We start from the raw sequence: 72,089 nt of genomic DNA, 5'->3' as shown, positions 1-72,089 counted from the left end.
GGTTATGGAATGCATATCAGACAATTGGACAGCTCCTCTCATTAATGGCAGGCCTAGCAAAGCTTTCAAAAGCTCGAGAGGATTGAGGCAAGGGTGACCGCTCTCCCCCTTCCTCTATATTCTCATGGCGGAAACTCTAAGTCTACAGCTGGAAAATATGCGAAAGTCAAAAGAAATAACAGGGATCGAAATAGTCAGAGGAACCAAGGGGATTAACCACTCCCTCTTTGCTGATGACACTTTACTAATTGGTGGTGCCTCAAGCCTCATGGCTCAGAGATTCAAGAGAGCTTTGGACCTTTTCCTCCAAGCCTCCGGAGGCAAGCTCAACAACAACAAATGCATGATCTATACATGGAATGTCCCCAAATATATAATTCAGAGAATCTCCCTAATTATGGAAATCCCTGCTCAAAGGAATTGGACTCACTTTATGTACCTAGGGCTACCTTTAGCAAAGGAATCAATTAAATCTGAGATTTGGGTGAAGTTAATTGAAAAGCTGAGAGGAAATCTTCAGAGCTGGGGAGTGTACTGGCTAAACTTAGCAGGCAGGACAATCCTAATCAAAGCCATCCTCGCAGCTCTTCTTATATATCAATTTGCAATTACTCTTGCCCCGGCTAGCATACACAAGCACATGGAGCTGATAATTAGAAGCTTTCTGTGGCAAGGGGGAAAGCAAAATTCAAAAAAGTTCAGCCTGGTAAAGTGGGATAAGGTCATTCTCCCCATAGAGAAGGGCGGGCTTGGAATCAGAATCCCAAGACTGGCAAACATGGCTATGGGCTACAAGCTAATATGGAGAATTCTCAACGAGAGAGGAGCCTAGTGGACAGAGGTTATCAAGAAGAAATATTTGAATGGAGTCAACAGTAACATTCTCTCATAAACCATCATAGACAGACAGTGCACACCCATTTGGAAGCTAATTAAAAAATCACTTCCCCAATTCAAGCCCTGTATCTCCAGGGCTCCGGGCAATGGCAGGGATATCAGCATCTGGAAGGATAGAATAATGGGATCAAATGCAAGGGAAACACTTTCTAAATTCAGGCCTCTTCAGAGGTGGATGACAGAGGCAAACTACAAAACCCTTTTCGATATATCTCTTTGGGATCATAATTTCTGGATAGGATGGAGGCCTCTCACTCTCCCCACAGGCCTCACAAATCTCTGGGCTGAGCTCAAGACTTCCCTCATTGGCTCAGCTCCCACCCATAAAATGACAGAGGACAAATTTGTTTGGGATCCCAATGGAGGAAGATACATGGTTAAGGAAGGTTATAAAGCACTTCAGAACGCCTCAGCAATAAATAACTGGTCCTTACACAAAGCTGCTTAGAGAACCGAATGTTTGCCAAAGGTTAAACTGTTTAATTGGACCCTTCTCCAGGGTAAAATTCTCACAGCAGAGAATCTCAGAAAGAAAGGCATCCAAGGCCCCTCAATCTGTTGCATGTGCAGGTCTGCGGAGGAAACCAGCAACCACATCTTTATAGAGTGCCCTTTTGCTAGAACCTATTGGAAACTCCTCACCAGTCCTATAACCACAGGTGAACTCCCTAATCAGATTACCCTTCTACAGAAAAATTGGGGAAAAAGCCTTCCTCAAAACAAAAAAGGCAGGACTCTAGCTTCAAGGTTTTGGAATAGCATTCCCCCAAATCTCTGCTGGCAGATTTGGCTGGCCCGTAACAAGTGCATATTTAACAATGAGAAACCAAGCATATCTGGCACCCTGGCAAAAGCAACTGCACTCATTACCGAGACTATTGAAACAAATGGTATAACTCAGAAGGATTTGGATGAGACAGAGCCAAGAATAAAAGAATGGATGAGCAAATTTAAGTATGAAATAAAATTAAGAGAAAGTTTAAGCACAGGGAAAGGCAACCTGGATTTGAAGCTACGAGGGACTAAGGAAGAAGTCAGTCTGTGGATCCAAAACCAAAGGAGACCTGTCCTCCATTTTGATGGGGCTTCAAAGAATAATCCGGGACAAGCTGGAGCGGGTGGGATCATCAAAGATCCACAAGGGAAAATCATAGCAACTTACGAGTGGGGTTTAGGCACAATGACAAACAATAAAGCTGAGGCTTACAGCCTCCTCCTGGGAACTTCAATTTCTAGGAATTTCGGCCTCCAGAATCTTCTTATTATTGGTGATTCAGCAATTATTATTGCGGCCATGACCTCAGGGAAAGAATTCAAACAGATGGCCTTGAATAACATCAGAAACAGGATAATGGAAAATATCAAAGCTCTTGGCAGAGTTACATTCAAGCATGTGCTAAGAGGTAATAATACAGAGGCGGATGCGCAAGCAAATCAAGCCTCAAGAAGACAGGCAGGACAGGTAAAAGAGAATGAGGCAGTCTATGGAAAAGATATCCCCTAAAAACCCCTTCCCCATCGCCAAGTCCAAAGGAAACAGTCACCTCAGGCACAATATCCATCACATCGAATTTCTCCCTAAATCCTCTTGCATCTCCCCGAATCTACCCGACATCACAAACTGGCAACAAAGGAATCATATCAGCCCTCAGGATCAGGAATACATCATTTCGATCCTCCTCATTCTGAAGTATCTCCTTTGCAGCGCAGTCACTCTATGGGAAGGTGACCGAGCCCATACCTCCTGCACGCTCCAAGCTAGAACCGAAATCATCCCAAAGTACTGCCCTCTTCCCAAGATCGGGCTCCCTCAGCATCGGATCACTCAAATGAAAAGCCTGCCTCCTTTTATATATTGCATCTCAGTCCACAGAAACTCCACAGCCCGCGGTTCAGTAAGGAAGCTCGTCTGCGTTCTTTACAAGCATTGGCAGTGCTCTGATCCTCTCAGTTGTCATCGGGAGCCAGACTTTAGTCCTCTGCGCATGGTAACTCATGAAGTTCTTTCTGTAGTTTTATTTATAACTGACGGTTTGTTTTCTGATCTCCGCAGAGCTTCCATCAATCCTCTGTCGCTCTTCCTCCTCAATCCCCTGTGGCCTTCGATCCCCTCTCTTTCGAGCCAGCGGCTCTGGGTAATAGACTTCCCTCTCTTCTCACTCCTGTCCCCAGCTCCTCACGAGCCCACTCATTCCTCAGATCCCTGTATTCGGTCCACTCAGATGGCAGACCAACCGAATCAACCAGCTGATCAGGCTCAACCCAACAACCCTTTTGAAAATATTTTCAACAACAAGGATTGCACCATGTGCAAGGCCCACATGTTCATGATCAATCGCTTGACCAAGCAACTCAGTGATCTGAAGGATGATTACCAGGCAGACAGGAATTCAAAGCGCAAGAAATTGGAAAAAAGAAAGACCGAGATCGAATCGCTGAAGGAAAGATGTAGCCACTTAGAAGAGGCCATTGAGGACATTCGCTCCCTCACTCAGAGTTACCAGGCCGAAGCTTCAACTAAAGCAAGCATCAGGAAAGATCCGCTTCCTGACGACTCAGTCACTCAACATTTCCCATAAAGAACATGCATTGCAAATTTTGCTGGATTGGAGGTTCCTTCGTTAGGCAATATAGCCGTTTGTATTTCGCTTTCTGTTCAATCAAGAGAAGCAGCGAGGAATCCGGGTCTGCGAACCCGCTCTTGATCCTCAGCTCTCAGATCTTTTTTCCCTATGTACTAGAATTCTGTATTGCAGGCTTTTATAATACATAAGTATCCGACTTCGTTAAAAAAAAAAATAGTTTGACCATAACATCTTGTATCTATAGTCCTACCAATCATTTTGTATGAACTCGTGTTGACTGATGTGGGATCCCTTAAGGCCCACCTTTCAACAAGTCTTGGCCCATTGAACTCAGCACCTTATATGGGATAAATACTAGAGTCATTATTAGTACCATGAGGCTTGCATGCCCTAATGGTAATTCTTCTCGCCAATGAACAATGGGAATACATTAATGTCCCTTGTTTGTTGGATCTTGCAAGTGACTCGACATCAGCTCATTTATTCGTATTTCACAAGATGCAATTGGGTACCTTGGCACTCATTGGCATTAATGGTGAGTTTGCCTTGCATTGGTTATGACATTCATCAATGGTCGGTAATCCAATGATTTCTTTCCATGTTTGACATCGTTAAATTTATTCACATGGAAAGAATTGTGCCACGATATGGGACAACATGAAGACTATATGATTCAGTAGCAGATTCAGCAGTAATAAAAGATCCACATTTATGACTTCATCCATCATGTATGCAACCAAGACACATATCACATTATAGTATGCTTCATTCCATGATTCAACAGTAGGAGCTACACTTTTCTACGTATACATAGTTTTTCCACTTAGGTAAGCATAGGTATGTTCTTTTATAGCTTTTTATCATACATTTCCTTTAATACTAAAATTATAATTTTTGGAAAATGTTTCACCTTGTTCATTCACATTCACAATCACCAAGTTCATATTCACATTCATACTCCATTATCACCTTCCATATGTCATATATGTCCTTTCTACAGATATCATCCTAACCAACATACTTTCTCCAAACAATTACTATTACATTATGATTCAAACGTTACATGTTCTGCGAATAATGATCGAAGAATGAATGGTTGATCAAATGTTTTCAAAGTATTTTGCTGCAACATAAAAACAATGAATGTATTGTTACACAAGAACCAATACTAATCAAATTTTGGTTGCCACAAAAGAACCAACCAAAATAATATGTTGCAATCAAATGTTTTCGGAAAGAAGACTTTGCAAAAAGGAACAAAGTTGTGAAAAACAAAATTATGGGAAGTTAAAAAAATAGATATCAGCCAAAGTTCATGTAAAATCAAGACAATTCAAAAGATCAAATCATGATAAATGTAATAGATTGCATGAGGACATGCAATAACTTAAGTTGGGGAGTATGTTGGGTCGTCAATTTAACATACGTTTTCACTCCATTTTCACCTTTATCCACATTTTATCACCATATTTCATCATATTATCATTACATAACCCTATATTTCCATTACCATATGGGTTTATATTTTTATTTTCCAAAGTTATTAATTTCATGTGTTTAGAGTGAATTTATGATTAAAAGTTACAGAAATAACATGTATTTGCTTATACCTAAAAGTGGCTTGAGTTTGATGACATGTGTAGATCATTTGGAAGCTTCTAAGGCACCCTTATGTGGCCTCCCAAGATCAAATTCGAATTTCAAATCAAGAGGTGGACCATATTCCAAGGGGAAAGATCATGGAGATTTTCATGTGTCATGGGATTTGTATCTAGTATTTAGGGATAAGTTGAGACAAGTATAGATCTAGTAGATATTTAAGGGATATACATTTATTGAGTAGATATACATAATTCATGTATAAATAAGAGGAGCATCCTTAAAAGGAAATGAGAGAATAGTTATCAGTTATTCATTAGCATCAGATTTATGATTGTTCATTCAATATGAATAATATGATTTTCTCCAAAGCATGAGTTATGAGCGTTGTTTAATTCTTAAGATGTGATAGTTGTTCATGTGTGCTCATTGAGGAATGGAAGGATCCCCATACTAGGATAAGTACACTTTGTTATAGAGTAATGTTGTGAATATACTAATTTTAATTCTGATGTTCATATTATTTCTTTGTTGTAAATACTGGTAGATAATTTCAATATGAATTCATGTTATGGCCATGTTTTGTTGTGTGAAGGTTGATCTCCTTTCAGTAGCTAGTTTTTTATGTGAGAAGGACAAACGGGATCTCCTCAGTTAGGAACATGTTCTCCATGAGCTAGACTAAGCTGAAACAAGATTTAATTTCCTATATTCCTTCCTAGATTACATTTATTTGAAGGTTGATTTCCTTTCAGTAGCTAGTTTTTATGTGAGAAGGACAACCAAGATCTCTTTAGTTAGGAGACTCTTCTCCATGAGCGAAGAATTGAATTGAAAACAATATTTACTTTCTTTCATTTATATGCTTTCTTAGGGGTGTTTGGCAATGTTATTATAGGAAGATTGTAGAAGGGCAATCAGGACTCTTGAACAAGAGACTCTTCTCTATCTTCTAAAGTAAAATAATTCCATTGATCAAACATTTTTATGCTTTTATAAAATAGATCTGATAGTTTAGATTTGTAATATGCATTTTCATTCTAAACAGACTTCCTACACCTATTTCATTTGACGTCCCATATAATTTGGTTTGCTTCTAAGTTTACGAAAACCCCGGGTTGACAAATTAAATGACAGGGATTTAATAGACAATTAAATCGCCCAACAGGTGGTTCTGGTTGGTGATGGTGATGGTGTGTGTGACTATGCATACCTTCGAGAGTTGCAACTTCATTTGGTGGTCTTCCTTACCCACGCGGTTGTGCTCTTCCAAACCATTAACATGGTCGAGGGATCTGTTGTAGTTTCCCTCACGGTTAGTGTGTATAGGTTTTGTTATTGTTTGTAGTTGTGTTATCCCATAGTGCAAAAGTGGGTTTTACATCAGGTTTAGTATTGTGTATTAGGTTTATAAATTAGTTTTAGGACTTATATGCTAGGTTTTAGCACTAGAACTTAGGTTTTAAATCTTTAGCTTAAGTTTTTAGGATTTAGCCTTAGCTTTAGGTTTTTAAACCTTTTTACATCACCTAAAAAAAAACCCATTACAAATAATTTTTCACATCATGACATTTAATCATCAAACCCATATCGACAATTTGGACCACATCCATGATGAATAAAACTGAATACCATAAAGGCGAGTTGATGAAGCCGAAGATGAACTGAACTCTCTCAATACACTGGACTCACAATATCCTCATGGATTACTGGTGTAAGCTAGCATTTAAAGTATGGAAGGGGCCTCAAGCACGAAATGTGAAATCAATTGAAAATTTTAGGTAAACCTCAAGCATGCTATATGACAAAAAAATTGTAATTTTTAATTCCTTTTGAGATCCTCTATGAGTTAATGGAAAAGATCCATTTTTAGAAATTGATGCTTTATCAAGCATAACCTTAATATATTGGACATTTTATACTTGATATGTTTTGACTTAGCTCACTATCCCAATATCTTGTAGTTCTTGGTCAAATCCCCTCATGACAAAGGTGCTTTGGTGTATCACTTTAGGGCTAAAGCCCGTCCAAATGTGACATGTGATGGCATTTTATTCATGTGCATGTTTTTGTATCTATTGGTATCCTAATACTCGAAAGGTCCCACTCACAACTTTTGGCCATATTGTGCTTAAGTGTAGACCTATGGAGTTTATTCCCTTATCATATTAGCATATTTAAGCACAGTTATGAATATGTTCTAATGTCTCAATACCCAATAAGCTCCTAGTCATTTCTTTTTTTCACATACTTCTTATTTTTCCACCTTAGAGCTCATGTCCTCAACATACCATGTTGGAAACCCTCTTAATACTAAGAGGAGGGTGAATTTGTGTTAAGGATGATTTAAAAAATTAATGCCAATTTATAATTTCATTTACTTGGCAACCATTCATGTGAACATTCCATAACATATTATGTAAATAGCAACATAAATCAACACATGAACCATTCATTAACAACATAAGTAGCATACACATATTTTTACGCAGAAACCCATAAAGGGAGTAAATCACAAATCTTGTTTGTTAGGATGTAGATCAAATGTCACCACTCTAATTACATCAAGTTTTTTGTAAGCACCCACTCATAGGAAGCACCATCTCCATAATGTGTTTTGTTAGCCCCAACTAGCAAGAAGCACCAACTCCCTATTAGTTTTACTTCCACCAACGAGAAAGAAGTACCAAATTCCTCTTTGATGGATATTTGGTTAGCTTACAATAAGTACCAACCACTTGATTTTGCAAGCACCCACTTGCTAGAGGAAACAACCCACAAGCTATTCTTTAGACACCAACTTAGATGGAAGCACTGACATTCCTATGTGTAGGCCCCAACCTAACTATTTCATAGGACTTTCATACTATATTTATATGTGTCGTATTTATATGCATTTCTCTCAGCTATAGCTCTTACTCATTCTGATACATAGCCTCAATCAGCTCTTAACGCTATGATCTCCTTAGTAACCTTTTTCTCTACTCAACCGACTTAGCTCTTGTCCTTCTTTTCTCTTAAAACACATACAACAACATTACCCCCATTGTACCTCATATTCCAACTACATTGGCTCTATTCAGAGTCTTTAGTATAATGAATAAGGATTAGAGGTTTCTATCTTTTACTTTTACTTGACATATGAGTGTGAACTCTATTATAGCTCACCTCACTCAAAAAGGAACTTCATTTACCAAATGCTCAATTTGTGGAGCATCCTCATTAATTGTCACATACCTCAATAAGTATTTTTCAGCCACTTTAATTAGATACAAAATTGTATTTAATTCATAAACATCATACTTTCCACTCTATTTCAATTTTGATCTTCAATAAGATAGATATAACTCAATAATGGGATCACCATCCATTTCCATGACATGTCTCATCTTTCATAGTTTATGCATTTGAATTACCATAAAAACTTAATCACATTTAATACTCTTAGAAAGAATTCCTTTCAAATGTACCAAGACTCAATGAGATAGCTCTAACTCAATAATGGGATCACCAATCATTTCCATGACACGTCTGATCTTTCATAGTCTCTGCAGTTGAATTACCATCAACATTGAATCACATTTAATACTCCTAGAAAGGATTCCTCTCGAATGTTCCAAGACTCCATCATTTCCTGTTCATCAATTGATCTATCCTTTTGTAGTTGTTGAACACCAAACACTATGGGAAATTAACCTATAACTTCTCCTCTTGGTAAATATTACTTTTGACTAGGCTCAACCATTGCAACAATGATCGAGTGTTTGTTCAACATATCATTTATATTTGTTAAGGCCTTGGAACACCAACTTCCCTTATTGTTGCAATGTTCCCTCTAGATTAAGTGAATATCATAATGTTCTCGACTGAGTATAGGTACAACAAAATTATGGAACTAAAGTTCTGAAAATGAGGCAATTTAATTTGATGGATATAAAATTGTTCGCATATAATCCTTACTGAAATTGGTGTTTAAGTTTACAAAAATGGTTTTAATTATTTTAATAATGTGTTACATTTTAATTACGATAAATTATAAACAAGAAGTTGCTATAACTATTTAATTATATGCGTAGTAGATAAACATTGGATTTTTATGAGTTTATTGTTTCTTTTAAATTATTGTATTTAAAATCAGTTAAATTTTTTCAAGGATAAAAAAAATATTATTTTTAATAAAAATATTATATTAGTTAATTACAAGTGATAAAAAAAAAAAAAGATTCTTTAATTTATTTTTAAATATAAGATTTTTTCATAAAATATTACAATTTTATATAGTGGGTTAAAGATGCTTTTCATTAACTATATTAAAAAAATTGTTTTTTAATTTTGAAGTGAAATCCATATACAACTTATAAAATCTAATTTTTAGTAAAAAATATTTTGTAAGAAATTAAGTCATATTTCAAATTACACTTATCCAAAATAACTTTATTCACATATAATTTATAACTTAACATACAATTTAAAAACAAAATAAAATAACATACAATCTGTATTATGCACTTTTTAATTTTTTTTATACTTAGACATATATGAAGCCTCCTTGTTTCAAACCAAAAAAAACACCATATCTAGGTTATTTAAATTTAACAATGCAATAAATAAATATTGAGTTATGTATATATACACACACACACAAAATTAGATGGAAAATTCAATAACAAATCCTCCATATAATAACAAATCCACACGCATAAACTCCATCACATGAGATGATAGAGATGAAATGATTCCATTACATAAAATTTAGTTCAAAAAGCCATATAGGAATAGACCAAGATTTCTAGTCTATAAATGATGAGCCTCATAAATGGGTAATTATATGGGCTCATTTTACCTCCTAACTTAGTCAAATCAACCATTCCCTTAGCTTATTGTATGATTTTCTGATTATATTTATGCTAATAGGGTGAGTTGAGTTAGTTATTATGCCATGTGGTATAACATGTATTTAATGCAGATTATTGATGGATTTCGAGGTCAAAGTCAAGGATCTAGTGGTCAAATTGTAGCTATAACTCGAAGTAGACACAGGAGAGGACTTATAGGAGGGAATCCCCCTCATTTATTTCTTCCCACTTCGAATTCCTGTTCATTCAGCTCAGAGTACAAGCAGCCGAATGATGCACTAGAAGGCAGCTGAGAAAGTGGAAGATGATTGATAGTTATCTCGAGTTTTGTGAGCCAAGCCTCCCTGATTTTAAGTGTTAGAAAATTATATATTACAGAGCAATGGAACATATAAAAATATTGCAGAAATATAAACACAGAAAACACATAAAACAAGAGAGACAGATATATGTGGTTCACCCAGTTTGGGCTATGTCCATGGAGAAACAATCAGTCCTTATTTTTATATTATCTAGAAAACTGAAGAGATACAACCTACAACAGATCCGCTATAATTCCCTCTTCGCTCTCAATCTCCTGTCTCTTCCTCACCTAGAATACAGATCTACATAGATGCAATACAATTCCCTCATATATAGGGAGGGGTTGCCTTCTAGGGAAAAAACCATAAATTAAACATAACTTCTACCGTCAGATCTCCGCTTAATGAACGACACAAATTGACTACGAAATTACAAAATTTTACAAGGCAATTTTACATATATTCTTAGCTTCGGGGGCACTACCCCCGATCCCCCTCCCAAAAGGTCACAGCCACCCCCCCCTTGGACCCCCCCTACAGCGAATATTTTACGGGCGGTGTTGCCACCCAATTTCAAATTGGGGTCCAATGCGGCAATACCTTTGAATACAGAAGATAATATGGCTCCACACCCAACAATCTCCCACTTGGAGACTAATTATAGCAACTCCACTGCTGCTTCATTTGCTAGACAATGACTCCACTTTGGACCTGGTTGTTTCTCATCTTCTTCATCATACTTGAAGACAAATTGAAACTGAGCAGATTCTCAGTTTCTCCCTGGTTACAACTTTTGTTAACATATCTGTCGGATTTTGGCTAGTGTGTATCTTTTCCAGCTTCAATTGTCCATCTTCCAACACTGACCGTATGAAATGGTACTTGACCTATATATTCCTAGTCTTGGAATGAAATGCAGAGTTCTTTGCAAGATGTATGGCACTCTAGTTGTCACTGTATAACCTACCCAACTCCTGCTTCTTACCCAATTCATCCAGAAACCTTTGTAACTAAATAATTTTTTTGCTATCTTCTGTAGCAGCAACATACTCTGCTTCTATTGTTGAGAGTGCAACAACACTATGCATTTTTGAGACCCAACTAACGGCTATTCCACCTACAGTAAACACATACCCTGTTGTGCTCCTCCTGTTATCTCTATCACCGCCATATCTGCATCAACATATCCCTGTAGAGCAATGTTTGAACCACCAAAGCATAATGCTTGATTTGTGGTACCTCTCAAATACCTGAGAATCCACTTCACCGTCATCCAATGTTCTTTTCCTGGATTGTTCATGTACATGCTTACAACTCCCACTGCATGTGCAATATCAGGCCTCGTGCTGACCATTGCATACATTAAGCTTCCAACTGCTGATGCATATGGAACTTTAAACATATGAGCCATTTCTTCCTGAGTCTTAGGACACTCCTCCTTACTTAATTTGAAATGGCTAGCCAAAGGTATACTAATTGGTTTTGCATTCTACATATTAAACCTTTTGAACACCTTTTCTATGTACTCACTTTGAGACAATGTTAATTTTTTATTCTTCCCATCTCTAGTTATTCCCATACGAAGGATTTGTTTTGCAGCACCCAAATCCTTCATTGAAAATGAGTTTTCCAATTTTCTTTTGAGCACATTCATTTCCTACATGTTAGAACCTACAACAAGCATTTCATCTACATACAATAACAATATAATATAGCTACCATCATTTTTCCTTTTGAGATAAACACAATGATCAAAGTGACGTCTAGTATAACCTGGTTCAGACATAAACTTGTCAAATATTAGATACCACTACCTTGGAGCCTGTTTTAAACCATATAAGATCTTCTTCAACCTGCACACTAGTTTCTCCTTCCATTTTACCTCATATCCTTGTGGCTGCTACATATATATCTCTTCCTCCAAATCCCCATGGAGAAAGGTTGTCTTTATATCTAACTGCTCAAGATGCAAACTTCAGCTACTACTAGACTTAAAATAGTTCTAATGGAAGTCATTTTAACAATAGGAGAAAATATTTCATCAAATTCTCTACCCTTTTTCTGTGCAAACCCTTTCACCACAAGTCTAGCTTTATACCTTTTTCTACCTCCCTCTTCTTCCTTCAACTTGTGGTTGAAGGGAAAGTACCCCTAGAGTCCTTTGGGCTGAGACTCTACCAGACTGAAAATTGCTTATACAAAGAAACACACACACACAGCCATCTTTTTTACTTTTAAGCAAATTCTAATGTTTAGGGTACATACCTAAGGTCCTACGTCCGAGAAGACCGTTAGGGTGCAAACCCTTCTTGGAGTTCCCTTCTTCTTTCTCTGACCTGCAAGACAAACAAATCAAAGAACACAACAGTACATGTATAGAAGTTTATGTATAAATCATCTTTATGCTATAAAGTTAGTTATAAATAATCTTTAAGTAACTACTTTCATAAGAATTCAACACAAGAATCTCATAAGCATAAAGAAAGATTATTCGGGAACAAAGACGTGTTTCTTTATATATAAAGGCAAATAAAGTACATATATCGGAAAGATATCACCTGAACACCTTCAGCAGGCTCCAAGCAAGCTTCCTCCCGGATTCGTTCCAGCCTCCAGCCTTCAACAAGAGCTCCTTCCAAGTCTTACTCAATGATGATGTCAAGGATGAATGATCACCAATACACATGGAAACAAGGGTTTCCTATGCAAAATGGGGGAAGTGCAGGATGCACCAAGGACTTCAGACCTGGTCTAAGGAAAAATCTCAGCATAATAATCTTGCTCTCCTTTCTCTCTCCCTTGGCCTTCCCTTTGATGTCTTTTTATACCCTCTCCAAAGTAGTTTTTTAGTTAGGAGTTGGTTGGGAACAGTTGGGCCACGGGCACTAACAGGTGATCCAGCAGGTAAACCCGCGATCACCGCCCGAAAAAGAGGAAATTATATTTTTTTAAGTGTTTTAATAGATACACGCGGGTTGGGTATGACAGACCCGCGTGTACACGCGTTTAACACAGGGCAAAGTCGCGTACAGGGAATAAAACACTGTTTTTTAAATTTTTGGACCAGGTCTGGAAGGAGGGGTTGCCCTAGGCCATAAGTGCAGCATCACAAACCATAAGAGTGAGATTTGGAGCTATAACAACTTGTAAACCCATTTATTCTGTAACGTTGTTTTACCTGCAAGCAACCTGACTAAGTCCCAAGTATGGTTATTTTCTAAGGAGTCCATCTCTTCTTTCATGGTTTGCTCCCACTTCTCCCTGGTTTCTACCTGCACTACTTCTTCATAACATTTTGGTTCACCAGAATGAGTCAACAATACATAATATAATGAAGGAGAGTATCATTCAAAGGGTCTACTTATCCTGGTAGATCTTATAACACCACTTTCAGGTGTTTGAGGTGCTTGTTGCTATTGTGGTCTTTTTTCTAGCTGTTGATCATTATGATTTTTAGGTACCATCACTTTTTCTGTGATCTCGTCAAGCACTGTGTATTCTTTGTTTTCTTTTCCTTACTTCTTTTCCTACAACTGATCCTTATACAAAACCTTTTCATTGAATATGACATCTCTGCTCCTAATGATTTTGTGTTTTTCATAATCATAAAACTGTAACCAAAATCATTAACACCATATCCAATAAAGGTACTTTTATTTGATTTGGCCTCAAGCTTTGTTCTATTTTCTTTATTAATGTGGACAAAGGCTTCACAACCAAAAGTCTTTAAAAAAGAGTAGTTTAAATTTTTACCTGTCTATGCCTCCTTTGGAATACCACCATCCAAGGAAATTGAAGGCCCTCTGTTTATTAGATAAACATAAGTATCTATAGCATCTGCCCAAAATTATAAAGGAAATCCTGCATGCAATCTCATGCACCTTGCCCACTCCATGATTGTCTTGTTCATCATTTCTGACAAGCCATTTTCTTGTGGTGTTCCTGGAACTGTCTTCCCTCTACGAATTCCATTCTCTGAACAGTACCTATCAAACTCTTTGCTTCAATATTCACCTCCATTTTCTAATCTGAGACAGTTCAACCTTTTTCCTGTCTCATTGTCAACCAAAGATTTCCATTTCTTGAAAGTATCAAATATATCGGATTTATTTTGAATACAATAAATCCAAGTTTTTCTGGTTGCATCATCAATAAAAGTAACATAATAATGAGATCCACCAAGAGATGATTCCTGAGCAGGTCCCCATACATCTGTATGCATAAGCTCTAATTTTTCACTCTTCTTTTCATTCCCAACTCTAGGGAATCTGACTCTCTTCTATTTTCCATAAACACAATTCTCATTGAATTTTAAATCAACATGCTTCAAACCTGGTAACAAATTTCTTGAGTGAAGAATTTGAATCCCCTTCTCACTCATGTGCCTGAGCTTATGATGCCACAATGTCGTATCTTCTTGTGTAGAGGTTAAAGCATTAACAGAATTAGAAATACCATTGCATAAATACAATGTACCAACCTCTCCTCCTTTCCCTGTTACCGGGGATCCTTTAGTGACCTTCAAGGTTTTATCTGTGAAAGTATTTACGCACCCTTCACCTCCCAATTGCCCTGTTGAAATCAGATTTTTCTTCAGATATGGAACATGCCTTACCTCCTTTAATAGCCACTGATTTCCATTTTGTTGTTTTATGAAAATTGTACCCATTCCAATGATTTTACAGGGTTTATCATCACCCAATCGAACCTGTCCAAAATCTCCTTAAACATAATCATAAAAATGTTTCCTATGAGGTGTGGCATGGAATGAGGCCTGTCAATCTACCACCTATGCATCAATAATATTTTCTAATGAAAGAATCTAGGCATCTTGCAACACATCACTTGTTACATTAGCTTCATGATTAGTTCCTTGATGCGCATCTCCTTCTTTTCCCTTTTGAGACTTGCAGTCTTTCTTCAGGTGTCCTTTCTTCCCACATTTCCAGCACACTATCCCCAATCTGGACTTGGAACTGCCTTTTCTTGACTTACTTCGATATCCAGGGCTCTTTCCTCTTTCCATTTTTCTTCCCCTAGTCTTTGCAGTTAAATCATTACCTGATGTCTCATCGGAGCTTTTCCGTCGCATTTCCTCGCTAAGGATTGCACCGACAACATCATCAAACTTTAAAGTACTAGATCTAGAGACGGAGTTACTAATGTCCATAACTAAACCATTCCAACTTTCTGCTAATGAGCACAGAAATAACATAGCCCTAACTTCATCATCAAAAGTTACCCCTACCGAACTTAACTGACTGGTAACTATACTAAACTCATTTAAATTATCAACAACATATCCACCTTCTAACATCTTCATATTAAATAAACGCTTCATAAGAAATACCTTCTTTGAGGCTGAGGGTTTTTCATATAGTTTGGAAAATGTTGAATTTAAACCCTCTGTTGTCATTTCCTTTGAAATATTAAACACTACCAACGCCGCTAGGTATAGTTGTATTGTTCCAAGTGCTTTTCTGTCGAGAATATCCAATTCTATGTCTATCATACTCGTCAGATTCTTTGTCATTCTGCTCAATGGTTGGTACAGATCACTCTGATATAGGTAATCTTCCATCTGCATTTTCCACAGTTGGTAATTTTCGCCCTTGAATTTTTTGACCCTAAACCTACCATCTTCCGCCATTTCTCCCACTCGAACTAGGAACCCTTCTCTCTTACAGTTTATCATCCAAATAGACCTTTGGCTTCGATACCAGTTGTTATAAAATTATATATCATAGAGCAATGGAACACAAAAAATATTGCAGAAATATAAACATAGAAAACGCACAAAACAAGAGAGACACAGATATACGTGGTTCACCCAATTTGGGCTACGTCCACGGAGAAACAGCCAGTCCTTCTTTTTATATTATCTAGCAAACTGAAGAGATACAACCTACAGCAGATCCACTGTAATTCCCTCTTCGCTCTCAATCTCCTCTCTCTTCCTCACTCAGAATACAGATCTACATAAACACAATACAATTCCCTCATATATAGCGAGGGGTTGTCTTCTAGGGAAAAAAACCCAAAATTAAACATAACATCTACCATCAGATCTCCGCCTAATGGACGGCCCATATTGACTACGAAATTACAACATTTTACAAGGCAATTTTACATCTATTCTTAGCTTCGAGGGTGCTGCCACTGATCCCCCCACCAGGGGGTGGCTCCCAAAAGGTCGCAGCCGCCCCCCCTTGGACCCCCCCTACAGCGAATATTTTACAGGCGGAATTTCCACCCCATTTTGAACTGGGGTCCAATGCAGCGATACCTTTGAATACAGAAGATAATCAGGCTGCACACCCAACAATTAGGTAGCCTAGAAAGTGGAATATGATTGATAGTTATCTCGAGTTTTGGGAGCCAAGCCTCCCTGATTTTAGGGAAGTTGTTGGTAGATTCAGATGTATAAGTAGAGAGGCCTAGGGCCTCACTAGGGTCAACCCTTTTTTTCTTGTGTAAAATCTGCTCAAATTTTGAGCTTACTATTCTGTGACAAATTTATGTAATCTTGCTATTTTTTTGATAATGAGGATGGAATCCTTTTTGAGCTAGCACCGAGTTACCTTAGAGGGCTGAAGCTCTTTGGTTAGGGCCCCATACAGGTAGCCAAGATCCTCTTCACTTGTATTTATATGCTTTACTTCAGTTTGTAGATTAGTTTGTTGTTAGATGTATTTCTCTTATGGTTAAGAATAGGTTGCTTTTGATGATTTAGTATCTTGCTTCCATTTGTGATTTTTGTAGCAGGTTAATCAGTAATCAGAGAAGATTCAAAAGGCTAGCAACAGTGCCTTGGCCTCTCTTCCTCCCTTTGGGACCATGGTTTGAGGCAAAGACTCTCTTGCTGCCCCAAAAACACAGGTTTTCCTCATTCCTAGGACTTCTAGTGCTTGCAGCTCTCTATAGGTTGATAGTCCAATTTTTCTTTGCATTAGATCTTATTTATCAGGTTCACTTTCTGATTTGCAATATTCCTTTCACATGCTTTTCTTTCTTACAGTATTTCCTAGCATTCCTTCTATACATCATAGTTTAGGCCATTTTAATGCAATACGCTATTTTTCCTAGGATGCACTCATTTCATTGGTTGCTTGATTTTCTTGGTTGACTCTCAAATTCTATGCAGCAGATCTCTTCCAACATTAGGATAGCTTACCAGAAATAACACCCTCCATCTGATCCATGCCATATAGGTCTCCCAAACCTCACCTCAATTCTGCCCTAGTTTCCTTCATTTTTCATAGAAATTCTTCCTCTCTCTTTGAGCAAACCCAATCATCTTTCTCTCTCCTGGTGATTCATGGTGGACCTTAGGCACCCTAACACCTCATTCCAACCTTCATTCACCTTTTCCACCCACTCTCACACCCTCAAAATAGCGAAAATTTCTCTCGGCCCCCTCGTGTAGGCCTCCTGTAGTTTCCATGTTTTTCTCGTGTAGTTTTCCTATGTCTTCCTGTAGTTTTTCCTATAGGCTTTCTTTTGAAGGCCAAGTGTGGGAAAATCCTCTAGAAGGCCACCTAAGTGTTATAGCTCCAAATCTCACTCTTGATGATTTTTATGCTGCACTTATGGCCTAGGGCAACCCCTCCTTCCAGACCTGGTCCAAATACTTAAGAAAAAGTGTTTTACTCCCTATACGCGACATTGCCCTGAGATAAACTCATGTGTACATGGGTCTGTGTATACCCAACCCACGTATATGTCTTAAAACACTTAAAAAAATTAAATCTCCTCAATTTTTGATCAAGATCACGGGTTTTACCTGTTGATTACCTATTAGTGCCCGTGGCCCAACTTTTCCCAACAAATTCCCAACTAAAAAACTACTTTGGGAGAAGTATAAAAGGCTTCAATGGGAAGGCCTAAAGGAGGAGAGAATAGAGAGAAAAATCACTCTGTTGAGATTATCCCAGATTAGATTTGAAGATCCTTGTGCTTCCAGCACTTCCCCCCATTACAGGAAACCCTTGTTTCCTTGAGATATGATGTATTTTTGTTGAGATATCCTTGAGTGAGTTATGGAAGGACCTTGTTGAAGGCTTGAGATTGGAAGAATCTGGAGGACGGTTCCGCTTGGAGCCTACAAAAGGAAGACTCAGGTGAAATCATTCCTTTCTGTACTTTAGTTATCTATAATAAAAGAAACACTTGTCTTGTTCCTGATATGAATCTTCTTCATGCTTATGATATCAATGTTATGATTTACATATGAATAGTTGTTTTAATTGCATAACTAGTTATCTTTCAATATGCTATGAAGTTGATTTCTGTATGATTTTTAGTCCATATACTGCTATACTTTCTTGAATTGATTGTTTTGCAGGTTGAAGGAGCACAAGGAACTCCAAGAGGGTTTGGACCCTAGCTAGATCTTCCCAAACGAAGGACACCCAGGTGCACACCTCTTCACGTAATTTGTTTATATTAGCATTATGGCTGCGTGGAATGCTTGTTTTTCTTTATAGATAACCCTCGCTCTGCTAGGGTATTAACCCAAGACCCTAGGGGACATTCTCCCTTAATAGAATTGGCGACTCCACTGAGGAAAAAAGTATTGTTTTTCCTAGTTTGGGTTTGTTCAAGCCAATCAGGGCTCAACTGTTTGTTTGCTTGCTATGACTGAGTAGTTTGTTCCTACAGGAACTTGAATTGTAAGTTTGATCAATTTCTTCAGACTGTTTTTTGTTTTTTTTTTTTTTAAATCAGTTATATACGCTATTTTTCTAGTTTACAGAAGCGTATGTACACATGTTTCCTCAAGCCAACCCATGTATACGCAGGTTTCCTTGATCAGAATAGCATATACACGTAGTTGTGCACTAACACAGTCGCGTATACCCTAAAATTTTCAAGATTTTTCAAATATTTTTGTTTCTGAAGATCTGTCTGTTAGTCTGAATCTGCCCTGAACAGATATGTTTCTTTGTCAGTCTTTATTTTTACCGCAAGTACATGATTTTAAACTCTCTCCAATTGTGGAAAGTGTTGGTCTTGTTTTGTTTTGTTGCAAGCATCGTCGTTTTTGTTTAAGCACACAAGATTTCTTGCTGGGAATCTTGGTTACTCGGGTCTTCCACATAAGAAAGATTGATCTCAATCTTTGTGTCAAATCTTGTTTTGGTGACCTTTTTGTTTGCATGTCAAAACTACATCTTTGTCACCATCTACTTTTCTTGCTTTCTGAAAGTTGTTTATTGGCACTTTCTTGAAAGTTGTTTTTTTGATCTTTTGGTCTTTATTGCCAAGTTCTTATTGTTGTTTTTTATTGTTAAGAGCATCTTGAAACACATTTTATTTTTTTTGAGTTTTCATCGATTTTGTGTTGTCAACTTGCAAAGTGTTTTGTTGCCTATTCTTCAATCATAAAGTTTCAGTTTTGTTGAGAGCACTTTTGAAAAGACATTTTTGCTTTTGATTTTGAGAAAAACTTCTTGAGAACTTGGTTTTGCTTTCTTGAACTTTGTTTTGATTTAGTTTTTTTTTGTGAATGAAAGTGCATTTTTGTTTGTCTTGAAACTTGCTTTTAGTGTAGAGATGAAAATGAGCATTAGCAACTCATATTCCATCTAAACATTTTAAGTGGCAAACTAGTATTGATAAACAAGTTACTTTCATTTCTTGATTTAGAGTAGTCTTAAGTTTTGCATCAGCATGTACTCATTGCATTAGGATAAATTTGTGCATCTTTTTAGGGCATCAATAGTTTTGTTAATTTTTGTGAGTGTGAAGCTTGTGTAAATGAAAAGAAAAGAAAAATTTGTTGCTTTCTTAGAAGTTCCTTTGAACCTAGTAGAAATTTATTTCATCGAAGAACAAAAACAAGTGCATGTTGGCATTATGGCACAGGTTTGGAGCTATGGCACAGGTGTTGTCCTTGATGGCAACTCTCTTTGGTAACATATTTCAGTTCAGGCTTTCAGAATGAAGGAAAAGACATATACGCAGGTTCATCTAGACGAAGACGCGTATACACGCAGGTTAGACGTTTCAAAGGCACGTATGTGTATACACGCACTTTCATGCAAGGAAAAGCGCGTATATGTTGGAGAACTTACCTTTGGTCCGTGGTAGTTAGTCCTTGGTATTTGAACCTATGGTTTTGGACCATGGTACCTCGTCAGAAGTGTTGATCCCAAGTATCGGGTCTGTGGTGTTGGTTTATTATGGTTTTGGACCGTGGTATTGTGGAACGCCTAAAACTCTAAAAGAGGAAGGAGATTATGTGGCAAAATATCATCTGAATTATTATTGAATATCTGATAAAGTGCTAGATCTGGAATACTGGTATTGGGTTATGGTGCAGATCTGGATTTGAATGAAGGAGGAACCTTAGCACAAAGAGAAGGATAAGTTCTATTGATGGGTCATAATCTTTAAGCTTGAATGATAGTATGTTTGTATGATTGTGATCTGCTATATGTGGCGCTTGCTTGATCTATAAGTCTGATAATCTGGGTTAATTAGTGTTTGAATATCTGAAAGAGTGAATTATCCTTTATAGATCTGTACGCAGGTTCAGTGAAGCGAAGGCGCATATACACACTGGTTCAGTGAAGTGAAGGAGCGTATACGCAGGTTGTTCCAACAACAGAAGCGTATGTACGCAGGTTTCAGGTTATTAAAGCAACGTATATCTTTTGAGTTGTGATCTAGCTGCTTCTGTTTATTACTGCAGTGTTCTGGGTTCAGATTTGGTGTGTGGTTACTGTTACTGTGATCTGGGTACAGTCGTCAGAGAAGTGTTTATTTTGATTCAGTTTTGATTGGTGAAAAGGTGATTGGTTGATGCAGAAATTCTTGATGTTTGATTGATGTTATTTGTGGATCCAGTCTGAAAATTTATGAAACATGGTCCCTGAAAGAAAGAGAAGGTTGTAGCCTTCTGTAGGCCAGCACCTACATACTAGTATCTTGGCTAGTGCAAGAGCTAAGGGGGTTGTAGCTCCCTTCCAGGAGAAGCTGGAAAACGAGAGAGGGTTGTAGCTCTCTGCAGGTTGCAGCCTGCGTACTGGTAAAGGACTGCACCAATACAACTGTAAAAAGAAGTTTCTAATTAAAGAGAAGATAGAGAAGAATTGCAGCAGGTGGTTTTCACCCACATTGGGTTTCCACCTTATATCTCGTGTTCTTGTCTGCGATTGTCTTTCTTCTCTACTTTACTGTTTCTGGTTACTGGTTATTTGATTCTCAAACACAGATTAACAATCAACATCAGAAAGATAAAGTAAATTAAAAGTTTGCATTGTATACGCGGGTTTCCGTCTGAATAGTTGCGTATATACGCGGGTTTAATTAACTGAAGTAGCGTATATCATTTGATTTTGAAAAAGGAATATTTGACTTGATAATAGTGATTCACCCCCCTCTCAGTATTATTTCCAACAATTGGTATCAGAGCAGGTTCTTTAGAAGAAGCTTGATCGCTTGAAGGAAGATCTTTCATCATGAGCAACTACGAGAGGGAAGCATCAATCAGGCCACCAATTTTTGATGGGACAAACTTCATATATTGGAAGGTAAGAGTTACTGCCTATCTTCAATCTCTTGGTACAGAAGTCTGGGATATCATAGATACAGGGTATACTTTTCCATCAGCAACTCCTACAGATCCAGCTAAGAAGAAGAAATATGAAACAAATGCAAAGGTGGTCAATACTCTATTAGGATGCCTATCTCAATCAGAATTTGCCAAGGTAATGCAGTTTAAATCCGCAAAAGAGATATGGGACAAGATTGTTCTGAGCTATGAAGGAGATGAACAGGTAAAACGAGCAAAACTTCAAACCCTCAGGATTCAATATGAGCATCTCAGAATGCACAATGATGAAAGTGTGGCTAACTATTTCCTTCATGTAGATGAGATTGTTAATTGTATGAAAAACTTGGGTGAATAAATAAAAGAGGCTATTGTGGTTGAAAAAGTTATAAGATCTTTGTCCCCTAGGTTTGAATCTAAAGTTTCTACAATAGAAGAAAAGGAGAATCTTCGAAACCTTACCATGTCACAGCTACACGGGATTCTAACTGCTTATGAAATGAGGAAAGGAGGACCATCAGACAGGAGAGAAGTAGCTTTCAAGGCTTCAGGCTAAGGAGACTACTATGAGTTAGGACATGCATTAGAAGAGGAAGAAGAATCAAATTTTTTCAAAAACCTTCAACGGGGGACCGGAAGATTCCGAGGTAAGTTACCTTTCAAATGCTTTGCTTGTGGAAGAGTCGGTCACTATGCTGCCAAATGTCCTCATAAGGATAAGGTTGACAAAGGGAAGGAACCTGTTAGATGGAACAAGAAACAGAATGCAACTAAGAAAAGTTACTACGCTCATGAAGACAGTGATGGCCTATCAAATAGTGACGAAGATGAACGAGGTAATGATTATAAACTTTTAATGGCCTTTGAAGATGATGATTACATGGATGCTATAGATGTAGATGGTTTTTATGAAGAAATTTCTAGACTCAAAACATGTTTAGAAGAAAAGAATATGATCATTGATACTTTGCAATTCCAACTTGATGAAAAAGAAAAATTTCTTGAGAAGTTAGAATGTGAAATTATTGGCCTTAGAAAAGAAATTGTGAAAACAAAGGTTCTTAATCTTAAATTTGTTAAAGGATCTGAAACTCTGGATGAGATTATCAATGTACAACGTTCTCCACTAATCAAGACAGGTATGGGGTATAATGGAGAAGCATCTCAAGCATCCACCTCAAAGACTTATCTTGATCCAACAAGGAGGAATGAGCAAAAGCCCAATGGAGATCACCAGGTAAAACAGGGACGAACTACATCAAGAATAAACAAATACCACCAGGTAAATCAGGGGCAATGCATCTTAAGGGTGAACAAAAGCAACAACCAGCCACAAGTAAAAACTTCTCAATTTGCTTCAAGAATGGATGACAATCGAAACTACAATCATTTGGCTGGTAGATTTGATAATCACATAAGTTTCTTCAATGGCCAATGTTTCTCTTGCCATAACTTTGGTCACAAAGCAGCTCAATGTGTTGCCTATAAGACAATCATGACTAGAGAAGCTCAAAAACAAAGAAGTATGACTGGAATCATAAAAAGGACCTATAACAATTTTCCGCCCTTGAAAATGAAATTGAATGTTCTATTTGTAATAACTTCGGTCATGAAGATTCTGAATGCAGGAGAAGGTTTTGGAAGACAACTCAGAAGGAACAAACCTCAAGTGCTAGAACATGGAGAATGAAGGAACCGCAACCAGAAATATGTGGGATAGTTTTTTATGCAGAAGGATAGGAAAATCTATCGTACATCGACAGTGGATGTTCGAAGCATATGACAGGTGATAAAGAAAAACTTGAATCATATAGTGTTTTAGAAAAAGGAAAGAAAGTTTCTTTTGGAAATGATACCCCTGCAGTCATAAAAGGAAGAGGCACTGCTCAGTTGAAAGAAAAGGTCAAAGCTAGAAATGTTTTGTATGTTGATGGCTTGAGTGTCAGTCAGATGTGCGATCAAAGAACCGAGGTAATATTTCGATCAAATGGATGTAGTGTTCGTGATCTTGATACAGGAAAAACAGTGATCAAAGGTAGAAGAACTCCAAATAATCTATACATATTTGAAGAAGGACAACAACAATGCTATTTGAGCAAGGATGATGAACACTGGTTATGGCACCGGAGGTTGGGGCATCTAAGATTTTCACAAATAAGGAAAGCATGAAAATACCAGGCAGTTCGTGGTCTTCCAGATATCAAAATTCCAGACAACACAATATGCAAATCATGTCAGTTTGGTAAGCAAACCAAAACTAACTTCCCTGAGAAGGAAGGATCAGCTAGCAGGCCTCTTGAGCTAGTCCATATAGATGTATGTGGTCCATTTAGGACAAGGTCACCTCGAGGAGAAGAATACTTTATATTATTCATTGACAACTTCTCCAGGATGGTTTGGTTAGGACTTATGAAGCACAAAGACGAAGCATTCGAAAAATTCAAATCCTTCAAAGCCTTGGCTGAAAACGAATCAGATCACAAAATTAAGTGCCTCGGGTCCGACAGAGGTGGGGAGTTTACCTCAAATGAATTTTTCGATTTCTTTGAAGAACATGGAATAAGAAGGGAATTCTCTACAGCTAGGACTCCTCAGCAAAATGGAGTGGTGGAAAGGATGAACAAAATAGTCCAACAAATGGCTCGTGCTATGCTTGATGAGTCTGGAACTCCCGCAACCTTTTGGGGTGAAGCTGCATTTGCTGCGGTTGTTATTCTCAACAAAACAAGTGCCCGAGTGAACAGCACTCAAACTCCTCATGAGCTCTGGTATGGTGAGACTCCTTCGGTAAATCATTTCAAAATTTTTGGAAGCAAATGATATATTAATAATAATGATTAACAGCTTGGCAAACTTGAACCTAGAGCAGATGAAGGCATTCTCCTTGGTTATTCTCCCCACAACAAAGCATATAAGTGTTACAATAAAAGACTTGGAAGAATTGTTGACAGCATTGATGTAGTGGTTGATGAAAAAGGATACATTCCTAGGCAAGTAAATTATGAAAATATCGAAGAGGATTAAGACTACTATCCAAATCAGACAAATGATGAAGAAGAACCTCAAGAGGCACCAGAGGAACAGATCAGGATAGAAGAGAAGACTCCATCCAGGTATGTTCAGAAGAATCATCTAGAATCTCAAATTTTGGGGCAAAAAGAGGCAGGTATACAAACAAGAAGAACAATTGCAGAAGCCTCAAGCTATTTGGCTTTGCTCTCCTCCACTGATCTACAAAATGTAAAAGAGGCATGCAAAGATGAATGCTGGGTCAAGGCAATGGATGAAGAACTTGAGCAGATTGAAAAAAACAACACTTGGGAGTTGGTTCCTAGACCAAAAGATAAGAATGTCATAGGGACAAAATGGATCTTTAAAAATAAGTTGAATGAAAATGGAGAAGTAATCAGAAACAAGGCCAGACTTGTGTGTAAAGGGTATGCTCAACAAGAAGGAATAGACTTTGAAGAAACTTTTGCTCCTGTTGCTAGACTTGAGGCCATCCGAATGTTCCTTGCTCTCTCAAGCTTTCAGAAGTTCAAAGTATTTCAAATGGACATGAAAAATGGAGACTTAGAAGAAGAAGTGTACATTGAGCAACCAGATGGTTTCATTCTTGGGAATGATCCAAATCTTGTATGTAGACTAAAAAAGGCTCTCTATGGTCTTAAACAGGCTCCAAAAGCTTGGTACTACCATTTGGACAAATATCTTCATCAACAAGGTTTTTCAAAAGGATCAGCAGATAGCAATCTCTATATAAAAATTTAAAATGACAAATTGCTAATATTGTTGTGTATGTAGATGATATTATCTTTGGCAGCAATGAAGAAGCTATGAGTCAAAGCTTTGCCTTGGTGATGCAAAAAGAATTCGAAATGTCCTTACTTGGAGAACTGACATACTTTCTTGGATTGCAAATCCAACAAAATGAAGGCAGTATCTTCTTGTCTCAAACCAAGTACCTCAAGCAGATTCTGAAGAAGTATGGCATGGAAGATTCGAAACCAGTATGTACCCCTATGGTTACAGGATGCAGTCTCAGTGCAAATGATGAATCAACAACAGTAAATCAACCAACCTATAGATCTATGATTGGAAGTCTACTTTATTTGACAGGTACCCGACCAAACATCATGCATGCAGTGGGAATAGTTGGAAGATTTCAGGCAAATCCAAAGGAAACTCATCTTCAGGCAGTGAAGAGAATTTTCAAGTATCTTCAAGGAACTCAAAACTATGGCTTATGGTATCCTAGAGATACAGATCTCACTCTTTATGCTTATACAGATGCAGATTGGGCTGGAAGCGTGGATGACAGGAATAGCACAAGTGGTGGTGCATTCTTTATGGGTTCCAGATTAGTATCTTGGTTCAGCAAGAAACAGAGTTCGATTGCTTTATCTACAGCTGAAGCAGAATATGTGGCTGCTGCATCTTGTTGCACTCAACTTCTTTGGATGATGCAAACCTTGTAGGACTTTCAAATCACTTGTACACCACCTATCTCCATCTTATGTGATAATACAAGTGCAATCAGCATTTCAAAGAACCCAATCATGCATTCAAAGACCAAGCACATACCGATCAAGTATCACTTTCTCCGGGAACAAGTGTTGGAACAAAAGGTCAAATTGGAGTATGTTCCTTCTAAGGAACAAGTTGCTGATATTCTCATGAAACCACTACCCAGGGAGACATTTGAATACCTCAGACAGAAGTTGGGAGTAGTTGATGCATCATCTTGCTGTTAAAACTTGTCTGTTTCAGAGAAAAATGGGTGGACGAGAGTTGCCTGAGGAGGATCCGCGTACATATGCCGGTTTGTGCAGAGACAGTCGCGTATATGGAGGTTTGATGGATATCAGTAGGGACAGGCTCTGGTTGAAGATATTATGATATGGGTCTGACAGAGACCATCCGTCACAGGTTCAGGGGGAGCAAATAATCTTCTAATAATGCATTGTTGGCATTATCTTAGAAGCTTTTGGTTCTAGTTCACAGCTGTTGTTGGTTTCAGGTGGAACAGAGGCAGAGGGAGAACAGAAGGAAATCTTGGTGGTGATTGATAGATGTTGCTGATATCATTTATTGGTGACTTTCATAAGTCTTGTTCTAGATATTTCGTCTCTATGTCATATATCTCTTTTGTGGTATCTCTTTTATGGTGTCAAGGTCATGTAACAGCCTATTTTGGTTTCCCCACTATGCCTGGGATGAACATGTAATGAACTTGGTTGTCATATGTAAATTTCTGATGTATCCCACTTGGTTGAGTGATGGATGTATGTATTGAGTCTTTTGGTGATAGGAAGGTCTTTTATGATGTATAAGTCATGGTTCTTCTTGAAGAAAATCTTTTGCAGATCTTGCCTACAGTCAGGGGGAGCATGGTCAGCACAGCAGGGCAGAAATTTCAGCATGTACCTAAGGGGGAGCACAACCCTTTGCCCTTGATGACAAAGGGGGAGAATGACTTTGAGGATTTTGGGTTGCCATCAAGTCCAAAGGGGGGGATTTTTGGCATTATGGCACAGGTTTGGAGCTATGGCACAGGTGTTGTCCTTGATGGCAACTCTCTTTGGTAACAGATATCAGTTCAGGCTTTCAGAATGAAGGAAAAGACATATACGCAGGTTCATCTAGACGAAGACGCGTATACACGCGGGTTAGACGTTTCAAAGGCACCTACGCGTATACACGCACTTTCATGCAAGGAAAAGCGCGTATATGTTGGAGAACTTACCTTTGGTCTGTGGTAGTTAGTCCTTGGTATTTGAACCTATGGTTTTGGACCATGGTACCTCGTCAGAAGTGTTGATCCCAAGTATTGGGTCCGTGGTATTGGTTTATTATGGTTTTGGACCATAGTATTGTGGAAGGCCTAAAACTATAAAAGAGGAAGGAGATCATGTGGCAAAAGATCATCTGAATTATTATTGAATATCTGATAAAGTGCTAGATCTGGAATACTGGTATTTGGGTTATGGTGCAGATCTAGATCTGAATGGAGGAACCTTAGCGCAAAGAGAAGGATAAGTTCTATTGATGGGTCATAATCTTTAAGCTTGAATGATAGTATCTTTGTATGATTGTGATCTGCTATATGTGGCGCTTGCTTGATCTATAAGTGTAGTATTCTAGCTAGGGTACTAGACTAGACTATATTTATTATCGACCAGGATGCGTAAGCTTAGAGGCGTGCGTCTAAAGTATATAGACATAAAGGATTGTTGGCTAAGTGGTTATGATGTAGGTCACATTACTTCTTTACAGAAGATTGGGGTATGTTACCTATCATGCAAACACTCAGGTCACTCTGCTAACATACCTGATTACAATACTATCACTAAATGCATTTACCAAATTAAATGCTGAACCTAAACACTGTGTATCACTGCAAACCAAGTTTTCGATCTCCTTACAGAGACATCACACATAAAACCCTTGTTCAGCAAACACCCGGCATTCACTAATATTTACACAAGGTAAAAATATACAGAGATCATAAATGGATTTTGAAATGAAAATAAAGTTTATGACATTGCTTTTAAAGGACATACACAGGGATCGAATCCCTTACAGGACGCACTTCAAGATCTCAGCGATGATTGTTCAAGCATTACCATAAACGCAAACCATATACATTCAATTGAAATCAAGAGCTATTGAAATTGGAAACCAATCGTAACTACTGTGTAAACCATATGATACCTATTGAAATCGGAAACCAATCGTGACTACTATGCAAAACATATAATACCCTAAGTGCGAATAAAATGAAAAGGACAGTATACCGGTTTAACGCAGGGCCCGTCCGCGTTACAGAGGTATACTGGACTATATTCAACCGGCTATCAAATCAATGCACAAGACACGAGTCGTAACTGTAACTGGATTCTTAGTATTAAGTTCAAAAACTCTGTTTCAGAATGACACAACGATTAACCATCCATCCATTACTCGGACTGTATTTACATATGTCTATTACAACCATGTCATTTCAAAAATGAATGTACATTCGGAATTTGGCTGTTGCCGCTTTTACTACATCGAGCTTTTCAAAATGTTTCTATCCTAATTGATTTCAAAAAGAACAAAAACTAAATCAAATTAGAATGCGTTGTTGTTGCTGTCTTTGTCGCCAGTGTGCCATGCTTTGACCTGAGTTGACCGCGCATGTAGGAGGGTCGATTCTGCTGTAGGTTAGGTGTTTTTCCATGCTTGGACATTCTACTTTTCATCCATGCCTTTCGCTCTAGCCTAGCTGTTGTGCCACATGTCAAACAATGAGCTAATTACAGGATGTTGGAACTTCTTGTAACCATTTCACCAAAAACTTCTAATTCTTTAACATAAAATTCCTAAATCAATTTTAATGCATTTTAATAACTATAGGACTATTAACTAACCAATTTTCAAGGATTCTAAGAGATATATGATGAAAAGGAATGGGAAAATGATATGTTTTAGGAGGAAAAAGGAGTCATGGGATGATACCAACAATAAGTCTGATAATTTGGGTTAATTAGTGTTTGAATATCTGAAAGAGCGAATTATCCTTTATAGATATGTACGCAGGTTCAGTGAAGCGAAGGCGCGTATACACGCTGGTTCAGTGAAGCGAAGGAGCGTATACGCAGGTTGTTCCAACAACAGAAGTGTATGTACGTAGGTTTCAGGTTATTAAAGCAGCGTATATCTTTTGAGTTGTGATCTAGCTGCTTCTGTTTATTACTGCAGTGTTCTGGGTTCAGATTTGGTGTGTGGTTACTGTTACTGTGATCTGGGTACAGTCGTCAGAGAAGTGTTTATTTTGATTCAGTTTTGATTGGTGAAAAGGTGATTGGTTGATGCAGAAATTCTTGATGTTTGATTGATGTTATTTGTGGATCCAGTCTGAAAATTTATGAAACATGGTCCCTGAAAGAAAGAGAAGGTTGTAGCCTTCTGTAGGACAGCACCTACGTACTAGTATCTTGGCTAGTGTAAGAGCTAAGGGGGTTGTAGCTCCCTTCCAGGAGAAGCTGGAAAACGAGAGAGGGTTGTAGCTCTCTGCAGGTTTCAGCCTGCGTACTAGTAAAGGACTGCACCAGTACAATTGTAAAAAGAAGTTTCTAATTAAAGAGAAGATAGAGACGAATTGCAGCAGGTGGTTTTCACCCACATTGGGTTTCCACCTTATATCTTGTGTTCTTGTGTGCGATTGTCTTTCTGCTTTGCTTTACTGTTTCTGGTTACTGGTTATTTGATTCTCAAACACATATTAACAATCAACATCAGAAAGATAAAGTAAATTAAAAGTTTGCATTGTATACGCGGGTTTCCTTCTGAATAGTTGCGTATATACATGGGTTTAATTAACTGAAGTAGCATATATCATTTAATTTTGAAAAATGAATATTTGACTTGATAATATTGATTCACCCCCCCCCTCTCAGTATTATTTCCAATAATGCATTTGCATATAGTTTGGTTTTTATTAATTTCTTTTGCATCAAAACACCACAAGTTTCATTTCCGCTTATCTCTTGACTTAAAGAACAACCCATTTAAAAACAAGTGCTAATTAAAATACACTAAAACATTTTTATAATTGTCAAGTTAGACACACCAACAAGTTTTAGGATATTTTAGGGCCTTGGATTAGGCAAGTGGAGAGAAAACTCTCCAAGGCCATTTAAACTGTCAAACATAAGATTCTGAATAGTGAGTGCAAATCCAATAGCGTTAGGAAGATCAGGAAAGCTCTGGATCTAGGAGTTAAGCACGAGCATTTTTGAAGATAAGGAAGAGAGATACCCCCTCTCCTACTTGTTGGATCTTACCTCAAGACTATTTTTCCTGGCTTCTAACACGAGTTGGTAACTTTAGTTGCTTCTCCTAGGGATCTACATAGGTGGTTGTGGAGGGGAATCATGTGGCACCTGAGGTCGATGTTGTATCAATCTCAACGGTACTACTGGAGGGAACCCTTGCAACGCTTGGGGGCTTGCACCGGCGCAGGCTGTTGTTAGGAGGTCAGTGTAACTTCTTCTGTTACCTTCGCTAGTAGGATTGGGCCGTCATTATCCTAGACTATCTTTGCAAGGCCCCTTACTTCACTTTCTTGTATTTTGGTGTTGGGTCCCTATAATACTAGTGATTACCCCATTACTATTGTAGTTATACCCCTTATTTATATTGTTGTGCCCCTATTACCCCCATATTATTATTTCTATGCCCCATAGAATCCCTCTATTGTTATTTTTGTGGCTTTATATTATTATTGTTAGGTCGGCTGGATTATATTGTGACTCCTTAGACTCCTATATATAGAAAGGAGGTTTTGTCATTTGTATCATCCAAGAATTGTTCATTTATGTAATGTAAAGGAGGTTTCCCCCTTAATGAGGCTGAATTCTAAGGTGTGGGTTTATCTTTTCTATCTTTTCTTGAGCTAGTTTCATAACATTTGGTATCAGAGCTTTGGATTCTAGGGTTTCGCTACTCCAAACAGGTCATCGTGGCATTTTCACTATAACTTTTTTTTTTGTGACGTTTCAGAAGACGCAAAAAAAACCCATTTGAGAAAAAATCGCGCTGAACCTTGGGTCCGAATTTCAGAGCTTTTAGCCCGATATTTGCGGAGCTATGATCTGAGGAATTTGGTCTTTTTGCAGACTCCTGAATTACATTCAAAACAGGTGACCTGGGGAAAATCAACATAACTTTCTCTCTGGGGATCGGATTGAAATTTCGTAAGAAGGTACAGAAAGAGGATGGACTGTAGTTTCTTGTATGTGTGTTTCAGATTCAAAGGTTGAAACAATGACTCGTGGCATGTCGTACAAGTTCGCTCTACTGAACCAGTCTAAAAGCAAGTCACTGTGGGAGATTTCACATAACTCTTCCTTGGAGAATCCAATTTGGCTCAGACTTGTGGCATTAGAAAGAGGACGCAGAAGGCTACTACAGGTAGCACTTTTAGAACTGGATGATCTGAAATACATCAGATTCAATATCAGGCTTCTATAAAGTGAAAAAAAGGTGTGTAGTTTTTTTTTTAATTTTTATGTAAGCTTGGTTTAACGGAATTCAAAGGGCATAGTAAAGCATTATTATCAGTAATTGATGCCCCGAGGAAATAAAATGCAAACACCTAGTAAGGAACCTGAAAGCTCTAGCATGACTCATGAAGAAGAGGAAGAAATGCTACATGATATATCAAAATTACAAGAACAAGTGCAACAAATGTCACGCTCACAAAAGCTAACAGAAGCTAAGATAAGTGGCGTGGAATCTAAGATAAATGGCGTGGAATCTAAGATAAAGGGCATGGAAGCTAAGATAGATGATTCGAAGACAGATTTGAAGAGAGACATGGCAGATTTGAAGATAGATTTGGGGTCACTAATGGTGAAAAGGTAGTAAAGAAAACTCATGATGAGAAAAAAAGATATGTTAATCATGATTCCATAGACGATAATGTTGGATCGAAGAATCACCATATTCCAAAAATCGATATGAGGAAGTTTGATGGCAAGGATCCCGCCACATGGATATTACAGATGGAGCAATTCTTCGATCTCAATAATGTGCAAAACGCACAAAAGGTACGTATGGCAACTGTATATTTGGAACCAAATCAGTTTGTATGGTATCAATGGCTTTGATCTCGTAAACAATTTATCACTTGGGCAATTTTTACGGAAGAATTGATAGCACATTATGAAGATACAAAAATCAACACTTTTTTTAGCCAATTGATAAGTCTCAAACAAAAGGGTTCAGTAATGGAGCACATTGAGGAGTTCCAAAAATTGAACATAAGGGTAAAAGATATTCCAGAGGAGCATAGGATTGACGTGTTCATAGGGTCTTTAAAGGATAACATCCAACATGATGTACACCTTTGGGAACCTGATTCATTAGAGAAGGCATTCAGGTTAGCAAGAAAAATGGAAAGCAAAATTATGGCAACCAGGAAGCATACCACTCACAACTATAAAGACGGAAGTGTTGTTGCCCCTAGTCTTCCACAACCTATAAGGTTGACACCACAACAATTGGAAGAAAAAAGAGCAAAAGGGCTTTGTTACAGTTGTGATAGCAAATACACTAAAGGTCATAAGTGTGCTGAGAAGAAATTATTCTACATAGATTGTGAAGAGGAAGAAGAAAAGGAGCAAGAAAGGTCAAAAGAAGAAGATATACTCCAGGAACAAAGCCTAGATGAAGAACAAATAAATCTGACCATATCTTGTAATGCATTGGTGGGAATTACCACTCCTCAAACCATCAAGATAGAAGGACAAATCAAGAAGAAAAAGGTAATAGTGTTGATTGATTCAGGAAGCACCCACAATTTTATTCATTGTAGGGTAGCAAAAGAATTGAATTGCTTCCTATATCCAGCACCAGAGTGTCAAGTGATGATTGCAAATGGAGGAACAATAAATTGCTCTGGAAAGTGCCATAATATCAAGCTATCCATGGGAGAATATGTATTGACTAGCCCAATGCTTTCCATTCCAATGGGAGGTGCTGATGTTGTACTAGGAGTCCAATGGCTACAATCCTTGGGTACAATAGCTTTTAATTTTCAAGAAATTTTCATCAAATTTTCTATGGAAGGAAAGGAAGTTGAATTAAGGGGTATTGCAGGGAAACCAGGAAAGATAATCAGCTCTAATGGCATGACAAAGCTTCTAAAAAAGGAGCAAAGAGGTGTAATTGCACAATTATGTTCGCTAGATGTTTCCACATTGGAATCATCTATTTCTCCAGATCTCCAAAAAGTCCTGGACAATCATTCCAAGGTATTTGAGACTCCAAAAGGTCTCCCACCTATGCGTGATCATGATCATGCTATTCATCTGATTCCAGGAAGTGTTCCTCCAAACATCAGGCCGTACAGATATCCCTATGTCCAAAAAAGTGAAATTGAACGTATGGTTGCAGAAATGCTAGAGGCTGGTATAATTCAACCGAGTCAAAGTTCTTTCTCAGCTCCAGTAGTATTGGTGCACAAGAAGGATGGATCATGGCGCATGTGTCCGGATTATAGGGAGCTCAACAAGCTCACTATTAAAGATAAGTTCCCCATTCCTGTTATTGATGAATTACTGGATGAATTGCATGGATCAATTTACTTCACCAAGTTGGATCTTCATTCGGGATATCATCAAATCAGAATGAAGATTGAAGACATTCTGAAAACGGCATTTAGAACTCATGAGGGTCATTATGAATTTTTGGTCATGCCTTTTGGCCTTACCAATGCACCTTCAACATTTCAAGGTTTGATGAATTCAATTTTCAAACCATTCCTTAGAAAATTTGTGTTAGTATTTTTTGATGATATACTAATCTACAACAAGTCTTGGAAGGATCATGTTGAACATGTTGACAGGGTGCTACAACTATTGGAGGAGAAACAATTATATGCAAAAAGATCCAAATGTTTCTTTGGAGTCCAGGAGGTGGAATATTTGGGTCATATTGTATCTCATGAAGGAGTTAAGGTAGACCCTAGAAAAATTAAAGCCATTAAGGAATGGAAAATCCCCACATCCATAAAGCATCTGCGAGGATTTCTTGGGTTGACAGGGTATTATCGCAAGTTTGTTAAGAATTATGGGAGAATAGCAGCACCTCTAACAACATTATTGAAGAAAGATTCATTTTCATGGACTCTGGAAGCAACAAAGGCCTTTGAACATCTTAAAGAGGCAATGTGCCAAGCACCGGTCTTAGCTACACCGGACTTCACAAAAACCTTTATTGTGGAATGTGATGCTTCAGGAAATGGAATTGGTGTTGTTCTAATGCAAGATGAAAGACCCATTGCTTTTGAAAGTCGTCCAATCAAGGGAAAGTTTTTAAGCAAAGCTATTTATGAGAAGGAAATGTTGGCAATACTCCATGCACTTAAGAAATGGCGACCCTACCTAATGGGAAGACACTTCAAGGTAAAAACAGATCATGATAGCCTTAAATACTTTTTAGAACAAAGATTATCCTCTGAAGAGCAACAAAAGTGGGTCACAAAGATGTTGGGTTATGACTTTGAAATCATCTACAAAAAAGGGAAGCAAAATGTGGTGGCAGATGCACTCTCAAGAAAGGATGAGGATGTGGAAGCATTGTTGTGTGCCATTTCTATTATCCAACCAGATTGGATAAACGAAGCAAGGGAGGAATGGAAGAATGACGAAGAAGTGTGGGCACTTATTCGAAAGCTACAACAAGATTCCAGTACTTCTGATACATTTAGCTGGCAAAATGATTCGTTATGGTACAAAGATCGCTTATACCTCTGTAAGAATTCCCAGCTAAAACAAAAGATTCTTATGGAATTGCACACTTCTCCCTTAGGAGGGCACTCAGGATTTTTAAAAACTTACCACAGGGTTAAGAAGGAATTTTTTTGGGATGGCCTTAAATCAGATATTCAAAAGTTTGTGGCGGAATGTTTGGTTTGCCAGCAAAATAAAGTTGAAACAATTAAGACACCGGGTCTATTACAACCTTTATCCATTCCAAGCCAACGTTGGGAGGAGGTTTCAATGGATTTTATCACAGGTTTACCCAAGTCTGAGGGAAAGAGTGTCATCATGGTGGTAGTTGACAGACTTACCAAGTATGCACACTTTTGTGCATTATCACATCCATTTAAAGCCAGTACAGTTTCTACTGCATTTATGGAAACAGTTCAAAAGCTACATGGAAACCCAAAGATTATTGTAAGTGACAGAGATCCCATTTTCACTGGAAATTTTTGGACAGAATTATTTTCTTGTCTTGGTACTCAGTTAGCTCATAGCTCATCTTATCATCCTCAATCTGATGGGCAAACTGAGATAGTAAACAAATGTTTGGAAGGATATCTTCGTTGCTTTGTATCTGATAAACATACACAATGGGTCAAATGGTTGCCTCTGGCTGAATGGTGGTATAACACTTCCTTCCATACAGCAACAAAAATGACCCCATTTATGGCACTTTATGGGTATCAACCACCATCCATCACATCATATTTAAGAGAAAATTCTAAGGTTCAGGCAGTGGAACATCACATCGAACATCAACAACAAGTCCTCCAACTCTTAAAGGATAACCTCGTGTTGGCACAAAATAGAATGAAACAACAGGCAGATCAACATCGCAGTGAAAGAAGTTTTGATGTAGGTGATTGGGTATTCCTACGGCTACAACCATATAAGCAAATGTCCCTAAAGCAAGCTAAGAAGGATAATAAATTATCACCAAAGTATTATGGTCCGTACAAGGTGTTGCAAAAGATTGGTACTATGGCATACAAATTGGAGCTTCCTGCAGCTTCTCGATTGCACCCAGTTTTCCATGTTTCATGTTTAAAGAAGGTTATAGGTGACAAGCTCCCAATTCAAACAATATTGCCAGAACTTGACGAGGAAGGAAAAATTATATTGGACCGGAAGCAGTGACAGAAACAAGAACTCGACAGCTACGAAATCGATCAATTTCAGAGTATCTTATCAAGTGGAAGAACTTATCCGCTGAAGATTCCACATGGGAGGATGAGAATTTTATGCAGAAGTATCCAGAACTACTCAAGCGTTGAGGACAACACTTTTTTGAAGGAGAGGGGCATGTTGGGTCCCTATAATACTAGTGATTAGCCCATTACTATTGTAGTTATACCCCTTATTTATATTGTTGTGCCCCTATTACCCCCATATTGTTATTTCTGTGCCCCATAGAATCCCTCTATTGTTATTTTTGTGGCTTTATATTATTATTGTTAGGTCGGCTGGATTATATTGTGACTCCTTAGACTCCTATATATAGAAAGGAGGTTTTGTCATTTGTATCATCCAAGAATTGTTCATTTATGTAATGTAAAGGAGGTTTCCCCCTCGAAGAGACTGAATTCTAAGGTGTGGATTTATCTTTTCTATCTTTTCTTGAGCTGGTTTCATAACATTTGGTGTCCAGTCCTCATCACCTGGAGTGGAAATACTTGAAATTTGTTTGACTGGCTGAAATATTTTAGGGACTTTTTAGTGTGTGCTCTATGCTCTTAGTTGGCCTAGCTTTCATTTTTTCTTGAGTCTTTAATTAGATCTTAATAAAAAATTCAAAGTGTCTGACCGCTTACCTAGATGGTCCCGAAGACGTCATGGTATTTCACCACCAAGTTTAGAGCCTTCTCCTAGAAGGCGCAGAGGTAATATTGTCGGTCGGTTTCATTCCATGGCAGCTAATGCATTGGGGATTGACCCTCCCATCAGGGGTATTAGTGTTTAAGACAGGCCTAGTACTTCTGCAAAATAAGAGAGGAACACTCCAGTTCTTTCTCGAGTTCTCTTTCAATCGGAAGATAACATAGAGGTAGAAGAACTCCAAGGGTCACTAGCAGCTTCGAATTCTCCCCTACCTTCTAGCCATCTAGACGTATTACAATATGTTGGGATGCCAATGCATAGGCCGTCAAGTCTAGGTCATATTACACACTTACCATCGATGACCACTACTGGAAGCATGGCTTCTACGACAAGTGCTACAACTATGCTGATTCCAACATCTGTACAAGGGGGAGGAACTATTTCCATCCCCTCTACATCTTTATTTGGGTCTTTTGCTAGCACATCTTTAGTTGGGTCTACCTCCATTCCTTCTACGAGTGGAAATTCCCAAGCCAATGTTTTTAGTTCTGGATTCTTCTCGTTTGGCACCCATTCACAGGGTATTCTGTTAGTTCCTTTTAGTGCCTCCACATCCATGATGGGTGGGTTGGCTTCATTTCAGGGTTTTCCTTTTGTAAGTGGTCATATACCACATTCCAACCCGACGATAGGATCTATGCCTTTTTCTACTACAGGACAAAGCAGTAACCCCTTTCAAGGTTGGACTAACCCTACGGTTAGTGGCATGGGAACTGGGAATTCTACAAAAGATCTTGTTTGATGCTCCTGGGACTAAGGTTGATATAGCCAAGTTGAAGCTAAGTCCCCATGCGGATGGTATCGTTGGATCCGTAGACACGAATGCGGTGAACCTGTTGAGCCAATTGCAGTAGTTGTCTTTGCAAACTGCTTCTAACAATCAGGTCACATCGTCTAAGCCTTCGTCTTCCCAACCCTCTTCGGTTAATGCCGTCCAATCTGCCAACCCCAAAGGAAATCAAAATTCCAATGGGAAAAATAAAGGACAAGGTAAGAAAAAGAGTCAAGATGGAAAGGCTGACGCAAATAAATCTGGCAATAATGCTGGTGGTGGTGGAAATGAGTCTAGAAATAAAGTCAAGTTTCCATGCAAGTTAAGCAGTGGAGACCCTTTAACTCATCTCTGCCCAAAGATTCAAGACTCTCAGCGCTTGTTAGGACAGCAAGGGACTTCTAGTTCTCAAGCTATGTTAACCAACCCTTTTCCCCGAGGGTAGCAACTTCTTGCTGGCGTGAATTCAAACCCTGGTACCTCCGCAGGGGGCAACTAGGAAGGGGAGAAATCATCAAACATTTTCATGATTGGTTCTAATGTCCATGTGGGCACTCGATCGTGTGATTACGGTGAAGCTGAAACATCCAAGGATAAAACTACTCCCGGAACTACCGACCTTCATATTGAGCGACCCCCTGTCGAGACTATGCCACGGATACCGAAAGGTTCCACTAAACGCGCGACTATCAATCCAAATGCTAGGGCCACCCATAATTACTCCATTTTTGAGGATATATCTCAGAGTCCATGTGCTATGTCTGCTTTAGAGGTTCTCCAGTCATGTCCAACTCAACGAAGTGCTTTACTTTCAGCCATAGGGGCAATTGAACCAAATAACTCTTTAGTGCTCACTTTCGACATGCTCAATGTCAAAAAGCGACTCCCTCATCACATGGATTTTAAAATAAAGTCTACATACCAGAAAGTTAACATTTTTTGTACTGTTATTGATGAAGGAGCTTCCACATGCATCATGTCGATGTCATGCTGGAAGGCCATCGGATCGCCTTTGGCTGTTCCTTCACCTACCCTTCTGACTACATTTGATGGGCATTTTCATAAGCCACATGGGATTATCCCGGCCTTTCCCATATGTGTTGGGGGGAAGGCCATTAATATTGAAGTAGAAATCATTGATGCTAACCTAGAGTACAATCTCCTCTTAGGAAGGAACTGGGTATACGAAATGGATGTCGTTGTTTCAACTCTGTTTCATGTCATTTGCTTTCCTCATGAAGGGAAAATCGTTAAGGTTGATCAATTGGATTATTCTCTAGTTGATCCTAGAGCAACTTCAGACTCTACTGTTCCTTTAGTGGATAACCCTCGTCCGCCTACTGAGAATCTAGGAGTTGGGATGTATTCGTCATTAATGGGTACCTTTGATCTTCCCTCTCCTATCGCTAGAATCCATGTCATTTCATCATCGAAGGAGTCTTCATGAGAAGGGTTCTTTCGAACTCATTATTTTTCAGACCCTTGGACCTTGCCTTCACCTACAACTACATTAGTTGAAGGGAAAGTTGGTGGAATGGCATTCCCTATATTTGCAGCAGAGCTTAGATATCAGTCTATCGTCAACTCTATAGACAACCATTCTACTCCTTTCTCTGAGGAGGAGCCAGATGGTAATGTGGCCCCGACTTGGACCCTTGAATCTACCTCCGCTATGGAATGTTTAGACATGATTTTACCATCCGAGGAAGCAATCCTAGAAGTAATGATGGGTGTACATCGACCTTGGGAAGATTTACGCCATCGTTCATATTTTCTTCCTCCATTGCAGCAAGTAGAATCTAGGTTCTCCGAGCTCTTTACTAGTGATGTTTATACGATATCAAATCCTTTGGCTCTAGCACACTTTCGTGCCAAAGGTAATATGTCGGTGATTTCACAAATGATATCTATAAAAATCACTAGGAACCCTAGCCTGATCGAGAATCTCTTCATCCGAGCCAAGTGTTCCCCTGAAGAAATTCAAATTTACGCTGACCTGTTTAAGGAATTTCGAGATGTATTTGCTTGGTCTTATGAAGAAATGCCTGGCATTGATCCATACATAGTTCAACATGAGATCAAGATGTATGAAAACACCAATCTGATTCATTAAAAGCTTTGGCCAGTTAATCCTGGGAAAGCAGTAGCCATTAAAGTTGAAGTAGAGAAGCTGCTCAAGGTGGGCTTCATATACCCTGTTCCTCTTACCGATTAGGTTTCTAATCTAGTCCCTGTGGATAAAAAGCAAGGAACAATCTGAGTGTGCATTGACTTTAGGGACCTAAATAAAGCTTTTCCCAAAGATAATTACCCCACACCATTTATTAATCAAATTATTGATGAGTATGCGGGCAATGAGATTTTCTCCTTCATGGATGGTTTTTCCAGTTATAATCAGATCTCTATCCATCCTGAAGATCAGCATAAGACATCTTTTATATGTCCCTGGGGTACCTTTGCATACAGAAAGATGCCTTTTGGTCTTAAAAATGCTAGAGCTACTTTTCAGCGGGCCATGTCATATTCTTTCCATGACATTAAACATATCATAGAAGCATACTTGGACGATCTAGCTGCTTGTTCTCAAAAGAGAACTTATCATCCTAGTGACCTTCGACAGGTTTTTGAGCGATGTCGATTTTACAAGATCCGGTTGAATCCCAATAAGTGCGCTTTCACGGTTACATCTGGTCAGTTATTAGGGTTCATCATGTCAAATGAAGGGATTTGGGTTGATCCCTTCAAGGTTGAGGCAATAATTCAGTTGCCTCCCCCATCCTCAATTCGAAAACTTCAAATTCTTCAAGGGAAAGCTAATTTCTTAAGAAGGTTTATAGTGAACTATGCCGAGATCACTAAAGGATTTATGTGTTTGCTACGTAAAGGAGTTCCATATGTGTGGGATGACTTTGCACAGTGGTCATTCGATGCCTTGAAAAAGGCATTAGTCTCTACCCCGCTTTTGAGTCCACCGGATTATGGTAGGGACTTCCTTTTATATCTCGTTGTAGCAAAATCAACTATAGGTATGGTTCTCGTTCAGGAAGACGATGCTCTCATGGAGCATGTGATTTATTATTTGAGCCGAGGCTTGATAGGTCCTGAACTTCACTATTCTCTTGTTGAGAAGTTGGCTTTGACAGCTGTCCATGTTATCCAGCGGCTCTGCCATTATATCTTGCTACGCAAAATTTTTGTCTTAGTGGCGGTCAATCCATTTCATTTTGTCCTCAGTAGGCGAGTGATTGGGGGCAAGTATAATCGATGGATAGTCATTTGCAAGAATTTGATCTCGAGTTCTTGTTTGCCAAGTCTAAGAATCTATGGTTTTTACAGAATTAATTTTTGAGCTACCTTGTGGATAGGATACTGTTTATGAGGAAATTTTTCCCGATGAACATTTATTCCTCATCTCTTCACTCGACCCTTGATATGGAGATATCATAGTCTATCTCCAGACTTCAAGGTTTCCCTCTACCTTCTCTAAGGATGAACACCGAAAATTACATCACCTGGCTAAGAACTACATCATCATTGGTGACACATTATATCGTCGAGGGGTTGATTCAATCCTTCGGTGTTGTTTAACCTTAGAAGACGCAGAGTCAATGCTTAATGATTGCCACAGTGGAGTTTGTGGTGGTCATCTTTTAGGGCTTGCTACAGCCCAGCGTATCTTCCGTGTCGACTATTTTTGGCCTTCACTCTTCAAAGATTGTGTTGAAGCAGTCAAACGCTATCACCCCTGTCAAATCTATACTCGGAAGATGCGCGCACATCCAGCTCCTCTTTTCCCCGTTGTCAGTATCGGTCCCTTTACTAAGTGGGGTATTGATTTTACAACTTGTAATCCGCCTTCAACAACGAATCACAAGTACATTATTGTGGCCGTAGACTACTTCACGAAGTGGGTGGAGGCCATGCCTACTTATAAAAATGATAGTGAAACAACGAAATTGTTCCTTTTTAATCAAATTATCTCAAGGTTCGATATCCCAAGAGATATTGTCACTAATCATGTCAGTCATTTCCAAAACCAACTAATGTTTGAATTGGCTCTTAAATTGGGTTTCCGGCAGAAGCACTCGTCTCCATATTATCCTCAGGCCAATGGACAGGTCGAGGCAGTGAACAAAACCCTTAAGACGATCCTGCAAAGGATGATTGACAAAAATCGGTCCAATTGGCATCTTATGTTGTATCCAGCTCTTTGGGCATACCGAACCTCCGTAAAGACTGCTACAAGTTTTACACCTTTTCAGTTAGTTTATGGGATGGAATCTATCTTTCTTGTTGAATGTGAAATTCCATCTCTTAAGTTAGCTATTGAGCTCCTTCCAGAGACCTCTAGTCTCGAAGAGTGCCTCCTTCATTTGGAACATCTCGATGAGCAGCGTCGAGATGCCGCCACAATCAATGAGGCTCATAAGAAAAGGGTTAAAACTCAGTATGATAAAGTTGTTCGTCCTCGAGTCTTTTCTAAAGGAAACCTTGTCTTGGTTTATGACCAAGATAAGGATCCCTTGGGGCAGGCAAGTTCAAACCTATGTGGTACAATCCCTTTATAATTAAACGTGTTTTAGAAAAAGGGGCATATGAGTTAATCGATTTTGAAGGAAACAAGTTGGTGGAGCCCCGAAATGGGCTCTACCTCAAGAAGTACTTTGCTTAAGCAGTAGCTAAGCAATGGCTTCTTTGTATATTTTGTATATTTGTACATATCTGATCAAAAAATTTTGATATCGACACTTTTTGGTCTGCTGTGGTAGGTGTTGATGGATGACTTGGTCTATTTTGCATTCGTCGATGGTGCTAGTCGGCACACTCGGAACCTTGCTTCCGTAGCTTGGGTAATCTACCATCCAACTGTTCAATTGACGGTGTCAAGGGGAGTATGCATTGGTCTCGCTTCAAATAATATGGCTGAGTATACTGTCGTCATTAATTTACTATCCGGAGCAATTTCTTATGAAATCGATTCATTGGTAGTCTATCTTGATTCACAATTGATAGTGTCACAATTGAATAACATTTATCGGGTAAGGGATCCATGTTTATATTGCTAGTATTTAAGGGTGAGGTTGTTGCAAAGATCATTCACTTACATTAATTATTTGCACATTCCAAGATCTCATAATTGGTTAGCTGATTCTATCGTTAATCAAGCATTAGACTAGCATATCATTCATTCATCACAGTAAAATCAAGCATCAAAAAGTCGAACTGTATATATATATATATATATATATATATATATATATATATATATATATATATATATATATATATATATATATATATATATATATATATATATATATATATATATATATATATATATAGATATCATAAAATATCTCGAGTGTACATAAGTGTGTCCAAAATATTATACAAAACATTGGGACTCAAATGCCCATAATCATGTCTAGTACATCTAGTGCCCCGGCTCAGGATGAGCGACTAAGTATGCAACTGCTGCCTTGGCCACATGCCTAAGAGTGTGAACCCAGTCTCGTGGCATGCCAACCACATGATGCTGCATATCTATAGGGATATCCTCTACGGCCTCCATCGATACTCGGTGAGTTAGTCTCACCAAGTTCCGCTGAACAGTGTGTAGAAGTCGCTCTGTCTCTGCAACCACCTCTTCGGCCCCTTGGCCACAACATCCATTCCGTGGGAACCCATCTGGTCACACCGGCCCAATATCTAGAACATGATCATGATATTAGTCATTTGAATCCTATCAAAAATATATTTCAAAATTCATTATTATATTTGAAAATCACAAAAAATCATAAAGATCATAAAATTAAAAATATTTGTTACCTATGTCGCCCCATGCTACGGTTGGTGGCAAAGCTAGATCTGGATCTCCTCAGAAGTCCAGCCCAGCATAAGGGTAGTCATCTATGGCAATGATATGCTGCTCCCACCAGGAGAAGAAGTCATCGTCAAAAGCAGTCCGTTAGATGTCCCAACCTCCTAGACGTTTCATCAAGTCAACCCACCTGCCCATTCGTGGATCTCTTGGGATGCTGATCGAAATTGGTACTCTAGGATGAAGTGCTAGGACCCTCTCAAAGAAGAAAGAGCACAAGATAGTTCCATACCCAAAGTTTTTGGTATGTCCCTTCTTGATAGAAGTAAGTTGGCTCTTCAGGTTGGCGAGAAGAGGAGTACACCAATCGAATACGGTGGTGAGACAGTCGACCGCCAAGCTCATGGCTAGCCACGATGCCTAGTGCAAAGAAGTTGATCCGTTCACTCTAGCTATGGTGAACAAGATTATTCTCAACGATAGACTCTCCACATGTTTGATTGGAATTTGACTTCCAACCTTTTCCGGATGACCCGGGCAATAGATATGTACGTAGTCCTTGATCGAGAGACTACCTCATGACATGTCCATAGAATGTACCACCTCTCCCCTCTGGGAAAGGCCAGTGATGAAATAAATATCTTCAACCTTTATTTTGAGCGGCATCTGATCAATCATAAATGCATCATCCTCGATGCTCTAGTAGTGAATGAGCATGTCAAGCAGGTGGGTGTTTGCTTTCATATTTGGCATTTTAAAGAACTTTAGCAAACCACACCCTCGTAAGGCACCCAAAGCATTTGGATCGTTCATAACCTCATCATCCACTAAGGTATGCTCTCTTTCCCTCCAAGTCACTGGCATCCTGAAGAAAAAATGAATTTGGACAGTTAGATTTTTTGTTTGAAGTTTTCACGGCGTATACGCGGGTGCCTTTTACACACAGTCGCGTGTAGGGCCTGTGTACACGTGGGTTTCATATATCCAACCCGCGTATACACCGCGACAAATTTTTTAACAATAATTCAACGGTGAAACTTAAATTAAAAATTCTAAAACCAATCACAATGGAATGCAAGTTAAGTTTAAGGGTTACCTGATGATTTTGGAACAATTTGAACGGTCGGTTTCGACGAATGGCAACGCTTGCTCCTTTTGCCCCACTTCTTTGCTCTCAAACCAAATGATGATAATGGTGAGTCAAAAAACTATTTTATAAGCTTTGAAAATGCAAAATTTTTCAAATCTTGATTTTGTTTTGTCTAATGTAACTTTTAACTTGGGAGCTTGGAATGTTGAGAATGGTTTGATTTTCACGACATTTTGGATGCTTTTTCGACAATTTTGAGACGGTTCCATGACTAATGACCCGTCATGGCAGGTATCATTTTTTACTGGCATATAGGTTAGGGAAGCCATTTTTTCCGTTGCATTATGCATACTAGCCTCCATTTGCCGATACACTTGCCATATGGTCGATCCCATCGTGTTATGGTTCGTAAGCCACCTTCACTCACCGATTTTAAATCATGACACAATGGTAGAGCCATCCTTTTCATGGGCATCATAGTTAGCACCTCACTTACATTTGTTGCCCATGCTACTTCGATTTGAGTAGGCTCAGGAGTCCTCTGTAGTCCCGCCATGACTTATGCGCTGGAGACTCATTCCCCTTTGTTTCTTCGCTTCGTTCTGGCCTTATACCCTAGAGGCTCCTTTGCGTTAAGTTGTACTACTGCATTGCATTTTGACCATTTGCACCTTTTGGCCTTGAGCTGGCTTCACTTGGACTCGTGTTTAAGCCAACTTTTGACCATGATGACTGTAAAATCAAACTTGCATACCCTTTACTTCTGCAACTTGACACACCTTGATCTGTGGAAGGAACACACCTTTGAGTGTCTTTGACTAGTTTTTCACCTCCCTGCATTGAGCATAGGAATGTTCCAATCCCAGGAACTAGATCATTTGTTTCTCCGACACTCGTTCTTTCCACTATACTATAGCATTCTTTTATTCTTTTCTAGCTTAAAGAAAAAGACAAAAAAATTATTATATATTCCAAAAAAGAACGGGAACAGGACAATATTTCCACTTATTGTTGGAAGCTAGAGTCAGTCGTGTCACCCTTGAAGAAAGCACTCAAAACAAAGTCTCCTCCATTTGGGTGGGATTTAGTTTCACTTAGGTACGCCTCAGCCTTGTTATTGAGTCAGTTCTCCCCCGATTTGTTATCTTCCAATCATATGGAGGGTTCATTCATGCCTCCTGCATGACGATCTTATACAGAGTCATCATATGTTGCCACATAGTCACATTGAGCCATGCTTTTGTTCAAGGGAAGTTAGCCTGAGTCGGCCTCTCTGTAGTGTCTCTTGACTCATTTTTCATTCGGCCATCCCTAGTTGTCAGTGTCTTGTCTATCATCACATTAGTTATATTGGTCCTTTACTCATGCCAGTTTGAGAAGGTACACATTGACTTCTTGCTGGTGGGTCGTGTCCTTATCGACGACGACATCTTGCTCTGAGGGTAGGCCTAGAGCCGCACCCTGGCCCTATTTCCATTATTGATAGGTCACCTTGTGCTTAGCATCGATCAATATCATGGGTCTTTGACTGAGTGGTTTCCCTTATGTTCGACATCAGCTTACACTATCACACATTGGGATTTGTACAATACCTTGGTTTCCATTTGACCCTATTGGTGGATACCTTACCTCTGTGTCAGCTTTCTAATTTCACCAATGTCGAAATTAAACCCTTTGTTTCCATTTCTATTGAAATATTAAACGCTATCGATGCCGCTAGGTACAGCCTTATTGTTCCAAATACCTTTCTATCAAGAATATCTCATTATGTGTATGTCATACACGTCAGCTTCTTTGCCTTTCCTCTCAATGGTTGGTATAGATCTCTCCTGTACAAATAATCTTCCATCTGAATCTTCCATAGCTGGTAGTTTTTCCCATTAAATTTTTTGACCCTAAGCCTACCATCTTCCGTCATTGCTCCCACTCGAACCAGGAACCCTTCTCTCCTATGAGTTTATCAGCCAAATAGACCTTCGGCTCTAATACCAGTTGTTAGAAAATTATATATTATAGAGCAATAGACCACATAAAATATTATAGAAATATAAACACAGAAAACACATAAAACAAGAGAGACATAGATATACTTGGTTCACCCAGTTTGGGTTACGTCGACGGAGAAACAACCAATCCTTCCTTTTATATTATCTAGCAATCTGAAGAGATACAACCTACAACAGATCCTCTACAACTGTCTCTTCGCTCTCAATCTCCTCTCTCTTCCTCACTCAGAATATAGATATGCATAGACTTCATGCGATTCCCTTATATATAGTGAAGGGTTACCTTCTAGGGCAAAAAACCCTAAATTAAACATAACTTCTACCGTCAGATCTCCGCCTAATGAACGGCTCAGATTAACTACGAAATTACAACATTTTATGAGGCAATTTTACATCTATTTTTAGCTTCGGGGGCACTACCCTTGATCCTCCATCAAGGGGGGGCTCCCAAAGGTCACAACCACCCCCCCTATAGCATAAATATTATGGGCGGCATTGCCGCAACATTATGAACTGGGGTCCAATGCGGTGATACCTCTGAATAAAGAAGATAATCAGGCTCCACACCCAACATATATGATCAAGTGCAAGTGGGAATGAGATTTAAACAAAGGATAAATGGTGATGAGGTTTCAAGTAAGATCTACATTTTGTGGTGTAAGCTAATATTTGAAGCATGGAAGGGGGCAAAGACAAAAAATATACAGTGAGTTGAAAAATTTAGAAAAACCTCAAACATGCTATATGACAAAACACCTTAAATTTTTTATTCCTTTTGAGCTCCTCCTTCAGTTAATGGGATATACCCATTTCTAACAATATATTCTATATCGAGCAAACCCTTGGTATATTAGACATTCTATGTATGATATGTTTTGACTTTGCTCAATATCTTAATCTCTGGTAGCTCTTAGTCAAATCCCTTCATGAAAAAGGTTCTTTGGTGTAACACTTAAGGGTTGAAGCCCCTCAACATATCACGTATGATGCCATTCTATTGAAGCACATGTTTCCATACCTGTTTGTATCCTAATACTCAAAATATCCCACTCACAACCCTTGGTCATATGGTGCTTAAGTGTAGCCCCTATGGGCTTAATTCCCTTCACATATTGGCATATTTCCCTTTCTAGTTGAGGCACGATTATGAAAATCTGCCGATTTCCCAATACCCGATAATATCCCAATCATAGTCCTTGGTCATGTGATTCTTAGTTGTACCCTCTCCAGTTGAAATCCTCAACATATCATGTTGGAAATTAGGTTAATACTAGGGGGGGTGAATTAGTATTAAGGATGTTTTAATCAATTAATGCCAATTTATAATTTCATTTACTTGGAAATCATTCATGTCAAAATTCCATAACATATTATGTAAATAGCAATATAAATCAACACATGGACCATGCATCCACACCATAATTAGAATATAAATATGACATTTATTTTTACATAGAAATCAATAGACGGAGTAAATCAGAGATCTCATTTGTTAGGATGTAGATCAAAATCCAATACTCTGATTACATCAAGATTTTTGTGACCACCCATTCACAGGAAGCACCAACTCCATAATGTGTTTGTTGGCCCCAGCTAGCAAGAAGCATCAACTCCATAATGTGTTTTGTTGGCCCCAACTAGCAAGAAGCATCAATTCCTTATTATTTTTACTCGCACAAACCAACAAGAAGAAATGACACGCTTTTGTAATGTATCTTCAACTTTGATTAATATAGGCCTTCTCAAAGGTATGCATAATGGGTACTTGTTAGATGTGGAATTCTACAATTAACTTTTGAGTAAACGTATAAGAAGATAAGCCAAAAATACAATTAAAAAAATAGTTTTTCTTCTTTTCCCTCCAAATATTTATATGTACCTACTGTTAAATTAAAATATTTTGATTATTTACATGTTATGACAAGGAAATTACATGGAAATTTCATAAGAACTTTTAGGTTGAAATTTCCTCTAATGTATACTTCCAACAAGTATTTTCCATCACACAAAAAAATTCCATGCCAAGAGTTTATGAAGTCACTAACTTATCAATTCTTCGATATTTGATATCCTAATGGACTCATAAAATCAACTAATAGAAAAATTATAGACAAATGACAAAAGGAACACATGTCTCGAGGACTAAAAGCATGCCAATTTTAAGGGCATTTTCTTTGTCAATGATTTTTGGCATTTCGCTCAATATCTTAATATTAATTTAAGTGGAAGGTCATAACACAAGGTTACATGTGATATTTAGGTTTAGGGTTGGGGTTGTAATATTTCCTTGATTGCACAAAATTGATACAGGTAAGTGCTTAGTGTTATGAGCGCTATTTTGAAAGTGCATTGAGGGAAGCACCCAATCCAAAGTTACACAAAAAAAGGTGATTGTACATTCATAGAGAAACAAAGTGGACCATTCTAGAACATATTTAATTGTATATTACAAATGGGATTGGTATCTATAGTATGTTGATTCCCATAAATATTTCTAGCATAAGGGATTTGTGTCTTCCATAGGTTGATCCTTATAAATTGTTGTAGCAGTAGGTCAGTGCCTAAAAATAACTCTTACAAAAATAAGTTTTGTGGCTTTTCTCCTGAAATTGTTTCCAAGTATATCTTGCATTTCGTGAGCTTCTTATTAAATTATTTTCTGATTGTTATTCAATGTTTAAATAAGTAAAAATTGTCTTATACAGATTCACCACCCTATTAGTATGTGTAAATTCAACAATTAATATCAAAGTAGGTTCCTTCGGAAGCAACCCAACCACTAGAGAAAAAATATTAAACGGACCATGACCAATCATGATGGTTCTTTCATAGAAATAGCTCCATTATTATTTGGAACAAACTATGGAATTTGGAGGATAAGAATGAGGTCTTATCCAACTCCCCTTGTTTTTGACATTCGACTGTCAGTAGTGGATGGTTATAAAGTCCTCACATCTCTTCCATCTAATCCATACAGTAAAAAGGATTCACTAAATAATGCAAAAGTGATGAGTTCATTCTCGTGTGACCTATTAGAATAAAATTTTGTCAACCCTATTAACGCAAAGTGAATTTACAAAAGATATTTGGTACAATATTTAAAGCAACTATGATGGAGATGAAAAGATAAGAAGGGTAAACTTAAAAATCATAGAATAATTCAAAAAGTTTGCAGATGAATGAAAAGGAAAATGTTATAGTTTTCTTACTTTATGTCAATGAGCTTCTTAAAACTATTAGAGGGCTTGCTGAAAATATTGAGGAAAAAATTATTGTATAGAAGGTGCAAATATATGCCTTGAATTTCAATGCAAAGGGTTCAAGGGTTGAAGAATTGAAAGATATAAAAACTATAGATATGGATGAACTACATGGGATGATCACTGCATATGAAGTTATGATAGAAAGATATAAGTTAGGACTAAAGGAAGCCTCCTTAAAAGCATCAAAGAAGGTAAAAAAACACAAGGCCAATCATGATTTCTGCTATGAATAAGATGATCAATAGGATCAATTTATGAGAAATCTTAAAATAGGACCTAGCAAGTACAAAAGAAAGTGAAAATTAAAATTCTTTAATTGTGGTAGAATAGGTTATTTTTCCACTATGTTTTCATCTGTAAAATAAGAAAACAATGATGATGAATAGGAATATAAGAAGATAAGCAAACCCCATAGAGAGAAAAAGGGGAGATACTCCAAGAAATATATTTTTTATTCTAAGGAAGATAGTAGCTCCTCAAAAGAGAGTGATGGATATTCATATGATATTAGGAAATCATAATTATTACTCCTAGACGTGGATGCTCAAAATGTTCATAAAAAAAAAAATCAAGATAGCTAAAAAGGGAAAATAGATTCAAAGCTAGAAGATATTGGTGGGAAAGTATACCATGAAGCATAGATTCTTAGTTCCCTAAAAGAAATAGATAGAATTAGAGTAAATATTGAAGAGTAGAAGGAACTAATGTAGAAATGTGAAGAGAAATATCATGATTCCATTAGAGAAACAATCATTCTCCTAAATAAATGACTATAATAGGTGAGAAGAATTTAAGAAGTCTTGATAAATAGATGAAATAAAGTGAATGAAATTATGAGAAGTTTGAAGCGTTAGTAATTTCATTAGGGAAGGACATATAAAATGAAAATGTTTAGTTGAATTAGAGATTGAAATTTGGAGAAAGTATTGAAAACTTAGATGATATTACTAGTTTCTTGGCATCTCCTTTCATCTAACAGAGAATGCAAAGAAGAACTTAAATGCTTTGGTAATGTACTAAAAATAGGAAATGGATGCGATATAATGGAGATTAGAAGTAGTGTTTCTCATAAAATGAAACATCATCTCAGAGGGAGTGTAACCACGCTTCTCCCACATTTTCCTAAGTTAACTAGCCTACTGGGGTAAACATATGATGAAGAGTTACTATGATATGATTCAACCTCCTATATCACCTTAAGTGGAATTGATAAACTAAAACCTTAATGACTTCCCTAAGGTACTACAGGACCCCAAATAGTTAAATCACCCTTCCAAGTGTCTGAAACTTGAGTTCACCTTATTTTTCACTAATCTGAACTCATAGTTGCATGCACAAGCTTGCATCCATGCAACTGAAAGCCTTCAGTCACATGCAAAATCCTACAAGAGATCAACTATCGGATTTTTTTCACAGTTTTGTGCTTTCTACTGCGAAATATATGCTACCTTTTCTGGGCTAGACTCCAAGTCACTATGTAGAAGTTGATGAAAATTTCCAAAACAACAAATGGTACAAGGAAAAATCCTCTAGCACAAAATTTCGTCAAGAATTTCACCTAACCAATCCTCACTATGAGCGACATTTCATCAAACACATCATGAACATGTAATCTATAGGTCATAATTACATATTTGAACATAGGGGTCTCATACTTATCTGAGAATCATGAAGGAGGGTTGATGCCCTCATATAATAACTACAATATCATATATTAGGTCATACATTCATTAACATTTCATTTACTAACAAGATCATGATGAGAACCATCACTCAAGTATGTCATAAAACCATGATTCTAACCAACATATAACCAAAATAGTAACAATGATAGAATAGCCATCAAATCCACATAATAGAAAAGACATATACTCATGAAATACAATGGAAAATAACTCTTGTTAACCTATGCAAAAGGAAACCATGCCAGGGACATCAGTGTACCACCTGACTATAGATTGGGCTTAACCAAATATTTCTTTCAGGCAATTACCCCATGCCATATTCTAAGCATGAATGTGTGAATCAAAACAAAACCAATCAGGGTGTCTCAAGATTTACCGTGTATCCCGACATTACCAATTAAGGGATTCTTAGTCCCAAAACCCTCATCTATACAACCATGCTTTATCATGTATCCTTCCATATATTAATAAAGGGATTTCCAAGACCAAACAATAAAAGTACACTACCAGGCTTTACCACAATCATGTCTTATATCGATGAAGAGATCATTAGGCCCTAAAAAAACATGGATGCCTATATCTTTCCACCTAAACTGTAAAGAATTTTTCCATCTCCGCCATTAGGATTTACCATGCATCCCTCCATTTACCAATCAAGGGATTCTGAGGTCGTTGGGAATTTTCCTCAGACCATGCCACTCGGTTTCAAAATCATTTTACAATCCATCTAAACCAAGTAAAAGAACCACACCACACCCTGGCTATTCGGAAATGGCAAGGCAAGGCTAAAATCCACTGTCGCACTTGGAAAAACACATGACAATGATATCAAGAGAACCAAATACACATGGATGTACCATACATGTCAAAATAACAAAGAAATATACATGTAACTTGAGGCCTCTATTTTCTTCCATTTCCATTATTTTTCCTTCAATTTCTTTCTCACGTGAAACTTGTGACATTTCCTCTTCCTTTTCTCCCAATTTCCATTATCTTTCATAAATAAATGTCAAATAATGCCTCTTTTCCTTTTAGAAACCTTTTCCATGCCTTTGAAAATTTTCCCTTAGCCATAATAAACCAAATCAACACACTCTAGGTTGTTTTTCCCAACATCCAGCTTGGAATACGTGTGCCATGACCTTGGTATTATTTCTCCTTTATTAACTTTATTGCATGGGTTTTTAACCCAGGGTTTTTACAGACCACTCCCCCTTAGGGGAACACTTCCTTTGGTGTTCAATGACGCCTACAAAATAGCAAGCCACTCAAAACAAAACACACCATCCATGCATATTTATAACACAACTAATTTTATTATTTACAATGACAACCTGCTAAAAACATTACAATCATGCCATTTACTGAACCTTTATAACACAACTCATTATAGTATTTATAATAACAACCATACATGAATATATACATATATTCAAAATCCTTTGCCTTAACTAGTAAACAATGAATGATACATACCCTACATCAACAACAACAGAATCTAGAGGCTAACACCTTTACCCTCAAAGTAATACTAGGATTCAAATCCTTCCTAGGAAGACTAAAATACACTGCTAAAGTCAAAGTCTACATCCAATATCAAGCACTATGATCCTTGCGCTATATGATCCCTTACTGAAAATTTACCGACCCATTGTTCCAGTGAATACTGCCAATGTGCACTTGATTCCATCTGGTAATGCTAATGACCAAAACAAATATGTTCCCCAACCTTCCCTTCTCTATTACACATTCCCTCAGACAATCCGGTAACCCCTTCTGTGGAGTCCCTCACCTTCCAATTTCCCTGACATCCCCTTTCCCGAGTGATACATTCCATGGTAGGGTTTCCTCACATTGGAAGGTATAAAAACCAAATACCATAGCATGAAATAAATGAACACTATTGAGTACTAGTGTCCCATAATGGACTTTCTCCTCAAGTGATTTACCAACATATTGTTGCCTATTCCAATTCCTTTCACTACTCCTGCTAATTCTTGCAGTCAACTGCAACCACATCACCGAGAATTTTCATGCATACCCGTAACAAGCACATAATTTCCGTTAGAATGAAAATAAATTGAAAAAAATTCACATCATACATCATCAGTGGCTCATCAACATGTTACACCTACAATTCTATTTACTTCCTATCAAAACAAGTCAAACTAGGCTTCAAAACAAAGGAATACCCCGCCTCAAAACCATTATATTATTCATGACATCCTAATATAAATAAATGAACAGTATTGGATACCTTTGTCCCACAAGCGCCTTTCTCCTCAAGTGATTTACCAACATATTATTGCATGTTCCAATTCCTTTCACTGCTCCTGCTAATTCTTGTAGTGAGTTGTGACCACCCAACAGAGAATTTTAATGTATTCCTATACCAAGCACATAGTTTCCACTAGATTCAAAATAAATTGACATAAATTCATGCCATACCTCATCAGTGGCTCATCAGCAAGGTACACCTACAATTCTGTTTGCTTCTTGTCACAACAAGTAAAACTAGCTTTTTGACCAAATCATCATCCATAAGCATATCACATCCAATTAGCTCAAAATGAAACCATCATAAATCAGAATCATAAATCACATGTAACCATCATAAAGAAAGTCATAGATCACATGTAACAATCATAAATCAAAGTCATGGATCACATGTATAATAAAAATGAAATAGTGTACCAATACTTATCCTACAATCGGTCCTTTGCTTCTACCTTTGTTCTTCCCATAGACACATTGGATCAGTCCCCAAACTCGGCAAGAATCGATTACCTTATTTTCTATTCAATAACATACACATAAACATAGTGTACATCACACACTTACAACCACAAATAGCATAAAAAACCATAGAATATAGGCACCAACACCTAACATACAACACACACACATACACTTGGCATAAAGCACACACACATGCACTTGACATATAATAGAACAGAAACACCTACACCTGATTTACAACACAACACATAAACCTAAACCTGGTGTACAACAAAACACATATACATACACATAGTACAACACAATAAATACTCATGTCACAATACCATGAATACACAATGCGCATACATAGTACCACATGTGCACAACACAACGTGTATGATATGTACACGATACCACAAGTACAAAAACACCAGGTGTACACCATGTACATAAGAACACCTATACACAACACCATAGGCACACAATACAACCTACACAATGTGTACAAAACACCACATGTATACAACACCACCCGCCCACAACACCCCATGTACAATATGTACAAAACACCACGTGCACACAACACCACATGTACACACCACCACATGTACATAGCACCACATGTACAATATGTACATAGCGTCATATGTACACAATACCACATATGTAATATATTCATAGCACCATATGTACATAACACCACATGTCCAACAAGCTCACGTCAGCAAATGTACACAACACAACGCATCCAACATGTACACAACACCACATATGAAACATGTACACAACACCATATGTAGATAGAAAACTCATATACAACACATACAAAACACTCTATGCACATAGTACCATATATGCAACATGCACGCAACACTATATGTACACAATACTGCATATCCAACACACACACAACACTATATGTACACAATACCGCATATCCAACATACACACAACACTATAGGTACAAAATATATAACATATACACAAAAATAATATTGCACATCTAGATACCACATTGTCTCTACCAAGAGACTTTTCCTCAAGTGTCTTTCCACTATCCATGCTTATCTAAGCATGTCATATATCACAATAATTTCATTCCGCTGATGTATCCCTCAGCACACTACAAGCAAAAAGGTTATTGGTGAGGGTCATGCATGTGATAGACCTTTAAGGTCCATCACCAATGTCGCATATGGTGACGGCCTTTAAAAAAGCGTTGTTGTAAGTGTATATAGTGATGGTCCTTTAAGGTTTGTCACCAAAGCCATTTTCAATGACATTTTTGGTGAGGGTCGTTAAAGGCCCGTCACTAATTCTCTCTTTGGTGACACTTTTGGTGAGGGTCGTTAAAGGCCCATCACTAGTTCTCTCTTTGGTGACACTTCTAGTGATGATCTTTTATTGACCGTTGCCAATGATCTTTTTGGTTACTTTTGGTGACAGTCAATAAATGCTTGTCATCATTGATCATTCCAATGAGTTTTTTATGAAACTTCATGTCTATGACAAACATTTAAGGTCTGTCACCAATGTCGCATATGGTGACGGTCTTTAAAAAATAATTGTTGTAAGTGTATATAGTGATGGTCCTTTAAGGTTTTTCACCAAAGCCATTTTCAATGACACTTTTGGTGAGGGTCGTTAAAGGCCCGTCACTAATTCTCTCTTTGGTGACACTTTTGGTGAGGGTTGTTAAAGGCCCATCACTAATTTTCTCTTTGGTGACACTTCTAGTGATGATATTTTATTGACCCCCACCAATTCTCTTTTTGGTCACTTTTGGTGATGGTAAGAAAATGTTTGTCATCATTGATCATTCCAATGATTTTTTGATGACACTATGTACCTATTACTATATTTTTTGTCAAAAAAATGATTTAAGACCATTGTTGTGAAGTCTTTTTCGTTATGTGTCCAAGGTCATAGTGGTTATAATAGTCAGTAAATTCGTTAAGAAGTAATTAGTGTGTATCATTTTCCTCAAGTCATAAGAATAGAGTTTTCCTATGAGTCAACACATTATTCATCTCTATTAGGTTTATTATCTAGCAAATTTCTTTTAAATAAAGTTCCACTAGTGTGTAGGAACTATATTATTTAATACATAATCAAGCTCTGTCAATTCTATTTATGAGATAGACCTAGCACTCAGCACTCATGGTACACCTTAACATGCTTTGGAACAATACACACTCATTCCTTAGCACCTCGCATGTCTTGGAACATTTTTGTACCTGGAACATCCTTGTACCTAGAACATCTTTCCATGAGTAGGACATCCAAGCACATGTTGGAATTCCCTAGCATAGCATAGCACTCCCCTATCATGTGTTGGCATGCCCTGTAGTCCCTAGAATGTCTTGGAACACATTGGCATAATATTAAACTGTCAAACATTAGCACTTTGCACACATTGGAACTTGGCATGTATTGGAACATATTATTAGTGTGCCTAGCATGCCCCTTCTTAAAAAGATAAAGTCCCAACTTATTAACCCTCTTATGTGTTCATTTCCTTGCATTTTAGCTTGGTTATTCCTTTAGTTTCCTTGAAACTCCTTGACGCATATTGGCATACTCTAGCACCATGCACATCCTAGCATGTCTTAGCACCTAGCATGCCTTGGCACTATTTGTCACATGTTAGCACACCCTGGAACTACCAAGCACACTCTAGCACTTCTTGAGATTCCATGATATTCCATGGCATGTCTTATCCGTGATTAACATACAGTGTCACTCCCTCCTTGGCATGACAACTAGCACTCTTTCACACTCCCTGACACGCCCTCATATTCATTCACTTCCAATCATTTTGACCTAGTTCTCCTTTGTGTTGTCCTAGCACTCTCTAACACTCCTCAGCATGCATTGACACTCTCTAGCACACCTTAGCACTCTTTTATATGCTTTTCTACTTCATAGCATGCATCAAACTCCCTGACGCACATTGGCACTTGGCAAGTCTTAGCATGTTTGGAAAGCGTTGAAATGACTTGGTATGATTTGGCATGGTTTAATATTAAATTTATTTGAGATCAGTTGTTGGAAACTATATGAGAAGAAATAGAGGAAGATTTGGCACTTAGAATGCAATGACACTTGGCACTTGGCACCTATTGACACCTAGTGTTGGTGTGCCTAGCATGCCCCTCATGGAAAAGGTAAATTGATGACTTATTAACCCTATTTTTTTCTCATTTCCTTGTAGTTTAACTTGTTCCTCCCTTGTTTTCCTTGACAATCCCTGGCATGCATTGTCACACCCTTGTACGTCTTGGCATGCTTTAGCACTTGGCACATATGAGCTTGTTTGACATGTCTTTGTACTATCTCGCACATGTTAGCATGCCCTAGAATTCCCTAACACACCTTGGTAGTCATGACCTCACAACTAGAATTACATTTTTCCATGACTTGGGAACCTTACATTCACTAGAACACCTTGGCACTCCCTAGTTGTCATGCCCTCTCTTGTCCTCTAGAATGTCCAAAGCTGATGAGGAGATCGACAGAGGTAACCACAGACCAAGCTCTTAGTTTGGTAGCTAGCCCTACCAAACCAGAGAGGGTTCTCTCTATGAAACCACAACCAAGAGATGACTACAATGTAAAGGATTTTAGGCTAGATAGCCATGCTCAGGTGGGTTTTGGAAAATTTAGGGTTTTGTTGCTCGATAAGGGAGAAAAACCAGGTAGCTCGGTCAGAGGATCATAGGGTTACAAAAAAAAAGATATAAAGGAGTAAGGTAGCATTACTTTTGTGATGGATATTAGGGTTTTTCAATGTAGAGTAGTGTTTAGAATAAGAAAAAGGTCTTAATGAGCATGAAACATGAATTCATTAAGAAAGAAAGAAAGTAAAACATAATGATTTTTCCATCAAAATAGAGCTTTATGCAAAGAATTTTGTTTATAAACTGTAAGGAAAACCATTGAAGAATTGATGAATGGAAAGAGAAGATGAATATATTTCATACAAATCTATAACAAAGAAAGAATAACATCACAAACTTACTGCACATGAATTCATAGATAATAGTTGCAAACGTGTCCTTTGATTTCCAGAAAATTTCCAAGTACAAGCTACAATAGTTCTCTCCTCTGAAATCCAACCCGTTCTATCACTGAGAAACTGATACATAAAGACCAAACCAACATCTCCCCACTCTTAGGGGTCGAATCCATGACTCTAGGAACTGTTCCATGAGGTGTTCTAACCAAACCCTAATGTCTAGGGAAGTTAAAAACAACTTCTACAATTAACTTTAACTCTAACCTCTCTCATAAATGAGGTCAAATTTACATAAAAACATATTACAAAGACTAACCACCCATTATTTAAATTTAATTTTACCCCTCACATTCACCTACTTAACCCTTTTGACTTTTACCAAAGTCGAACTAGGAATTACAAAAAATTAGACAGTGAAAACTTTACAAAAATCTCAGAAATTTCAAAGTGTGCAGTGAGCTATTGGAGGCCATTTTTGAGTCCCTTTCTGAAGTCCAAATCTAGATATTAAGCCGTTTCTAGAAATATATGAGAGTTTATATGTCTTTAGAGTATTTTTGAACTCAAAATAACCCATCTTTGGCTGAGATATGGCCATTCTCCCAAGGTGTCTCCAGGTGCGCAGCGAAATGGAAAAAGAGGGGCAGAAAGGTGATTTTTGGCAACTTTTTTTGAAGAAATCTCAAAAAATGAGCCCCATACTAGGAAAGTGGGAAAATGAGTTTTGAGAGGGGGTCATAAGCTTTCCAAAAATTCTGATTTTCCATCATTTGGAGCCCTGAGGAAGAAGCGCAGTGTGAGCTTGTTGCGCTCCTAGACAGAAAATTGCCAAAAATTGCAAGTTTGCACCAGTCTGCACCAAAAAACAAAATTTTATGCTAATCCTCCCAAGATTTATCTAGAGATGCTTGATGAAGTATGTTATGCAATCATGGATGTATCAGAAAGAAAATCTAACTTACCCTTCTCCTCTTGGCTGATTAGGGTTTCCTTGAGTTTTTCCTTCAACTGCTTGATTTTGACCTTGGCAACCTGATTCCTTGTGTAATAATGGATGACCCTTTTCTTTTGAAACCTATTATCCATGTTGGCCTTGTCAAGGAGCTTCTTAAGGTGCCAATTGACTTTGTCAAGCCAAAACTCCCTGTCCTCTTTTATTTCCATTACAATCCTCTCTTCAAAGGTCAACTCTTCCATTGATGGCTTTTGTTCTCTTTCCCTCTGAAGTGCCTTCCTAAGAACCATTGTCCTTGGCCTCTTCCTTGTCACATGTCCCTCATGCTTCTCAATTTCCTCATGGTCCACCGTTGCCTTTCCTGTCATCTCTTGTTTCTTGGCTTTGAATTTCTCTTTCTCCATGACTAGTTGTTTTGCCTTAAGTTGTTTGTTTTCTTACTCAACTAATGAAATGATGAATTTGGCCCTTTCCAAATTGTCGTTGAACTCCATGATCTGAGAATCCTTTTCTTTTTTGAATTGTCGCAAGTTTTTATGCTCATCATATGCCTCCAAGTCAACTAGGTCAACGTCATGTTGAATGGGATCCTTATCATGCAAAGAAGCCTCATGATGTGATGGTGATCCCTGTTCTACCAATGTAGTAGGCTTGGCCCCTTCCTCAATTTGACGAGAAAACACAAGGCTTTTTCCTCTCTGATATGTCTTGGTCAGCTCGGGCCTAGGTTCCTTTGAAACCTCATCATGTTTGCTTGATGATCCAACTTCCATGGGTTGTACTGACATGGTTTGGTGATGGCTTGGTGAAGTGGTTATATACATTTTCAAGGTTGCCTCAATGAAGTTGTCCTATGTCATGTTCTTCTCTCTCAACTAATGGAGTACTATAACCTTTATCACTTTATGGTGAAAGAGGTTGGGATAATGCAATTTTCTTTCAAAATTAAACTGTAGAACTCAGGTATATCAGCTATTAGGATATCAATCCTCTGCACTATTCTTGGATCAGCCGATAACCTAATGGTTACAGAGTTAATTTTTCCTAACACCTGTACTTTGGTCCTGTCCAACTGTACAATATGAATAGCAGACTTTTTGGGTTCTATGTTCAGTTTAGAGCAAACTGAAGCTGGCATTATGTTAGATGATGCCCCTGAGTCAATTAAACAGTTGTGCAAGTTTCTATTGTAAATCTCATAGGTTAAAAGGAAGGGTGGGGTGTGAGAATTTGACCTGTCTCCAATCAAAACTGAATCGGTAGCTTCAACCATTCCTGAAGGAGGTTGGCCGGAATCATTTGCAGCTTTTGCACTGGGAAGAGGTGTAGAAGGAACAGCATTTAATTCTTTGAGAAGTAACTTCTGCTGGTGCTTTAATTTACTAAGTTCAAACATCGTAATGTTTGATTTAGTTTTCTTCATATCATCAACAATATTATACTCCATTGAATCTGATACCACTAATGTTTTAGATGTTGAAGGAATGTTAGAAGTTGAAGGCTGATTTTGGGGAATTGCCACAGGTGCTTTCTTTGCAGGTACTCTTTCTTTGGTTGTAGCAGCACCAGCACTTCTTTTCTTTGATGTTATCTGAATAGGTTCAGCAATACTTTTGCTTCTAGTAGTGACCGGAAATGCTTCTTCTTCGTTTTCGGTATCAGAGTTAGGGAGTATAAAATCCCACATTCCGTGACATTCTACTACTTCTTCTTCATCGCTAGTTTGTGAAATCGATTCCTCTTCCTCTTCCTCTTGCTCCGAATCAGCATTAGATATGACATTTGGTGGCTTTGATTCATTTTTCTTAAAAGCTCTAAAGGGCCTTTTGGTTGATGTTTCAGCTACCTGTTTCTTTATTTCAACCATTTCATTTGATAAAGTTTTTAGAACCTTTTGCAAACCTTCCATATCATAGGGGTCTTTAGATGTTTTCTTTCTTGATTCATCTTTAAAAGAGACCTTTTTGGCTTTTCTGTCTTCCAAGGCAGCTTTCTTTTCCAAGGCATTAATGCGTTTTTCCACAGCAAGCGCTTCTTTCATGTTTTCGGCTAAAGTAGGTTTCCCAGCCCTGTCTACAAAGATGGCTATATTGGCAGGCAGAGCTGTTATATACCATTCGCTCCGAATTTGTTCACTTGGTTTGGAGGCTGTGGGGATTTTATTTAGGAGTTTATTAAAACGGGCATTAAATTCCTTAATTGGCTCTCTGTGCTCTATTCTCAAATTGGAGAGATCATTTATTAAGGTAGCCAAAGACCTATCATCTCCATATTTGGTAAGAAACTGCTCTTGGCAAGTGTTCCAACTGGTAATGGAACCAGGTGGTAGGGAAAAATACCAGGATCCTGCTGATCCTTGCAAAGTATAAGGGAAAAGCCTAACAACAACATCTTCTTCTGTTACCCCTTTCAAGTTGACTGCCAACATGAAATTATTGATATACTTCTCAGCCTGGGTCCCATTATCTGGACTAAACTTGGGTAGCCATTTTTCAGGAAGATCTGGTAATGGATGTAATGGTGCGGGCATATTGACTGCACCAGGTCTGGTCCATGGATCTGCCATTATAATAGTAGTAGTTGATACTACCGATGGAACTCCAGATGTCTGGGAAGGAAATAATGTTGAGGGAGGTGCAGGTTGGGATGCTGAAGCTTCTAATACCTGGTGAAGGACAATATGTAATGAGGGAGTGGGTGGTTGACTTTGCAGATGATAAGTTGAAATGGAGGATGTGGATGAAAGCTCTTCACTGTCAGATCCTTCAGTATTTTTCTTTGCCTTTTTCCTTTTAGGTAAAGGAAACTCAGTGTGTTCAATACCGAGCTTTTCGCTCTGAAGTCTGGTGAGAGGGTGAGGTAAATTGAACTGCGAAGTCGCACTGCTTTGTGATACCTCAGATTTCTGTGGCGAAATCGAGAAGCTCTGAAGTTTATGGATAAGAGACTGAACTTCAGGTGATTCAAGACTTAATTGTTCTGGAGTATGTGGTGGGCTCCAGTATTGTAGCAATAATGCTACAACTCCTGGAGCTTCCTATCTCTAATTTTATCAACCCGGTAGTTCGTACAAACTTGGAAGTGACGGTGCTGTATGCACAAGTACTAGCTCTTGTCGCAGCTGTCACTTGGTCAGCTGGCACAACTCCGCTAGGGCTCAAGCCAACTTCTATATGTTCTCAGAAGAAGCTTTATGAGTGATGGACGAAAGCTAACTCAAAGGAGGCTAATATACTTGCAGAAATAAACTGAAAGCTAATAAAGCATGAAAACCCTAGTAAACCCTAATTTGACTAGCTTGGACCTTACAATGCAAAAATGTGAATGAAACTTCTACCAATGATGCTATTACTTGCAGTGAAGTGAAATACATGCATCTAAGCTATCTGCATTTGAAAAGACATGTTTTTGTATTTTGTCATTAAGTGGTTGGATTTATTGTGATGGTGCTCTTGATTAGGGTTTGACTGTGTAGGAGCGGTTCAAATGGAAGGAAAGCGTGGGCAAGGTCAGGGTGGCTAGGGGAGGTCCCAGAGGGTCTCTAGCATCAGTCCCTAGAAGTCTACCACGTTCGGATGCTCAGCAACCGAGTTTGCAGGCTTCTACAGGAAGTTTGCAGGGGATCCTACAGGAAACTCAGGGGTTTCTACAGGAAAGCTGTGAAATTCTACAGGATGGCCGACCGTGGGAGTTTTGGGAGATGGTGAAGTGATGGAGTGGTGTGGGAGGATAGGTGAGATGGAGATGGACCTAGTGATGGCTCAGGAGCAGCGAAGTCAGATGGAGAAAGAGTGCATGTTGTAGGTTGATGACCGAAAGGATGGGATCAACGAAAGGCTAAGTAGATGGAGCTATGTGATTAATGGAGGAGCTGGAAGTTGAATGAGCTGAACAGAGGGTGGCTAAGTGGCTTTAGGTGTGGTTGACAAGAGAAGGAAGGTAATGGAGTGGTATGGAGCAGTGTAGATGAAACAAATGGCTTATGGATGTCATCAAAACGAAAGTTCATTAACCTAAGCTACTTGTGATATAAACTTAGTGAACAGCAATGTAAATTGGAAGGAAACTCATGCATGGAAGTAGAATAAAGAAATATGGTTCAATATCAACAGTGCATGGATGGATCTTCAACGAAAATAACTATGTTGCAGCTTGCATGGAAGTGGAAAGAACTGCGTTTCTTTTTGGTGGTTGATGTAGACTTCACCCCAATCCCTAAGCAGAGATGGCAGTGATCTCTAACAACCTTTTTCTGGAGCTCCAATGACTTATAACTATCCTCTTCTAATCTAAGCAACAGAAAGAAAATTCACCATAAACTAATCCTATGCAATCTCATAAAACTAAATCAGCAAACTGTAAATTCGAATTGCATGTTAAAGTAAAAACTCAAAGTGCTGGAACGAAATGCAAATAACATTACAACACCGAGGAGATCTATTGCTCTCAGGTTGGGCCCTAACCTGAGAGCTATAGCTCCCTTAGAAACTCAGAATGAGATCAAAATCTGACTGCCTTTATTCATAACCAAAAATCTGATGTCATGCCAAAACTGGCTTACAAAAAGAACTAACGCCGAGCTGTGCTCAAAAATTACAATAGTAACACGAAAGTTTCAACAACCTATCAAAGGCTACGGCCTCCATATTTATACAAAAATGATGATCCAACAGGTGTGCTTGATTTTAGGAGCTCGGCTGTCCAACTGAGGTTTAACTGCTGATCCTGTAGAACAGTTGTAACTGTTGTTCCTATAGAACGGTTGGCTGCATCTAGGCTCGGTGGGGATATTGGTTGGAGCTCGGAGCTATGGTGAGAATCACGAGGAAGGTCCCCAAGATTGTGGACATCCTCTCCTAAAAACCAGCAGTGCCACGTTGCTGTCTCCTTGTCTCCTTTTTCGTGGTCTTTTGCTCCCTTTTAATGCCAAAACCTGAAATCATCATGCATTAGTCACGTAGATAGAATGCCTACCCTTCTTCCTACAAACAACACGAATAAACCAAGAAATGAATGCATAAGCAATAAAAAATGAATGGTTTGAGCAAAGCAAGTAGGCCAAATGAGCCCAAATTGTACCAAAAATTGGGGCTCATCATCACCCCCCAGCTAAATCATTTGCTCATCCTTGAGCAACTTAGTCCAAGTCCTCATCCTTCATTGCTTTCACTGCTTCCCTTGCATCCCAAGGCTCTGTGGTAGTATCCTCTTTGTAGATGTGAAACCCTGCTTCCCTGTTCACCTCTTCCCATTGTTGACTGTCATCTTCCTTTGTATTGCCTTCAGTCAATCCTAGCAGTAGTGGTGGGCTGAGTTTAAGGCCAATCCAGTTGGCCTGGAGGCTTTGCATAGATTTCTTGTAAAGGTCAACCCTTTCCAAAGCTTCCCTCATCCGGATGGGGGTATGGTATTCTCGGATTTTCAAGTTGTGGGCCAGGGTATTCCATCTGCGTGCACAAGCCTGGGCAGCACTTTCTCCCAACAACCTTTCCATGTCTTCAAAGTGAGCTATGGCTTGGGCCTGTTGGTCCATAAATCTCAAGGAAGCTGTGGGATCCGTAGCCAACTGTTGGTGGGTTGAGATGAGTGCCACCGGGTCCTCTAGTTCTGGCCTAATGAACAGTGGCTCGCTCACTTCTCGGTTCATGATCGATTTTGTTTCAGCTGCTCTTTGATCCTCATGGTTTAACCATGAGGTGAACGCCATCAATTGCATATCACCCAAGGCAATATTGGGATCCCATGAGACTTCATTAGGCAAAGCCAAGTTGTGGAGGTAAAACTCTGCTAATTTGGCTTTGTCTTCTGCCGAACTAGTACTGCATAATTCAGAAAATTGTTGTGGGTTTTGGATATGTGAAATACCTCTTTGTGCCAAGGTGTTTATTTGGAACTGCAGCCATTGATCTTTTAAGAACAACCCATAGGATTTTACAGGCGATCTGCACTGAATTGCCTCTATGGCCCAACTGGCCATGCAGGCCAATTGTGCTTCCTTTTGTTGCAGCTGTTCTTTTAGGGCTTGCACTTCAATTTTTGTTTGTTGTTCTGCTTCCTGTAGAAGCGATATTGGGTCTTCAAGACTGGTGGTCAGCTCCTTTTTGCTTGGTTGTTCTTTTGTGATGTCCTTGGAGGATGTCAATGCTCCTGCCCTTAGTTCTTGTAGCTGCAACCTCAGCTTCTGATTTTCTTCCTATAGAAGCGCATGTTGGCAACTAGCCACATGTTTAGCCATGGTGAATTCGCTCCTGACCTCCTTGAGCTGCTCTTGTAAAGGGCCTATGTCTGCCACACCCTTTGATTTGGCGATCTGCATCCATGTGTGGGAACGGACTCTCTCCTCCTCTAGTGCAAAAAATAGAGGCACAGTAAATTTCTGCGGTATGATTTTGCCTGCCTCCAAAAAGGTGTAATATGAATTCAGATTGGGCGAAGGGCTAGGTTCTGGTATATGTTCTCTTGCTATCTCTTCAGGCGGTTCTACCTCACCCTCCCTTGGTGGTGATGAGGGTCCTTCTCTTTCCCTCTTTTCCGTTTCCTGTAGCCGGGCCAGAGTATCCTGTAGAACATTTTCAGCTTCCTGTAGCTGAGTTTTTTCCAACTTTTCTTGCCACGTATTTTTCTTTGGACTCCCCTTCTCGTAGGTGATTGTGATCCTGGAGGGTGATTTTTCCTTGGGAGAAGCAGGTGTATCTTCGATGACAATCGGGCTGCTGGATTGAGGCTGTGGCATGCCCGTCTTTATCCTAACACTTCTTCGAGCTTTAAAGTACAGAGGGGTCTGCCTCTTCCTCTTGTCTTTTGGCTTAGGTGGCGTGCTGAGGCCAGCTAATACAGCTGCTACCTCCCGTGCCAGAATATCCACCTTCTTCTCTTTGGGTTTTACCTTTTCGGGGCTTCCTGTAGAAGCCTGTTTCTGCAATTTTGGGCTTCCTGTAGAAGCCTTTCTCTCTGTTTTCGGGCTTCCTGTAGAAGCCTGTTCCTTAGTGATTTTCGGGCTTCCTGTAGAAGCCTGTTTCTGTTTTCCTGTAGACACAGGTGTCTCCGTCTTTACTTGCTTACCTGCCTGGGTTTTGCTTTTTGCTTTGGTTGCAGGTACTGTGGAGGTACTTGGGCTGACGTGGACCACCTCAGCTTTGTCCATTCTGCTCTTCAGCCTCTTTTCTCTTGCTGACAAAATAGGTGTGCCACCTTTTTCTTCGTCCTCCTTTTCCTCATGCTTCTTCTTTTGTTCCTCCTTCTGCACCATGGTAGGGGTCTTCTGGCCTTTTCCTCTCTGTCCCTCGGCCACTGCTTCTTGTTCCTCACTGCTGGAGGAACCACTATCTTCTGCTAGCATCTTTATGTCCTCATCTCGTGTTAGATTCCTAAATGCTTCCCATGAGAGGGGGACTTTATATGAATGCAGTGCATCCTCCACAAGCAATTTGATCAACCCATGGTGTGCCACCTGATCTGGTATGCCATCTTTCAGCTTTGTAGCACACTCAATTAAGGACTGCAACAGGAAATAAGGGATGCTTAGTTTCTTTTCTACAGGAAGCTCACTCCGGTGCCTCAATTCGGTAAGCAACCAAAAATGATACCCGTAGACGATGCTATAGCGGCCTTCACAGGTTATATATTTCATTATCTGTAGGCTGACTTCATTCCAAGGTGGTAGCAAACTGGTCCTTCGTACTCCATTTTTGTCCTCTGAGAATTCTTCCTCAGGTGGAAAGAATTCTTTCTTTGCTTGCTGGCTCTGCTTTCGTTCTTCCTTGTCCCACGGCAAACCCATAGGGAGTTCTGTGATCCGACTGATATACTGTGGGGTAATCTTGAGGCTTAGGCCCCTGAAGGTTACTGTAGCCAGTGTCTTGGATTTCGGCCTTAGAGCCTGCAGAAATTCTTCGGCCACTTCATCATCGTAACCCTGCAACTTATCACAAAAAGACATCCATTGAACCCGTGTGAAGAGTTCTACCACCTCCTGGTTTTCCCTCAATTTGGTTGAATCTGTGGGTTCCCGTCTAATAAACCCACCCGGCATGATGAACACGGTTGTCTTGACTAAAGGTGGCAAATGCGAAGGAGATTCGGTTTATTTTAGACAGAGCATGCACATAATTCACAAAACACAGTCTAATTACACTGCTATCCTGTAGAAGCGATAGTATAGGCACAGCAACCCGATATCTTTATGACCAGACTGTGAACGATGATCTTGCCACCTTTGAAAACCAATTGCAGGAGGAGTTTCAGGGTTACCTTTTTTCTGCCACCTTTTCTTACGTGAGGAACCCGCCTTCCTGTAGAGCTGCGTTCCTGTAGAGACTGTGTTCCTGTAGGACTGCGTTCCTGTAGAAACTGTGTTCCTGTAGGAGCAGTGCGCAAACTTCGGGGAAGACTGTAGTTGGCCAGCGCTCGAGGTGTGCTTCATCGACGTTCTGGTAACCAAAAGCTTGGCGTATCAAAGTGCAGAGGAGATCAGACGAGCCACTCGAGTTTGAAGTGGTGGTTGATGAATGCATGCGCGTAATCTAGCCGATTAGATTTTGAATCGGCGCAATCCGTGGCGCGGGGGGTGAGCTGTCCCCGCCAGACCGTTGGGCGACGTCACCCATCATTCGCCTGCGTATTCACTTGCTGCCGCATTCATTCCCACAGATCTGCCGCCGCCCTTTTCTGTTAAACTCATTTTTCGGTTGACGGGATTGTCCTCACGTGCATGCTGCGCATCCTTGTTGACGTGGCCGCCACTCAAACATCCCACTATACCATAACTAGCCGACGTGGCCAGTCAACTGGCCATACGGCCGCTCAACCATTCATTTTTACGCTACGCAAACAATTCAAAGTAAAATTCATGCGATTTGATGGAAGGAAGGGTTGAGACACTTACCTGCGCGGCTGCACACAATTTTTCCAGTTTTTGGACGACGGGGAGTGGATCTACCTGCTGCATGCGGACTTACACAGACCCGGAGGCTCATGGCTACAGGCTGCCGACGATGGAGTGGATGCTCTGGTTGCATGCACCCGTGTGTTATTGCAGATGGTGGTGCTGTGAATGGTATCAACTCTAGTAGGTTTAACTGTTACAGGATTCCCGCGGGGTGCCTTGTAATAGTTTTGCCTCCTTGGGTGCATGCTGCACGACGATGGATATGACCTTCTGATCACGCTTCTGGAGCTTCTGATGCCCGACATGGATGTGGTATGAGCTCTCAGTGCTTGTTTTTCTTTGACAAATGCTTTTCCCGCGAGAACTCATCGATCTGTTTTGCTGGTGCAGGGATCTTTGTTGCATGTCGACAAGGATGGTGGAGCAAGGTAACAGCAATGTTCAAGGGTGCCAACAGTGGCATGCATGCATCCCAACCAATCCTTAGCCGCTAGATCTCCTTTTAAAATGAATTTTGGGCCGTCCCAAACTTCTACAGGAAGTTTCCTGTAGAACACAGAGCTTCCTGTAGAAATTTCGCACTTTCCTGTAGAAAATCCGCGTCTTCCTGTAGAAAGACTGCATCTTCCTGTAGAAAAACTGCGTCTTCCTGTAGAAGATTCAAACCATGATGAAATTGCACATACCTTGAAAAAACATTGGTATTCTTGGAGGGGGTGCTGGTGAGGTCCCTTGACAGCATGATAAGGGCCCTTGGCTTTGAGTTGAGAGGCTTCCTCCCCTCCATAGAACATCTGCAACCTGCATGCAATTTTCATATTGTGCTTATTATTTTTTTTTTTTTTTTTTTTTAAAGAATAACAAGGGCGCCTCGAAGAGGTTTTCACCCTTGCCATCTGCCCTGAGCGCCTCAAAGAGGTTTTCACTCAAGGATCTTTTTCCAAATTTCTCTTTTTTTTTTTTTTTTTTTTTTTTTTTTGAAAGACAATAGGAGCGCCTCAATGAGGTTTTCACCCCTACCGCCTGCCTTGGGCGCCTCAGAGAGGTTTTCACCCAAGGATCTTTATTATTATTATTATTATTTTCTTTTATCCTTCAGGGTATGCCCAAAGTAGAGGCAGAACCCTTCTCTATGACCAATACAGATTTCTCCATAGTTCTGATAAACTCTTGTCTTGAGAGAGGTCTCCTGTAGATCTTCAATCGACGCCCATTGACAAGCATGGGAATGGCTTCCTCATCAATGGTTCGAATAAGGACAGATCCATTGTCATGGCATTGTTCCACTGCATATGGTCCTAGCCATCTGTTTCTCAACTTCCCCTTGAAATCTTTGAACCTGGAGTCATACAACAAGGCCCAATCTCCCGGCTGGAATTGCTTGTCATGGAGATGTTGGTCATGCCACACCTTTCTCTGAAGTTGAACCACTTCCGAGTGAAGGAGGGCCTGCATCCGGTGCTCATCCAGTCCATTCAGCTGCAATAACCTTTCTTGTTGTGCATGGCTGAGATCTAGGTCTAGCTGAGCTGCCATCCTCAAAGTGTTATATTCAAATTCAATGGACAGCAAAGCTTTCTTCCCATAGACCAGCTCATAAGGTGTGAAGCCGGTGGTGGTCTTCCAAGTGGTGTTGTAAGCCCATGTGGCTTCAACCAGGCGATCTGCCCAGTCCTTTCTGCTGCTGCTCACCACTTTGGTCAAGATCCATTCTAATGCTCTATTGGTGACTTCCACCTGCCCATTTGCTTGAGGATGATAGGGGGTGGAAGTCCTATGCTTGATCTTGTGATGAGCCAGTAAGTCTTCAACCAAGTTGGATGTGAACTGGCTCCCTTGATCGGTCACTAGCTCTCTTGGGTAGCCAAACTTGTAGAAGATGTTTTCTCTTAAGAACTCGACCACCTTCTCTTCTGTTGCTGCTTTGATTGCTTTAGTCTCTGCCCACTTTGTCAAGTAGTCAGTACACACAATGATGTAGGATCTTTGCCTCGAAGAGGGGTTGATTGGACCCACAAAGTCCATGCCCCACTTCTCAAATGGCTCAAGAGTCACTTGAGGTTGGAGAGGCATCTCATCCCTTTGAGTCGGTTTCCCCATTCTTTGGCATTGGTCACATTGGCTGATATATCTTCTGACATCTTGATGAAGTGTGGGCCAATAGTAACCTGCCTGCAGGATCTTGAAGGTCGTTCTCTTTGCTGCAAAGTGTCCCCCACAAGGCCCATCATGACAGGTGAGGAGGATATCAAAGACTTCCTCCTCCCTTACACAACGCCTTAAGATCTTATCGGGGCCAAGCTTGAACAGGTTGCCCCCGATCCAAGTAAATGAGGCACTTTTTCTGATGATTCTGGTCTTCTCTTTTGAAGAGAGGTGCGAAGGGAACTAAGCTGAAACAAGGTAGTTTGCTATATCAGCAAACCATGGAGAGAGTACTGAGATAGCAAACAGATGTTCATCAGGCATCTGATCATCCACTGTTCCATCTTCATCTGCAGACAAATCCAATCTAGATAAAAAATCAGCAACAACATTTTCTCTACCTGGTTTATCAACAATGGTTAAATCAAACTGCTGCAACAAAAGTAACCATCTAATGATACGAGCATTCACATCTGGTTTATTCATTAAATATCTAATTGCAGCATGGTCAGTATGTACAAATGTTTGATAGCCAGTGATATAATGACGGAACTTGTTTAGTGCATGGACTACAGCCAAAAACTCTTTCTCGGTTACAGTGTAATTCAGTTCGGCTTTGGTCAAGTTTTTGCTAACAAAGTAAATGGCATATGGAAGTTTTTGTTCAACTTGTCCTAAAGCTGCACCGATGGCTTTGTTCGAGGCATCAGTGTGGATGTGGAAAGGTAGGGCCCAGTTTGGGCCTCTCAAGATTGGTGTTGACACCAACTTGTCCTTTAACTCATTCAAACTCTTCTGACAATCATCAGTCCACTTAAACTCCACATCTTTTGCCAACAGGCCAAACAATGGCGAGGCTAACTTGCTGAAGTCTTTAATGAATCTCCTGTAGTACCCCGCTAATCCCAAGAAACTCCGAACATCCCTTACCTTTTGGGGAGGTGGAACCTTTTTGATGAGAGCAATTTTGTTAGGATCCACCTGCAACCCTTGTCAAGAAATGGTATGGCCTAGCACGGTCCCTTCAGTCATCAGGAATTCACATTTTTCAGGACTGAGGGATAGGTTCATCTCAATGCATTTGGTTAGGACTTTTCCCAGATTGGACAATGCTTCCTGGAAGTTGGCCCCATAAGGAGTAAAGTCATCCATATAGATTTCCACTGCATCATGGACCAGCTCTGAGAAGATGCTTAAGACAGCTCTCTGGAAAGTAGCAGGAGCATTGCATAGCCTAAAGGGAAGGACTCGGTAGGCAAAGGTACCCCAAGGACAAGTGAAGGTGGTCTTATCTTGGTCTTCCGGGCTGATTTGGATTTGGTTGTACCCGCTAAACCCATCCAGGAAAGAGAAGAACTTCTTTCCTGCTAGTCCATCCAACACTTGATCTATGAAAGGTAGAGGGAAATGGTCTTTCTTGGTAGCTTTGTTCAGTTCACGGTAATCCACACAGATTCTCCACTTCCCATTCTTCTTGGGAACCAACACTAGAGGGGACACCCATTCACTATCTGAGATGGGGTAGATGAATCCGACATCCAACAGTTTTTGCAATTCTTCCTTGACAATGTCCTTAAGGGCAGGATTCATCCTCCTCTGAGGTTGCCTAACTAGTTTACAATCCTCTTTGATATATATATGGTGAGTACAGACCGAGGGATGGACTCCTTTCATCTCCTTATAGCTCCAAGCAAAAGCATCTAGGTGGCTGGCCAACAGGCTACACAGCTCCTTTT

Source organism: Pinus tabuliformis, chromosome 6, assembly GCF_031772625.1.
Source record: "Pinus tabuliformis cultivar Carrire ecotype Pingquan chromosome 6, CPIR1, whole genome shotgun sequence".
Taxonomy (NCBI): domain Eukaryota; kingdom Viridiplantae; phylum Streptophyta; class Pinopsida; order Pinales; family Pinaceae; genus Pinus; species Pinus tabuliformis.
The sequence above is the reverse complement of the archived record's forward strand: the minus strand, read 5'-3'. Positions refer to the sequence as shown.